The sequence below is a fragment of the Humulus lupulus genome, chromosome 3, assembly GCF_963169125.1.
Source record: "Humulus lupulus chromosome 3, drHumLupu1.1, whole genome shotgun sequence".
Classification (NCBI taxonomy): Eukaryota; Viridiplantae; Streptophyta; class Magnoliopsida; order Rosales; family Cannabaceae; genus Humulus; species Humulus lupulus.
The window spans coordinates 206,289,286-206,361,374 of record NC_084795.1 but is presented as its reverse complement, the minus strand read 5'-3'; the positions used below and the strand labels follow the sequence as shown (position 1 = coordinate 206,361,374).

Genomic DNA, 72,089 nt, shown 5'->3' with positions numbered 1-72,089 from the left:
TGTCGAGCTAAACGCACCATCACATAGAAGGCTGACATAGTACTTACGATCAGTTATTGATGGAGTCTTTGGACTTGGTCGATGAAAGGCACGAGCAAGCTCAACTTTGAGCGGCAACTAATCAGCAAAAGGTGGCTCGATATTTTAACTCTAAAGTACGAGAAAGAAAGTTTAACGTGGGATATTTGGTACTTAGAAGAGTTTTTCTCAACACTCGCGATCAAGCTGCCGGAGTACTCGAACCAAACTGGGAGGGTTCGTGTCAGATTGAAGAAGTTCTTCAACTTAGCACATATAAACTTTCTCGCTTAAATGGAGATCACATTCCTTGCTATTGGAATGGAGAACACATACGCAAGTATTATCAATAAATAGTTCTTTTTAAAGAACTGGTTTGTATTAATTCTAGTTTTTTACAAGTTTATGAATAAGGGCTAGTCAATTATATGACTGGTCGCTTACAAGTGTTAGATCTATTTTTGGTCACTCATACAGACACGATTTTTCCATTTATTACGAGAAAGAAAAGGGAATGTGCGCAACCAATTATTCTTGCCAATTATTGTATTAATTACAAGTATTTGCTCATTACGTGTGTTGTTTTGCTATATTATCATTTCTATTATAAGTGCACAAGCAATAATGTTTGAACAGGGCTTTGTCATGGCAAGTGACCGAGAACCTTAAGCTACTCGATCACTTGGGGGGCATATAAGATACTAAGCAAGAAAAGCATATCAACGAGCATATGTAAACACACGAGAAAAATAAGGGAAAGCATACTACAAAACTTAGAGTATTTTTATAAAAAAAAATGGATTTTGTAAGATGAAAACAAAATGTTATGCTAAGTTCGGTCATACGAGCAGATGTTATAATAAATAGAAAATATTATAATATCAAAATGAAATGTTTTACACCGCGAGCAGTTGCTGCTCGGATGTAATTAATGATTAACAGGAAGCTTCCTTACACAGTAAAAAATTGTCTCGACATTATGAACAGTAGTTCGTATGCCCAGTTACCAATAATAATATAAATAAAAAATAAATGGATAAATCACTGAGCAGCAGGAGAAGCAGGAGGATCTGGTTGGGATTGTTGGTCGACTGTGGTCCCCGCTTCCTCTTCAACACCCTCGATGCCTGTTGCCAAGGAGATTTTAGGAGATTCCCGGGCTTTCTCCTAGTCTAGGCAAGCAGTGTATCTCGTCAGTTCGAGTTGCCTTGCATGCTCAGGAAGGTAGTCGAAGTTCGCCTCTAGATTGTTCTTCTAGAATAGGTAGAAGCAGTTGAAAGTTGCCCCTTTTAACTTCTCCAAGTTCCGAGCATTAGTTTCCTCTAGCAGCTTTACTCGCCCCTCCAGCTCAATGAATTCCTGCCGACTGGCCACCAACTTGTCCTAAAGTTTGGACGCTTCTTTGAAAATAATCTCCGAAGCTTCCTTGAACTGGCTTTTTCTAGCAGCAATTTTGACCATCGCTTCTTGGCTCTTTTTTAGCTCTTCGCTCAGACAAGCGACCTGCTCTTCACATGCTTTGGCCTTCTCTTTAGACACTTCAGCCCTCTACTCACATGCTTTGATCTCCTCAGCATGCTTGGCATCAGTCTCCTCAGAGCGACGCCAACCAGTACTCATGGTCAGAACACCCTGCGATCAGAGAGAAAGTAACGCTGTTAGTATAAGTGAAAGGGCGAGCTAGTCAGCTAAAACAAAATAAAGGTTGTAACTTACACTGAGTAGTTCATTCAGCACGTGGCTGAGAATCTGGTTGGTCTTCATGGTGGGGATGTTTCTAAAAGCTTCCTGGCTATGATGGTGTCTTGACGATTTCTGCAGCTTGTCGTTAGTCGAGCTATATGCGGTGTGCAAGATAGCCTCGACCTGAGTTTTTCTTGACTGCTCAAGAGGAGTCGTGTTGCGAGGAGCTGGAGGAGGGGTCGTGTCCTTGGAAGGTGTTGGTGCTGGAGGGTCCTCTGTTCGAGCCATTTTCTTATAGGGGTTGCTACTGCTCTCCCTAGGGTATCGTCTGCTTCCTCTCTTCTTGCTCGCAGGAGCTTTGACGTCGATGTTAGTGTAGATGTCGAAGGCTTCTTCGGAAGGCATGACTACAAAACAGAAACAAATGATGAGATAAGGAAATTAAAGAAGCAATAAAATAATTGAAAGGGAAATTCTAAGTAGTATACCCGAGCTATTATTATTGTTCGGTATATTATCTATAGAACTACAACTACACTTACTCTTTGCCTCGAAGAAGTCCGAATTAAAATTTCTGGTTGTAAAATTAAAATTGCCATCCCTATCAAATAGATGATAAGGGACAGGCAAGTTATATAAAAGCGAGAGATCTATACCGTTCTCATCAGATGATTCAGATATAGTGCTGATGTATTCTGACAATTTTTGTTTCCCCCTCCCATGTTGGGCAGGGGCAGCAGCAGCTTGAGTGTTGCTGGATGGCTCTCAGATGGTCACTCCCGTTGGTCGTCGCCTTTGAGATTGTGACACATCTTGCTGCTACTCGGGGATTTTTGGTTTGGTGCCCTCTCTGGTGGCACTCCCCGCGGTGGACACCCTTACTTCCTGGTGAGGTGCCAAAAGGCCTACCAGCCTCAGGTTGCCTTCAGTAACCAACTCCTTGATGCTCTTTTCGATGTTCGTCATGCTGGCCAGTGCTTCGGCCTTGATCTCCATCTCTGGAGTGGGGTCTATTCGATACCATAGGCCTAGATACAACACCAATGTTCTAAGGACAGTGAAGGAAAACCAATAAGAAAATACATGACCAGAGATTGAGAAATTTACCTCTTCGCGTGAAGGCCAGATTGTCAGCAACCAGGTCCGTTGTGAGGAAGAACTCCTGGAAGTATTTTCCCACATTGGATTTATGGGTGATGTCACTCAGGAATACACGACCAGTTTTCTAGTGGAAGAAGTGGAAGAACCCCATATTATTCTGGTTGGAGTTAGATTTAAGATAAAAAAAAAGGTAGTTGATCTCTTGGGGTGTTGGCACAGGCCATTTTTTATGGTTATAGAGAATATAAAGTGTTGATGGCACTCTATATCCGTTGGGTGATTATTTGGAAAGGGGTGACCTCGAAGCAGTTGGCCACCCTTTGAAAGTAGTCGTGCAAGGGCAGGATTGCCCTTGCCTCAATGTGAAACCTCGACCAGGCACTGAAGGCATCTTTAGGCAAGTTTGCCCTCTAGTTGGTTGTAGGCTCAACTAATGTAATCCCAGGAAGGTCGTACTTCTTGAGATATTTTGTCACCATCCTAGCTGATATGACACTAGGAGGTGCAAGATACCATTCGACTTCGTCTTCGGCTCATGGACCGTCGCGAGGCTTGGCTTTGGGTTGAATTTCAGGCGGTGCAAAGTTTACAGGCTGAGGATTAGTTGAAGTGACCTTGGCATGAGTGGCGGGTTGGTTAGAAGGCAAGTTGGTTGTTTTCTTCTTTCTACGAGTAGTGTATTTCACGCGACCCATGTTAGGTTGACTGGTCTGAGGGTTTTGCTATGAAGATGGGAATTCAGAGAACAAAAGTGACGGTTGTTCTTGGTCCTTGAATAGCAGCGCAAGAAGTTCGTCTTCTATTGGCCTCTCACCTCCCCAAGGATCGTGCATGAAGATCTGAGAAAAATAAAGGGAAGTGAGAATCTACAACCAATAGATAGAAGAATAAGTATAAGGATAACGTTTCTCGTGTATAAAAGTTAAGCTTTTATACGACCAGTAGCATCCCAATATAAACATGCGAGCAATTTGGAAAAACAGACTAAAAAGTGAAAGTGAAAAGTTTTTTCATAAAAACTTCTCGACTCCGAAAACAGGCGGGAAAATCCTAGTTTTTTTCGAAAGCATAAAAATCTAATTTCCACTTCGATTTTGGGCCCTAAAACAGTATTCCTACTTCCCACAGCGATTTCTAAGCCTCACTTAATATTTTTTACTACTTAAAATTCCTACCCTATCATGTTTCTGGATATGAACCCGATTACCCAAATTCTGTTTTCTCAAGAACATTCAAAAATCACACCAGAAAACTCGTGAAATTCATTTCAGATTGTATAACAGAGACAAGGGGTTCAAGAACTTACTTGAGTTGCAGATTGTACAGGAGTCACGGAAGTTGTTTTTCAGGGCTTTTAAAACATGTCTCGAATCGCCGAAGGTTTCTAGGCTTCTCTTGAGAGTTTTTCTTCTCAGCTCTTGAGGAGAGATAAGGACTTGGTGAAAAATGAAAAGTGGGAAAAATGACTTTTTATACTGTTCGTGGTGCAGTTAAAGAGGTAATGATGGGGGTAAGTTTTCGATGCATGGGAAATTGTGTTTTCCATCAAAATATTTTTGGGAAAATGTAACGGTCATGATTGTTTACCTTTTCAAAAAGGCGTTGACAGACATGACAGGTCAAATGGAAAGCTGGTCGACTAAGTTTATTATATGTTGATCGTAGTAAAATAAACTTAGGGGGCAAATGTTTACCCAAAAAAGATTTGCATAATGATGTGGCAAAATTAACATGCACCTGGGATACACGTGACTGTTTAAGTGAGTACAATCTATTCGACCGTCGACCAGAGGAGAATTCACTCAGCAGAAGGCATATTTTATGGGCGACCAATCTGGTCGCAGTTTTCTAGAAATCTTCTATAGATATGTAATCTTGTATAAGTGTGATTTCCATTATTCTTTGGATATGCATGTATTAAATGTAATTAAGGCCCATCGACCCATGAGGAACTCCTTGAGCCTATAAATAAGACTCAAAGGACTCAAAAGAGGGGACTTTTGGATCTTTAGAGAGAATTATAGTGTTTTTATCTGCCAAATTTGTATTCATCTCCAAGCTTGTGAAACTCATGAATCCTAGTTCATTGATCACAAATTTTGGAGTTCTACATTTGTAACGCCCTGGATAGCCAAAACGGTTACACTGTGTGTTTATAAAGTGCTAGACTTGCTAATCAAGTCATTTAATTAAAAACGTGTTATTGAAGCTACAAAGGAACTAGGGTTAAAATGTTTTGATCTCAAAAGTCACATTTTCATAAAGAAACATTTCCTATTTACACGGGATCCAAAAAATGTTAAGTTTGAAACTGTTTACAAAAGATTCAAGGACTAAATACAGTACTAGCCATATTAAGGCAAAACAGACAATTAGGCAATCTCTGTCCTGATTCACTCCTCGGCCATGGCGACCGAACAGCTGGCTATGTACATTCCACCCCGCAGCCCTCCATCTCAGGATTGGTCCAACTTGCCTTTGCCTTTACCTGCACCACATAGCACCCGTGAGCCAAGGCCCAGCAAGAAAACACAACAACAGAGCATAAGCAATCAACAGACAATTCAATATCTCATATTGCATCACATATTCTTAATCATATCAATATTCAGAATAGTCAAGTATTCAGCATACTAAACATATCAATTCACACCAAATCACATATGATAACTAGGGTTAGCGCCCTCATGCCGCACCCTCTGTTATCCCACTGACTCCGGCTCGCTTAAACCGAGCTCAATGAACATTAAGCTGTCCTCGGCTACCAATGGCCAAGCCGTGCCCTGTGCGCAAATATTGTGTACGGCACCCTTACGCCGCTATCACATGTCCCATGGCATAATACCATCATTGACATAATACAAATATCGGGCGCACTTAGTCCCATCACAAACATATAACCGGGTGCAGTTTTCTTACCTTTCGATTCGCTAGCTTTGATCACTTGACTCCTTGAGCACGATCCCTCTCGAGCCCTAGCGCTCACCTAAACACAACCATAGGTCAAAGTCATCACCAAACCTCAAGTCCAAAACCTAGCCTCGGGGCCAATCCCGAGCCCCCCGGGAAGTTCTAGTTCCACCAAACAAGGTGGTGGAATCAAACCCCAAACCGTTGGTCAAAAACCCTTGAAAACAACCCTAAAATCCCTTTCTGGAAATAGGGCAGCGCTACAAGCAGAAGCAAAATCCCCCAGGAAGCATGGCCTAGCGCTGTAGCGCTAGTCACAGACAGCCAAACTTCCAATTTTCCTTCCTGCGATTTCCTTGAACCAAACTCAACCAAAACTTCTCCAAGCCTTCACTAAACTCAAAAACAAGCTTATTAACACATTCCACTCATCCCAAGCACCCCAAATACTCAAAACCCAAGCACATGCATCCCTAATCTCAAAATCCACCATAGCCACTTCTAGACTTCAAAACTCAGCAGAAACCAGTCAAAACATTAAAGTTAAAAGCTCAGAGTTTATACCTTTGGTGGAAATTCAACCTCAAGTTGCCTCTAGGCCTCCTTAGCTTGCTCTTCCTCAATCCTTGGATCCAAATTCCCTAGAATTCCCCATCAACACAGCTCAGATACCCTAGTTAAAAACCAAAACCAGAACTGAAGAAACTTCAAGGTCTTACCTCAAGTAAATGGCCTATCCTTGCTAAACCCTTCCCAAATCTTCAAGCTTAGCCCAGAAACCTTATGGCTTAGTTGACCTAGCTCTCCTCTGAATTTTTCTCCAAGAAGAATGAAGGGAAATGGTGAGAGAACCACAAACCGACTCTAGGAAAACTACTCTGTTTTTCCTTCCTTTCTTTTTCTATCTTTTCCTTCTTTTCTTTCTTTCTTCAGACTTCTATATTAATCTACAATTCCCACTAACTATAAGGCCTTAACTTACTTATATCTGAGAAGCCAATTGACCAAAATGCCCTCCCTATTAATTCTAAACCCTTTAATCCACTTAGGGCATTTTAGTCATTTTACCCAATTCCCGCTAATTCCTCGAGTGTCTCTAATATCTTCCCGCTTACTTCCCAATACCTAATTAATCAACAATAATATTCCTCGATGTTAAAATAGACTCCAATATACTCACTAAATTCCCATTTATACCCCCAGGCTCACCCCGAGCCGGGTATAAATCCCCGCCATGACTTTTCCGCTAAACCGCTCACTAGGATCGTCTCGAGTCACAGATCTCAGATATATCCACATAATAATGTGGTCTCAACAATTATCATATATATGTATACAGTTATGCCCATAATCGCCAAAATTACGATTATGCCCTTCTAACCTAATCGGGGTCTACATGCATAGTTATACCCATAGTCATGCATCTCAAATATTCAAATAGTCATATAACATGCTTTAAATCATAATCATGCATTCTACTCATTAAAGTCACACATAATTCCCATTATGCCCTCCAGGCACACTTATCAAGGCCCTTAAGCCTTATTAGCGAATTTGGGTCGTTACAACATTAATAAGAACACTAAGTGGAAGTAGGTTATTACCATCTTTGGGGCCGAACCACTATAAATCTTTGTGTCATTTATCTTTTTGGTTTGATTTCACCTCATTCTTATTGTTTTACTTAACTCCATGTCGTTGGCCGAATTGAGGGTCAAAACATTTCTTCATCTAAAATGCTTAAATCCTTAATAAACATACATGTGACAAGTGTCACATTCCTAATTATTCTATCTAAACCTTAGGTTATATGGAATATCATTTCTAGGACCAGCTATATTAATCAAACCTTATGATAAAATTAATATTTCTAAACTATAGGCTAAACTTACAAAATCCATAACTATCTTTATGAGTTTTCAACTAAATCCCAGCTTGAACCAATAACCACAAAAACTAAAATACTAAGCTACTACTACAACTATCTAGCTAAGTAAAATTCTGAGACGCTACACTGGAGCTCGGTTAGGTGGGACGTTCCCATTATTGCACACAATTGATGGATCTCGCATAACTCAAATCATTGTAACGGGCCGATTGTTCTCTTTGTTTGTTTAGATGGTCAGGCAAATCAAATTGGGGATTAGAACACAAGCTTTTGGCGAAGTTCAATTGATTTCTCAAGTCACTCTTATTTCTCTGGGAGTGTGTGTTGTGTATAATCCCAGTTCTCCCTCCATTCTGGCTCTACGTCCAATAACTACCATTCACGAAGCTTACAACTCACGGCTGAGGTCACGTGGCCTGATTATTCCTACAAGATCGCAGGACATATGTATCTTCTACAGGTACGAAATTCCTCCTATCATTCCTACGATTTGAAACATTTCTCTATAGGTGAGGAGGTGTTGGATGAGGTATAGGTGATGCGGGGTGCCTTATTGGCAAGGCAATTTGCCTTCCATCAAGATGCACCAGATTAGCTCGCCCATTGTCTACTCTGATTTCCCAAGTTGGGGGCAACACAGAATAATTTCTTTGCACTCGAGCGGCTGGTTGAGGTGCTGGTGGATTCACAGGGACCTCTGCCTTTCTCGATGTGGTCCCAGCTCGCTCCATCTAACTAGGCTAATTTCTGTGAGTGTGAGCCGCTTGTTCATTCCTATGACTATTAGCTGGTGGGTTATTTCTTGGAGTGCGTTCGAAAGGCACAGAGCTCGAGGTTCCAGTTATGACAGAACAACTCGTGTTGGGTTGATTACTATTGTAGGAGCGAGATCTATGAGACCCACTTTGACTCCTTCTGACATTCCCATCGATTGCAGGAGGAGGTAGTCGAGTCATTATCTCGTCTATTCGTCTGTTAGCCTATGCAAGGTGGCTCTCAGCTAGGCATTATCAATTTCAATGCCAGTTAGATACTCAGGGTTTGGGTTTGAAGGGAGTGAAGCATTTTCCAGGACGACGTTGCTCAAAGGTGCCCTCTCTAGTTGGGTCAACCGCACAGTGATCTCCATGGTCACCAGGTCTCTCTAATTCATTTTCGCATGGAACGAGTTACCACCATGTTGATTGTTGTGTCGAATATTCTCTAACAAATTTCAAGCCTAATCTGCTCTCAATGAAAGCACCAATCTATTGACTGGGTTTTTCGCCAACAGGGGATTAAGAAATCTGATTAGAGAGATTAAGCTTGCTAATAAACTGTAAATATAAACTCACAAAGTTATTGCATGGTTTAGTGGTGAAAATCCACCTAGTCCACGATTCACTCTTATTCTTGCATAGAAACTCTTGAAAAAATTGTTTATGACAATTTTAGACGAGTTTTTGCATACAAGATGTCGGTGCCTTTTATTGTCAATTCCCCTTATATTTATAGGAAATTATGATGGACACTATTAGGTAACAGTACTATAAATGGTAACATACGTAACTTTCAAAATAAATGGATATGTAAATACCCTAATTAAGCTTAATGCCATTTGCATCAATCAATAAATGTATATAATGATTATGTGCATTTATGGCGCATATTGGGCATTTGATTGTGTAGGGATTCTTTCTTGTGTATCTTTGAACCACCTCAAGCTAGATGTCACTCTCAAACTGGATACAACTGTAGTGGGACATATTAACTTAGATAATACTCGAGCTTAATGAAGGCGATTTGGACAATGGGTACTAGATACTTTGATCTTTGTCATCCGCTCTTCAAACAATCTGAAGGATTCTAGGCTGTCTCGGACTCAGTGACACAACCTCGAGTTGTCTGGCCTGGATTGTACAAGACATCTATGAAGTCTTGCATCCTGTACTTATTACGTGCTAGTTGTACCACGAGCAAAATAGTTGAGCTCGTGTTTTTAGGGTACAATAATATGGTTATGAAGGAAATTAAAAACCACTTTACAATTGTTTGTAGCAGTTTTCGCTGCTTCCACCCATTTAGACACATAGTGCACATCGAGCAAGAGGTATTTATTGTTGTAAGATAAGGTAAAAGGTCACATAAAGTCAATCCCCCAAAAGTCAAATAACTCTACGTCTAAAATAGCATTCAAAGGCATCTCATTTCTTCTTGAAATAGTACCACTTCGTTGACACCAATCACAAGCCTTAACAAAAGTATTAGCATCTTTAAATATATTAGGCCAACAAAAGCCATATTTCAATACCTTTGTCGTTGTCCTTGTAGCTCCAAAGTGACCACCACAATCGCGAGTGTGACAATGAGTTAAAATCGAAACCAGAGGTGGAAAATTTTCAATAGAAGAAATCGTAGCTCGATCCACCGCAATACCTTTCCTTGAGATCTTGTGCTCAAGAACTATGCCCTCATTCACTGAAAAATGGTGGCACTTCTCCCAATTTAGTACCAAGTTGGATTCCTCGCACCTCTTAAGAACCAACTCAAAGTTCGTTAAACAATCACAAATGACAATCTGAACACCGAGAAATCATCGTTAAAAATTTCTATATTCTTTTCAACCAAAAGAATATAGCCATTATGCACCGTCGGAATGTTGTTGGAGAATTACATAACCCAAATTTCTTATTATGAAATGCAAAAGTACCATATGGACACGTGAACGTTGTCTTCTCTTGATCTTCATGTGCAATAGCTATTTGATGATATCTTGAATAACCATCCAAGAAACAGTAGTAACTGTGACCCACCAATCTATCCAACATTTGATCAAAGAAAAAAGGCAAAGGAAAATGGTCTTTCCTCATAGCCTTAATCAACTTACGGTAGTCTATACAAATCTACCAACCAGTCATAGTACAAGTCGGGATGAGCTCATTATTCTCATTCTTCACTATTGTCCTCCCTCCTTTCATTGGAACCACTTGAACCGGACTCACCCAAGCACTATTAGAAATAGGGTAAATCACTCCAGTATCTAACCATTTCAAGATCTCTTTCCTTACCACCTCTTTCATTGGTTGATTCAATCTTCTCTAGCCTTCAATAGAAAGTTTGCTGTCTTCTTCCATTAAAATTTTATGCATAATGGTTGATGGGCTAATTCCTCGAAGATCCGCCAAAGTCCATCCAATGGCCAACTTATGAGCCCTAAGCACCCTTAACAACCTCTCAACCTCTTCTCTAGAAAGAGAAGAAGACACAATAACTGACAAGGTCTCATTCTCACCCAAATAAGCACAACAAAGACGGTCTGGCACTGACTTCAACTCCAACATAGGTAACTTCTCTATAGAAGGTAGCGGTCTCTCAGGCTCTTTTCCAAGTTCTTCGATTCTCTTCCTATAACATGGTTAATAGGAATTTATCCAATTTACATACTCCATATCCTCATAATTATCCTCCTTACACAATGCAACAGTAGTAAGGCTCAACTCAAGAGGATCATCAACCAATTTTTTTCATGACACTACTCCATCTACCACATCAACACCATAATAACTGTCACTAGCTCTAGGGTAATTCGTAGCCTTTAACACATTAAATACCACCTCCTCACCTTGAACTCGTACTTGCAACTCATCCTTCTAAACATCAATCAACGCTTACCCCGTAGCTAAGAATGGCCTCCCAAGAATAATTGGGACATCTTTATCCTCCTCCATGTCAAGCACGATAAAATTGGCTTGGAAGATAAACTTGTCCACTTTCACGAGTACATCTTCAACAATACCTCTTAGGTGCTTTACTAATCTATCTACCAATTGTAAAGTAACTGTGGCAGGCCTTGCCTCTCCTAACTGTAGAGTCCCAGAACTTTACTTAGCTAGTTAGATAGTAGTAGTAGTAGTATCTAGAAGTAGTTATAGTATGATAGCTACTGTGGTTTTTGGTTCAAGCCGGGAGTTGAACACTCGTAGCAACACTTATAAATTTTATAAGTTTAACCTATAGTTTAAGAATATTAATTATAACATAAGGTTTAATTAATATAGCTGATTATAAAGATGTCATTTATTATACTATAAGGTTTAGATAGAATTAATAAGATCATGACATTTGTCGTGTGCATGTTTATTTAAGAATTTAATTATAGTTTAAATAAAAGAAAGTTCTAGAAACTCTAGAATCTTCCAAGACCATTAAGAGCATGACACTTGTCACAATCTTGTTTATTTGAGGATTTAAGCATTTTAAGTGGATAATTCCAAAAATATAAGTTTCTAGAAGGTCTAGACCCTTCCAGAACTTGCTGGAATCACGTATTACTTAGTCAAACCTGATTAATCAATTCAAATTATGCTAAAAAAGTGAAATTATGTGTTTAATATATTCACGTATACCGATATATCGCAGCATAAGGGCTGATATATCGCCTATGGAAGATACGAAAAACACGTTGACTTTGCACGAACGATCGAACCAGCCTCGGGAATACTGGGAGAGGCGATATATCGCCTATAGGGGGCGATATATCGGCCCCACCTATGTATTTTTTAAAGTTCAGTTTTTCAATTTCAAAAATAGCATTAACCTCTTGACTTGCCTCTGGAAGTTTTTGACCGAGTCTTAAGCACCTATTGAACGAATATTCAAATATTTTTCAATTAATATTCATTATTTTATTCAAGCTAAAAGGAGGTAGTTTCACTCCTTGAACTCTATAAATAGGACCTAGTACCCAGCCATTTTTTTTTCATTCTTTAAGCTGTGTTCAGAGCCTTCAAGCTGCTAGGGTTACTATAGAGTGATAAACACTTGGGTTGGGATAAAAGCTTTATCATCCTAAGCTTTATAAACACTTGGAAAGTGAGATATAGAGTGTTTTTTCAATATCGAGGTGTAGATCGGTTCTAGTACATCAAACGGTATTCTTATTCTTAAGTTCATTTCTGTTTAATTCCTTAGTTTTCATCCAGATCCTAACTCGTTGTTTTCAATTCTTGGTTAGGTATTTATGTTCTTTAAAGTTAAGGTTTCTTTTTGGTAAGCTTCATCCTGGTGGTTTACTTCTCTTCTTTATCATCTCTTATCTTTAGAAATACTCACCATTCTTATTGTTGGGTTTAGGAGTGTTCCAAATCCCATCCTTGTTCTCAAATATCCCGGTGTTTGTAAGGAAAATAGGGTAGTTTCTATATGCTTATATGTTATGATATATATATATGAATATGTTTTTATGTTGCTAGGGGCTCATAGTTGCTTAGCTAGCAAACCTCAATGTATTTTGAGGCTCATAGTTTATTAGCTAGTAAACCCCAATGTTTTTATGTTATCTAGGGCTCATAGTTGCTTAGCTAGAAAACCCTAATGTTTACCATGTACATGGGTCAGAGTTGTGATATATGTTTTATAGTATATGTTTATGTTGTATGTTGTATGTGCTAGTATATTTTCCTTGCTGGGCATTAGGCTCATTCCTTTATTTTTATGTATGCAGGAAAATAGTTATGGCGGTGGAAGGATTCTTGGTAGCTTGGTTTGTGTATTAAGGATGAATGGATTCGATGGACTGCGTAACATTTCGAGGACGACGTTATTTTTAGTCTTTTTTTTTTAATTATGTTTCTTTATGTATTTTCCGCATTTACCTTTGTAAACAATTTCCTTTAGTTTAAAGTTTTGTTTTATTTTAAAACAATGGGATCCCATATCACTCATTTATGTATTTCAATATTTACTTTGGAGTTTTTAATAAAGTTATGAATATTCCATATGTATGTTTTATTTAAATTAGTAGCTATGGCTAGTAGTTTTAATGGTCCAAGGTCTTAGAATTAGTGGGTCATTGCACTAACCCAAGTCAACGAAAAATAGATAGGGACATAAAATTAATACTTGTCCTTAAATCACATAGGGCACTGTCACACTAAAAATTCCCAATAGTGCACAGTATAGTGAAACTTCCAAGATCTCTTAACTTTTGAGGGAGCTTCCTTTGCAAAATAGCGCTACACTATTCTGTCAATGCCACTGTCTTATAGTCTTCAATCTTTATATTCTTAGACAGAATCTCCTTCATAAATTTGACACAACTGAGCATTTGTTCCAAAGCCTCCACATAAGGAATATTAATGTGCAACTTTTTTAAGACACCCAGAAACTTAGAAAATTGTTTATCAAGATTAGTCTTCCTAACTCGCTGTAGATATGGAACTCTAGGTGGGGGCACAATAGGTGGAGTCACCTCTTTTGGTGCAAGGTTTTCAGTAACCATCTGCTGAATAGTACAAGGCTTCTCCCCCTCTTTATCACTCTTCTCAACTTTTTCATCTAATGTCAGCCCCACATATTGTTTTCCCCTTCTTAAAGTGATTGCTTGACACTGTTCCTTAGGGTTCACTACTATATTACTAGGAAAATTTCCTTGAGGCCATGTATTTAACATATTTTCCAACTAACCCACTTGCATCTCTAGATTTCTAATGGAGGACCTTGTTTTCGTCATAAATTGAGTCTTTGTGTTGGTGAGAGTCAATAAGGCAACTTGCAGTTCATTAGGCTTCTCTTGAGGATCTGGTGACCTAGGTTATGAAGATTACTTTTGCGGTGGAGCTTGAGACGTAGGTTACTGAAATTGAGGTTGAAACTAAGGTTGATGGCCTTGATTATTTCTCCACGAGAAATTTGGATGATTCCTCCATCCTATCTTATAAGTGTAGGAGAATGGATTATTGTAAATCCTAGGAAAATTCACAATTGCTTGAACCTAGACTAGATCTATGGGAATATTATTACGAGCATCTGATGTTGTACATTGATCAAAAGAATGGGGTCAACACAAATTTCACAAAATATCTACATCTACATAGCTTGAGCAGAGATAATGTTTTGTTGCTATTACTTAGTCAATGCGGCGACTAGAGCAATTAGAGCAATGATAGCATGCAATCCATGTAACCCAACTACTTTTCAGTGGCTTCCAGCTCACTCATTAGGCCACTAATATTTTTTCATCTCCATTTCCTCTAACAATTCATGAGCCTCGTTGGCAATTCTAGTCATGAAAGCCTTTCATGCTGCAGCATCAATTATTATGTGAGTAGTACTGCACAACCCATTATAGAAGTTATGGACTAACATCCACTTCTCAATGTCGTGATGGGGACACCTTCTCAATAATTCGTTGAACCTCTCCCAAGCATCATATAAAGATTCCCCCTTAGTCTGAAAAAAGTTATTGATAGAGGAAAGAACTTGGCAAGAACCTTTTGGGCAAGCTCCTCTAAAGTAGTAATTGAGTTGGCTTACAAATATTTCAACCAACTCTTTGCTCTATCCCGTAGGGAGAATGGGAATAACCTCAATCTAATGGCATCATTAGTCACGCTATTATAGTTAAATGTTGCACATAGCTTCAGGAAATTAGCTATGGCATATTTGGATCCTTTGTATGAAGGCCACTGAACTGAACAATGGATTGAACCATTTTTAAGATCGTTGACTTGATTTCAAAACTATTAGCAGTCACAGTCGGCGGTCTAATGCACGAATGTACTCTTGTAATTGCAGAGAGCACATAATCTCTCAGCGCTGGAACTTCTTGGTTATGGGCCTCAACAACGATTTGGTTAGCCCCATTGCCCTGATTTTGGGCCATCCTTTCCTCCAACCTTTTCCTTCTACGATTCTGTCTACAAGTCTTTTCTATTTCTGGATTGATCGGTATCAGACTATCAACTCATTTACTTCGCATAAACAAATATTTCCTAAAATTAGAAATTTGAGACACGAACCAAGTTAGCAATAGTATTGAAGAACAACCAAATTAGGATAAAATTTATAATTTTGATATTATTAAAATCAGTCCCAGACAACGACGCCAAAAACTTGTTATGGAGTTTTAGTATGCAAGTATATGCAATCATTAAATTGTAGTATATTGATGAATAGTATCGTCCCACAGAGATTGATTATTAATTACCAGCAATTAATTTCTCTTTTTATTTGGCTAATAAAAATTTGATTTCAAATTTAACAAGAACAAGGAAAAAAATAACTAGACTTAACAATTAAAAATTAAAGGAAACAAATAACAAATAATTCAATGGATGAAAAACCTAGGGCATTTAATTTTATTATATATCCACTCTATCATATTATCAATACAATTTTTACCATGCATCATCTCCTTGAGATAGCAGGTTTACAAAAGCAATATATATTTTTACTAGGATATATAAATCTTAACAAATATGTAAATTTTCTACATCTTTGTGATAAGTTTCAACATACAGTAGGCATTAAGAACAAAAACCTAAAATTTACACAAAGCATATGGGTACTCTCGTCCAATATTGAAATTTGAGTCTATACAATTATAACATAATTAATTCTCACTTCTTAGATTTTGAATTAAAATCATATGAATCATGCAATAGATGACTAATTAATTAGAAGCATTGAACATATATTGAATAGATCACAATTATGAAGAAGAAATCATAAAACTTGCATTGAATAATAATACAATATCGAAAGACTACTTTAAAACCCTAGATAATAAAATTAGTTCATCTTCATTGCAAAAACATCCATAAAAGTTATTAAAGAATACATAAAACTAAAGAGGGGAAGGAAGAAAAACTAGTTGTAGATCCAATCTCACTCTCCACAATGGCCTCCAAAGTGTTTATGAGTTTAAGGCTCAGAAAAATTGACCTAATTTGCATCTAATAATGTATTTATAGTGTTAATTAGGTTAAAATCATCAAATTCCAAAATTACCCTTTCTTAATTGTAGAAATTCAACTTTCTAGGAACTTGGTGTGGTTGTGCCACTCCTCCAATGTGGTTGCGCAACTCGAATGGTTTGGGCTCTTTGACTATGGGCGCGGTCACGCTACTTATCCGGAGCGATCGCAGTGCTTCCCTCTAAATGCATATTTTCATCATTTTTGTCTTTTTCTTGAGTTTTCGAGCCTGTTTCACTTCCAATTCATTGTGAATCCCTCCAAACCTAAAACAACGCACATAATAGCATAAAACAACACAAAACAACCCTAAACAACTAAAATACAACCTAAAATAATACATTAAAACATTCCTAAAACTTACCTATCAACTGCTTAGGTTCCAATTACAAGAAAATACGTGATCTAAGAATGTAGCTAGTATATTTCAAAAATATTTTACAAAATGTTTTGTGGATCCATTATATAAATATTAATCTAAGAACTAGGATAAAGATTTTATACCTTTGAAGAATATCAAGTGTCCTTTGCTTACTTCTAGCTGTTTTACCTAAAAAATACGAACTCAATTGTCTTGTTCGAGGTACATCTGGCAAGCAATAAATGAAGATTACTAAGCCTTGGGGATGTTATACTAGCTCCAAGATGAATAGATCGAGTTTACGTCAACCGAGGTTATCAAGAGGCTCCCCAGATCTCGCCAGATAGGTGTAACGGAGGTCGAATGGAATCATTCCTGATTGTCCTCATCTGCCTATGAGCATCATTTGGGTTAGATTGTTGTAATGTACACTTCAAGTTCGAGGGATGCATTCAGAATGCAGTAGTCTCATAAAGCGCACAAGCTTGAATGCCAACAGACTCAGAGACTTTATATACTTAATTAATGTATTGTAATACTTGCTTGATAAATGTGCAATATCATGCAATCAATGTATATAAGGAATTTATTTATGATTGGGAAGTTACCTATTCTTGTAAGTTACCAAATATTGAACGATTACCCAAAACTTTCCATTAGATCCCAATAAATAGAGGGGGAAGGGATAGTAAAAGGGACTGAATTTTGTATGTAAAATCTTTACAGAGAGCCTAAACATAATAACATAGACTCGTGGACTATGTGAATTTTAATCGCCGAGCCATTTAAAAATTCTTGTATTATTTACTTAGGTTTCACAAAAGCCTAATCATCTATTTTCAAATTTCTTAATCTACTATTGGAGTAAAATTGTGTCAACAGATTGGTGCTTTCATTGAGAGATCCATTAGGCTTGTTGACATTTTTCAAGGAATTTTCATCCAATCAAAATGGTGGTAACACGGTCAATGCGCGACAATGAGTTGAAGAAGCCTGACGACCATGGAGGGTTCTGTGCAGTCAGCCCTGCTAGAGAGGGAACTTCTGAACCTCGTCGTCCTGGAAAATAACCACAAACCAAGGATGGCAACCACCACGTCACTAACAGCTAGGTATGTAAATGGGTTGGGTCTGCCTCGCCCCACTTCTACCCCGCCCTGCCCTACCTCGATAAGTTTCTTGGAGCGGGTCGGATCAACCCGCTCCAGCTGAATCAGGGTGTGCCTGCCCCGACCCTTTTAACTTTTTTTTAAAAGAAAATTTTAATTATAATTAAATTAGATTAAGAGTAAGAAATGAAATTCTAAATAGTATATACAGTATACATTCTATGACCCCATTTCAATAAAAAAAAATTAATATATATTATCTCATTTGTAAAATCAAAGTACACCTGCATATTTGTAATCCATTTTTCTTGACTAAAGAGAAAGAAAAAAAAGAAAAAAAATATAAAAGTGTACTATAAATACATATAAAGACACCTTACTATTGTAGAACCAACACTAAGACATCCTATAAATAATAAAGTTAAGAAAAATATATAATAGTTGCATATATCACAAAATAAGCTTATTTTAATATTGGCTTTGAGTATAGAAAAGAAAATCTGAGTGGAGTAGTCCCGCACCACTTGAATTAATACTGGGGCGGGGTGGGGCGAGCCGGCGCCCCGCCCATAATTCTGCCCCATTTTTACCGAGGCAAAGACGCCTCATCGGGTCAGGGCCTCGCCCCACCCCGCCCCGCCTCACTGCCCCATTTTGACATGCCTACTGACAGCTCGTCATCGCAACACCATCGCCATAACCCAGGTTATATCAATGCGGTAGAATGGGAGAATGCTCAACCGATGACCCACCTCGCACACGCCAACAGGCGTATTGACAAAATCATTTTGCGATTACCCCCTCCTGTAACCTACAATAATGTTAGAAGGAGAACAAGTGGGTCCAATAGGATTATTTCCCACATTGATAATCATCCTATTATAAGCCATTCTGTTCGGACCGCAACTCCAAGCTCCGTGCCATCAGAGCGGATCCTAGGAATAACCAGCCCGCTCACAATCATAGGAATGAGTAGGCTAGTCATGTCACCAGAACCCAGCTAGTTCAGACCGGGCGAGCAGGGACTACTTCCAGACTTACCAAAGTCCCACCAAATCCTCTAAAACCAGTACGACTGACTAGTCAAGTGCAAATAAATGAGGGCACATTACCACCAGTATGAGATATTGGAATGGATGATGGGGAACCTTATTTAGTATGCCCTGATGGACGGCGAATTGCCTCATAAATAAGGCACTCGCCATCACAAATTTGTCACCCAACTTCCCCGCAAGCACAGGGGAATGTATCAGCTCGCAAAGACAACTGAAGAAACTATGCCCATAGAGAAGCTACCTATGTTTCATAATCTCGGGATACAGGAACCCGAGTTCGTGTGAATGACCAGGCTCCGCGACCTCTCCTGCGAATGGTGAGCTTTGTAGAAAGCAACTATTGGACGGAGAGCTGTCACGAGAGAAAGTTGAAGAGTATTTGCAGTACACACTCTCATAGGAAAGAGACCAATCTGAGAAGTCACTTAAGCTCTTCTCAAAGTTTTCTCTCTAACCATCAATTCGATCTGCGCGATCACTTGAACACCCAACGAGGACAACAAGATCACAACACTCATCTGAGTTATAATCAAACTAGGGAAAATCCTTCAATAATGTGTGATGATGGGAATGTCCTGATTAACAGAGCTCAAGGTTGAAGGGATAATAACCTGAATAACGCGCAACCCGGGATGGGAGCTAATGGTAAACTCCCAAACAACCCGGTAGTGAAGGATCAAACCCTTCAATGACTTCCTATGATTGAGGAGCAACTGAAGCGTCTCTTGTCCAAGAGAAACCAGGAAGATTGTGATTCCAACAACGAGCTCAGGAATTTCGCTCCTCACATTGCTATAGCTCTATATTTAATAGGCTTTAAGATGTCAAACATGACTACCTATGACAGAACAACTGACCAACCAAACTACATTAAGACTTTCAAGACTCTTATGAGAGCCCATAATGTCAACATCGACTTGCATTGCGTCTTATTCCCAACTACGTTGAAAGGACCTACCAGACTCTGGTTAAGAAAATAATAGAAATCATTCAATCATCTACGCTAACAGGACTGACCAGAGTTTTAAATGCAGATCCGAGTTGCAAAAGAAGTATGGGTGGAGGCCAATTCATTGGCAAATATAAAAGAACAATCGGGTGAGTCTCTCAAGGCTTATATAAACTAGTTCACCAACATAGAAGTTTGGGCAAGAGACATTGATGACAATGCTAAGCTTAAGGAGATGTAATCAGGGATCACCATGCGAGGTGAATTATGGAAAGAGCTCCAAAGGAAAGGAGTGAAAAATATTGATGAGTTCCTGGCCTGAGCATAAGAATGGATAAACCTCAAGGAGGCATAATCCACAATGGACGGAACCAGTCAAATTCCCACTCAGCCCACTGGAGTGGTAGCAAATATTGCAGCCATGGCTCAGCTCAAAACCCATAATAACCAGGCAGGAAACAATAACAAAAGGAATGGGAACAACGAAGGCGATCAGGCAGGGCCAAAGAAAAATGAATCCAAGGATAAGGTACGCCTCAATATTCACCGCATATACAGATCTGACGGATATGCAAGAAAATATATACTTAGCAAATTCTACTCGCCCTCCATGGAAAAAGTCATAGCCCATAAGAAATCAGCGGGCAAAGAGAGATTCGGCCAAGTTTTGTCGTTACCACAATGATATCAACCACAATACGGATGATTTTCATCAATTAAAAGATGAAATCGAGACCCTCATCTGAGCTGGACTGTTGACGCAGTACGCCCGAAATTAGGTAGCTCCCAATTAGTCGGCTGCGCATAATACACGATTAGCTTAAGAAAATCAAGTGAATCCACCCCCATCTCTTCCAGCTTTAGAAAACCAACTCGTCCCTCCTCCTATCGAGGGGAGAGATATAGCCATGATCGTAGGCAGACCTCACTTGGTCGACACAAGCAATGGGGCCCATAAAAGCTATATCCACGTGTTAAAAAATCACGATGGTATGGTGTTCACTCCAGAGCAGTGATTGTCAAATCAACAAAAAATGGACAAACAACCCATCATTTTTATGGAAGAAGACACTAACCATGTCCAATTCCCTTGATCCTCTTGTCATAACCATTCAGCTCACAAATTGGAGAGTTTGAAGGAACTTGATTGATAACGGCAACGCTATGAACGTGCTATTTAGGTCCACTCTAGAAATAATAGTGCTATCAGTAGCTTATCTAAAGGCGACCTCCACGACTCTATTCAACTTTTCAGGAGAAGGAATGGAAGCCATTGGAATGATCGAGCTTGTTGTAATAATTGGCGATGAAACACAACCTACGACAAAGATGCTTGAGTTCATCGTAATAGATTGTCTAACTACCTATAACGCCATTTTGGGGAGACCAGCCTTGATGACATTTAAAGCCATAACTTTTATCCACCACTTAGCTATAAATTTCCCTTTGCCTACTGGGATATGCATGGTAAGAGGGGATCAACTTGCTGGAAAGGAATGTTATAACATTTCCATGAAGGGAAAATCATGACCTAGGCAACAGGCCATGGTGATAGTTGAGGAAACCAAGGAGCCCCGGATGATGGAGGTCATCGAGGGGGCAAAAGAACCTCAAATAGAAGGGAGCGAGGTCACCCAACGAGAAGCAATTGACCCAAGGATCGGCAAAGATCGATCTGAGCTCCAAGCCCTGGAGGAGCTAGAGGAGGTAGTTCTCGACAAGGAAGCAACCTCAAAGGTTGCTAAGATTGAAAAAAATCTTAGCTCCAAACTCAAAAGGGATCTGATAGAATTATTAAGAAATAACCTCGACGACTTCACCTGGTCACATGCCGACATGGTAGGAATCATTCCAAGCATGATCATGCACACACTGAATTTGGATAGAAACATACCTGCCAAGTAGCAGAAGAGGAGGCTATTGGGGAAGGAAATAGGAAATCCCTGGAAGAAGAGGTAGCTCACCTCCTAAAATGCAGATTCATTAGGGAGGCGAAATATCCAACATGTATAGCCAACCTCGTTCTAGTTCCAAAACAAAATGGGAAGTTGAGAACTTGCATCGACTTCTTTGACCTCAATAAGGCCTGTGTAAAGGACTTTCTTCCTTTGCCAAGGATTGATTAGCTGGTTGATGCCACAACTGGTCACGAGCTCATGTCTTTCATGAACAAGTATTTTGGATATAACCAGATCGCAATGAGCCCTACGGACCAAGAACATACCACCTTTATGACCGAACACAACATGTACTGTTACAAAGTCATGTCATTCTAGCTAAAGAATGCTGGAGCAACCTACCATAGATTGGTAATCAAGATGTTCATTGACTAGATCAGGAAACATGGAGGTGTATGTTGATGACATGCTCGTCAAGTCAAAAACTGCCAACAACCATGTATCCAACGTGGAAGAATGTTTTAGCGTACTAAGAAAGTATGACATGAAGCTAATCAAAGTCTCGTAAGGGAAATTCCTAGGCTTCATCGTCAACTCAAGGGGCATTGAGGCTAATTCTAAGAAGATTACATCAGTGTTAGAGATTCCATCGCCTGAGTCGTGAAAAGATGTCCAAAGTCTCTAGAAAGGTTGTCACCCTTAACCGGTTCGTGTCAAAGTCTACCAATAAGTGTTTCTCCTTCTACAACTTGCTCAGGAGAAACAAACGATTTGAATGGATCAATGAATGCAAGCAGGCATTTTAAGATCTGAAGGGGCACCTGGTCGAACCCCCCACTTGACCAATCCCGTTAGTGGGGGGATTTATACCTCTACCTGGCAATTACCGAGAATGCTATCAGTGCCATTTTAGTTCGAGATGAAAATTGTGCTCATAAACTAGTATATTATATTAGTAGGAGGCTTTTGGGAGCTGAGTCCCGATACATCTTGATCAAGAAACTCGCGTTCTATTTGATCCTAGCCTTAAGGAGGCTTAGACTGTACTTTCAGTCCCACAACATACACGTCCTAATCGATCAACCTCTAAGGTAGGTCTTGCAAAAACCTGAAGCATCAGGACATTTTCTGAAGTGGGTCATCAAACTCAGTCAGTTAGAGATTTTATATAAGCCACAAACAACCATAAAGGGGTAGGCCCTTATTAATTTTGTGGATGAATGCACCGGTTTTAAGGACGAGCCTATTAGAGATCCACTCCAAGAATTGTGGAAACTATTCGTCGATGGGTCATCAAACGAGCATAGATCTGGAGCTATAATAACTATAATTACACCCGAAGAGCATCGCGTTCACACAGGTCTCAAATTTGGACATGGTGCCTCAAATAACAAGGCCGAATACGATGAGTTGTTGGCTGGAATCCAGATCGCCAAGGAGTTAAAAGCAAAGGCTATCCAGTGCTTTAGTGATTCTCAACTCATGGTAAACCAAGTATTGTGAGAGTATCAAGCTTGTGGGATCAAGATGGCAGCTTATCTGGCCAAGATAAAAAGTGAGTTATTAGAATTCAAATTCTACTCCATAGAGCAAGTCCCACGAGAGCACAATACAAATGCAGACACTCTCACCCCGCGTGTCACAACCAAAGGGGCGAACACATTGAATGTGGTCCCAGTTGAGTTTCTTGACAAGCTCAGTATAGAGGAAGAATCAAAAGAAGTCAATATTATTCGTGAAGAACTCGACCTTGATGACTCCAATCATGGAGTATCTCACCTCTGGAAAACTGCTTGAGGATTGCAAGGACGCGCGAAAATTGATGTACCAAGTCCAGAGGTATGTTCTGGTCGAGGGACTTCTATATAGACAAGGTTATTCCATTCCACTCCTCAGACGTGTTTTGCCCAAGGAGGCCTTGACTATCCTTGAAGAAGTCCATGAGGGATTCTGCATAGGCCACGCTAGGGGGCAAAGCCATGCACTAAAAATTTCGAGGCAGTGATATTTTTGGTCTACCCTGTAGAAAGACTTGGCCTCATATGTTCAAAAGTGTTAGAAGTGCCAGCATTTTTTGACGATTGCCCGGGTTGCGCCTGTAGAATTAACCATGTTCTCCTCGCCTTGGTCGTTTACCATCTCGGAATATATTTAATTTGTTCATTACCCACTAGAAAGGGAGGAGTTCGCTATGTTGTGGTTGCTATTGATTATTTTATAAAGTGGCTCGAAGTTGAGCCATTGGCAACTATAACCTCTAGGAGAATACTTGACTTCATGATAAAGAACATAATATGTTTTTTCGGAATTCCAAAGAAGAACGTGTCGATAACGGGACTCAATTCGATAGGGACCTATTCAAGAACTTTTGTGAAAAATACAGTGTGATCAAGAGCTTCTCTCCAGTAGCATACCCTTAGGCTAGCGGACAGGTTGAGGCAATGAATAAAACACTCAAGACCAACTTAAAAAAAAGATTGGAGGATGCTAAAGGGTTATGGCCCAAAGTACTTTGGGCCTATAGAACTTCACATCGCACCTTTACTGGGCACACTCCATTCTCACTAACCTTTGATAGTGAGGCTATGCTCCCAGTCGAAACCTTAGTGCCTCACATAGGCAAAGAATGTTTGACCAAGAGCAGAATCATGACTAGTTACAAGCATCCCTGGACCTAATTGAAGAACGATGAGAACAATCACAGACACAACTCGCCCACTATCAATAAAGGGCAACCCGATACTTTAACTCAAAGATCAAAGGACGAAGGCTCGAACGAGTAGACTTAGTGCTTAGAAGAATGTTCCTAGCCAACAAGGGTCCTAAGGATGGTGTTTTAGGCCCGAAATGGGAAGGACCATATCAGATCGAGGAAATTTTGCAAAAAGTTCCTTTAAGTTAGCTCGGTCAAATGGAGAGGCGGTTCCGCAAACTTGGAACACATTACATTTGAAGAAATATTATCAATGATAAGGCCTATTTTTAAGTTCAGTTTATGTTATCGTTTTTGTAAGGCTTAGTTATAAAAGTCATTTCCCTTACTTTTTCTCTTGAATTAATAAAATGGTAGTTGTGTAGTATAAGCACGGTACAAAATGCTTCACTAAATCTTGTTTTGTATGAGTTCGTTTTGTAAAAGTGATCTAGAATATTTATAAATTCTAGTCTCTTGGGGGGCATACACCCTTAGTTTAGTCTTTAAAAAAATTCTGCTACTTAGAAATAAAAAATTGCAATTTAGAATTTGGAAATTTTGTGGCTTTATAATGCTCGAGTTTTCAAGACAATTATGAATATGAACTAATTTAAGAAAATTCAAAGGAATGGAAAAACCTCAGACTAGACCAGGTACGAGGCTTGAATACTAACAGGTACATGCAACTGGACAATTAAAACCCTAGATATAACCAGGTCTGTGACCTGAAGAACAACTGGTCAGCTATCAAGCATATTCTTTTATCTAAAGCGGTCCCTATAATTATTCATGTGTATAAAAAAACTTAATATGTTTAAACAAACAATAACAATAAATAGAAGAGAAAATGCATAAATATTATTGTTAAGTAAACTTAAAATGAGGATAAGTAACCTCGAACAGAGCCCTAAGGCAAATTGTATTGGCCTGGAAGGCCTAATTACATTGGATAAAAATATCCCCAAGAAAAAAGAAAAACATATAAAGCATAAACCGATGAGGCCTTCAACTCTAAGCTCTAGCAACTTGATCATGAGAAGAAATCTCATCATCTCCTTTATTTCCTCCAGCCTCCAAGGTCGTGTCCACTGTCTCGGCCAGTTCTTTTGCCAATTGATCCTGGAATTTGGCGAAATATTGCCCCAACAGCTTGGCATCCGTGAAGGAGAAGTCACCTCCCTGGTGAAAGCACCAAACCTTGTAGAACATTTTATCGAGGGGCCCTGCCAGGTTTGTATCAGCTCTCTTAACCTTCAGCTGGAGCTCCTCAACTTGTGCATCGACTTTCTTGACAATCAACTAGAGCTCCTCGATTTTCCCTAGAAGTTGGTCACGGCTTAGGATCACTTCCATGGCCTACGCCTTGGTGTTCTTCTCATTGTTCCGGGAGGTTTCTAGATTTGCCTCAAGTTGTCGAGTCTTTTCGTGAGCTTGCTCCATTACCTCAGAGGTTGCATCCTCGATTTGTATGCACATGTCCTTGAACTCGTCTATCTCCTTCATGGATTTCTCTACCGCAGCAAGGGCGAAACAGAATCGTTCTCTAGCTCGAATCTGGGCAAAACATGACTACATTGAAATATAAATGAAGGGTTAGATTACATACAATATTGGATAAATTTTGAGAAAGAATCAATGAAACTCATGGTCAGATACCTCCCTAAAGTAGATTTCAGAACGAATAGGGCAACCTCTCCCTCAATTGCGACAACTTGGCTGGTGTAAGGCCTTGGAACGGAGTTTGGAGATGGTTGGGAAATTTCCCACCTCGATATGCGGAGCTAGGATGGAAAAAGGAGGAGCTGCCTGGATAAGCTAGAGAACTGCAGAATCAGTTACCCCAGGAGCTAGGGGAGGAGTATCCTTGATCGTTACCATTGAAGCTTGTGGTTAGGAGGACGTGGTCTCCTTTGCCTGGGCTTGAGTTCCCGTTGAAGCTCTAGCCCCAGAGGCGGCCTTCTTCGAGACCTGCTGCCTCTTAGTGGTGGGACCAAAACTAGTAAATGTGCTTTTGATGTCCATGTCATCTCTGCAAAATGATCAAAAAAGAGTTGGATAAATTCCAATTAAAAAAACAGGTAAAAGAAGAAGAGTCCTACCCTTCGAACTAGAGGAGGAAACTACGATAATTAGCTCCGAATTGGGGCCCTGACTAGCTACTTGGGGAACCTCTTAAATAATGGGAGGTGAAGGAGATTCTAATGAAACTACATCGAGCACCTTTTCAGATCCGAGCTCTTCATCCGAACTCGGATCATTCTCAGGCTGCCTGGTTACCGGGAAAAAGTTACCTAAATCTAAAGAATACTCAGGTTGGAGGTTGGTTTCGTACTGTTCAAAAAATTTATGCCTAATAAGTAATGTATTATCTACAACTATAGTCATTTTGGGAAGGCTAGAGTCGTGCCGAAGGAACGAGATTATCGACACATTTTTGCATAGTGACGTCCTTGTCTAGGTCCTCGGGATGCCTAGTCATAACTTTCCTTGGATCATAGCAAGCTAGCAAAAAGTTGGCAGCAGCTCGATTAATATCATTGTTATTGTTACCTAAGCCAAAGCTGCCGGTTGCTATCCTTGACTCTGTCCGGCCTAGATTATTATCTTGGTCGCCTCAAGTACCCTGTCTACGCACCAATGGCGCAACCTATTCCTCTTCCTTGACCTCCTCTATGGTGGCCAAGGGCCTCTTCCTTGGAGGACCTCGAGGTTTTAGAGCCAAGGATTGACCTTTCTTTATCAGACCACATGCCAACATGTTGGCATCTGTTATCACTGCTCGGTATTCCTTTTCAGCAACGGGAGTAGAGGCAATGGTTTGGTCATGGTTCAAATAGACCTAGGAAGTTGCAGACCTCGTGTAAATGGCTACCCAAGAAACTAAAATGATCTGAATAAGAAAATATTGAAACAGAACTTTAATAAGGCTAAGGCGAAAACACTTATGAGGTCAGTTGAAATAACAGAAGTCGCAGATATGGAACCTGTTGGACATAAAGAACTGGTCCATATAGTCGTTTGGATGTCTGGGGAGGTCGTTGATGCTGACTATTTTTTGAAATTTGGTTAAGTAGTAGAAACCATCACCACCGATTCTGGTGTCTGGATTGGCTATAAGGCAAAAGAAACATAATATTTCTTCAGGAGTGGGGTCCTCCTACTCGTTCTTGAGAAATAAATACTTAAGCCCCACAAGGAATAAGTGTTGGGAGGAAGCTAAAACGGAGCTAGTTTCACAAATTTTAAGAAGTTTGTAAAATACGAACTCAATGGGAGGAGCGCGCCTACCTTCAGGAGCTCATCGCTCCTTGCCTCGAAATCGACTTCCAGGGGCGTCTAGCTCTGCTTGCCTTCAAGCAGTGGTCGGGCATAAAATTTAGAATCTGTCTCGATCCCTTGGCCCCTCATTATTTTATTCACCTGGGGAATCGAAATTATTCGAGAGACTATCCTCTCAACCTCATAAAACTTTTGGTGTTAGCATCAATCTCCCTCTCCACAACTGGTCTGAAATGGGGGATGGGGTTTCACGATCTGATGGCCTTGGGAGGAAAAGCTTGCTATACCTTTGCCATTTTGGTGGAAAATTTTACAATGTTTAAGTTTGTCTGGGTACAAAACATGGCTAATTGTTAGAGGAGACCAAGGGATGTAACCTAGGATAAGGATCATGGGAGAACTCGACCTAAAGATTGAAAGTTACATTCCTTGAACTAGAGCTTCTATGGCCCAAAGCGTAATTAAGGCCCTCTTACGTGTATCCACGCGTGCCCCTAAGTCACGCGCCCTAATATCGAAAAGTATTGTCACATCAAATATCGCCTGTCAGAACCCTAGTTTTATGAGGCAGATTTAATGCGAAACTGCCCAAAAACTGTGACTCCAGAAACCTGCATTTTTGTCCTACATTCTTATTCAGACAACCCTCAAAACGCAGAAACTGCCTAAAAATCCTACTTATTTTTGCCACTCTTTCAAATATTTGGGTTCTATAAAGGGGTCATATCTATTTTGGTACACAAACACAACCAAAGCAACTTATAGAATCGTAAGAAAACAAGAAACTTCACAAATCTATATAGAATCGTGTAAAAGATGTTTAAGAAAGAGAAAATAAGAACTTACATTTTTTGATCGAAGGAATCTGGGAAGATTGTGCAAGTTGAAAATGCGAGGGAGCTTTCCAAACAAGAATTTGCCAAAGAAAAGTTTGAGGGTTTCAGAAAAAAAAAACTTTGAAATGCAAAGGTCGTGAAAATTAGGTTATGTACCCCTATATATACGCAAAACTCGGGAAAGGATCAGAGCCACATGATCAAGGCAGTTCAAGATCGAAAAGCTAAGAATAAATGAAGCAAATGTCATCAAAAAGTTGACAAGAAGATTGTCACTATACTCGAAACCCGAACAAACACCTGTAAAAAATAGGCACATCTCCCATGCTCGAGTGGGTATACGGGGGGTAGAAAAGTCCCTAATGTGTGTGACAGGGGTGACGTAAAGAGTTTTCTCTTGTAGTCCATTGATATAATCAATATATGTAGTTATGTCCTCCATTCTTGGTTCGGTAATTAGAGCTGGTAAAAATTACGGTTTTACCCTTCTAATTACCTCTTGATCCTTAAGTACCATTAATTCACTAGCGAATAATTAATCTATAATGTAGCTATAGATTTGAGCTCAATAACTATTCAGTTCCAGAATTAACCCTTAAGGGAACCAATATTCGATCTTCCAGGAAAGCGTGGATTCCAATATTGTAATTCATGTTCCCAGCCATCCATGATATTGAATCGCCAAAATAAAAGTCGTTAGCCTCATTATTCTAAGAGACCTTAACGAGTGAATCAAAAGATCCAATAAACACAAAAATGAGTTCATGAATACGCCTGATTTAGATTGATCAACAAATGATCATCTATAATGATAAGAATTAAATCTTTATGTCAAACGACAAGTTTATAAAGATAATCAATTCTCATCAGTCCTGTAATATATAATCTCTATTATATACAACACTTTTACTAAGATGTCTATCCACATCAGTAATCTGAATCTAGATTACTCGCTTCTCGTATGCTTAGCAAACCATACTAGTAACCATTCATTAAAGATTCCATACTTTAATATGTTACTGACTATTTTATTCATTATATAAGATCTTAATTCTCTCATACTAATACAAGATCATATTCTCATGAATGAATAGAGAATTTTCTTGATATTATTATATAATTAATTCAAACAATAATTATAACATTCAAATATAATAAAATTGTACTTTTATTTAAAACCAATAAAATTTCTTTATATGCTTTTAGGCCATTAATTCAAACAATCTCCCACTTGCCCTCAAAGCAAGTACGGCATCTCCCTTTATCCCATATTGCGCACGTGACCCATGAACGATTTTGCAGAAAGTTTCTTGGTAAACGGGTCAGCCAGGTTCTGTTCCGATGCTATCTTCATAACAATCACATCACCTCGGTGTACAATATCTCTTACCAGATGGTATTTCCTTTCTATATGCTTTCCTATCTTGTGGCTTCTCAGTTCTTTAGAGTTAGCGACTACTCCACTATTGTCACAGTACATGATTGGTGGCTTATCCATATCTGGAACTACTTCCAGATCAGTGTAGAACTTCCTCAACCAAACCGCCTCCTTAGATGCTTCACAAGCCACTATGTATTCGACTTCCATGGTTGAATCAACTATGCTGGATTGTTTAATGCTTCTCCAGACAACAACGCCTCCACCAAGAGTGAACACTTACCCAGATGTCAACTTTCGAATGTCTTTGTCTGATTAGAAATTAGAATCAATGTATCTAGTGGGGTTTAGCTCACCCCCCAAATATACAAGCATATAGTCTCTCATTCTCCTAAGATACTTGAGAATCCTGCAATCCAGTGTTCCAAAGCAGGATTTGATTGATAACGACTTACAATCCCAACTACATAACATATGTTGGGCCTAGTACACAACATAGCATACATCAGACTCCTAACCGCTGAAGCATAGGGATACTTGCTCATATCCTCTTCCTCCTGAGGTGTCTTATGATATTGTTCCTTGAAGAGACCAATTCCATGTCTGGTCGGTAACTGACCTTTCTTAGAATTCTCCACAGAGAATCTTTCAAGTACCTTATATATATAATTAGCCTCTGAAAGTGTCAAGAGCTTGTTCTTCCTATCCCTTAGGATTTGGATTCCCATAACATAGCTCGCCTCGCCAAAATCTTTCATTTGGAACTTTTCAACTAACCACTTCTTCACATTTGACAATGTCTTTACATTGTTCCAATGAGCATAATGTCATCAACGTAAAGAACTAGGAAAACCACTACTTTTCCTTTGATGTATTTATACACACATACTTCGTCGACATTCTGTTTGAAGCCATATGTTTTAATTGTGTCAGCAACTTGCACACCTTTTGATCTTCCCCGTTCTTTATGAACCCTCACTACAACAAATTCCCCTTTCTACAACACATGTTTATAAGTTTTTTCAAAAAGTATTATAATAAGTAAGATTAAAAAATGGTAAAATAGGATTTCCGAAAATAAAAGGCGGGCTAAAAAAATTTAAGCGGCAAACAAAAAATAGTGATATACTTTTCCTCAAATCCCATTCTCTCTCTCTATCTCTCTCTCTCTCTATCGCTCCTCATTATTTTCTCTCGCCTAAATTACTTTGTTTGAAAGCTTCTCCATCACATATCTTCACCTCCACCAACAAATACTAATCCTAAACATGAACGCATCTTCATATTCCATTTTCCTTCTCTCTCTACGCTCTAAGCTCCACCATCACGATCTCTCTCTCTCTTGCGATCTCAGCCAAGAAGTCCTTGCCGGCTCCGTTTCCCGCCGAGTCCAGGTAATTTTATGATTTGTTTTCTTTTCTCAGGTTGTGTTTTTTGTTTCTTATCCATGGATTTGTGCTGATGTGCGGTGGATTGGGGAAAATATTAGGTCAATCTCTTTCTCTCACCTCTTTCATCTCAACAACAAAGATAGCTTCTACTTATTCTTCCAATGCTCTTGAATTTAATTTATGATCCCACCTGATTGTTGTTCATCATGTATCGTTACTTTTTTATTTTAATTCAAAATAAGAAGATTTATTGATAATTTTATTGGTAAAATTAGGGCCTTTTTGGCATATAGTATGAAATTCAACTTTTTTATTCTTTGTTTGTGCATTTTTTGTTGTATGATGATGTTTTGTTCTTTCTTTTCATATTGCCCGTTCTCTTTTTAAAAGTTTTTATTACCAAATTTATCAACTGTAAGAATAGCATCCCATACACATATATATAGCAGACAGTATAATCACTGTTTTAATTATACATATTGTAACCAAAATATTATTCATTTTATGATTTTGATTTCTAGTGATTTTAGGCATATTTGTTGTATTTTCATGAGTTTTGATACATGCCCTCCATTCGTTTGTAATAATGTTCTAATAAAAATATAAGTTTATTATTGTGGTTTTTTAATTCTATCTACATAATTTCTTTGTTCAAATTAGATACGAGTTTGTTTTGAACATGAATATATTAATATTCTAACTCTTTTACCTCAGGCTCTTGCCAATAGAGAACAAGCCAACAAAAAATTGGACCTCTTTGTTCCGTATACTATTCTACCACTTGATCATGGAGGTATTCAGCAAGCAATAATGCAATTAAATGAGGTTTGGTGCTGTTTGGATGATCCAATTTTTCTTTCTTTATTAGTTTTTTCAATTCTAATTAAAGACTCAAGTTAGAGTTTATGTACACATTATTGGAACAACACCATGGTGTTAGAATATTTAAGCATGATGACAAGCTTGCCTAAATTACACAGATAAAGGCTGCAATTGCAGTTGTTCGCAATGTATGTGGTTTACCTTCAACCCCAGACTTTCAGAGGCATGGAGAATTCATTGTCTTGTTTGATTTTCTTCAGAATTGATTTGGTTTCCAGGTACTTTAGATCAGCTACAATACGAGATGATCTGATAAGATATGTGCTCTTTCTTTTGCATTGCTCATATTTTGATGCTTCTCTGAATTTTCATAATGTGTTTTCTAACCAGGAAGGCAATGTTGCCAACCAGATGGAGCATCTAATTCTTCTCCTTGCCAATATTCACATTCGGAAAGCTAATAAGCAGTCTGTCTTGAAGGTATTCTGATTGTTAATTAAGGTTGTAAAGCTTTGGCTTTAACTAATCCTCTTATATAAATTTGACTTTATGATATTTTCCATCACAGTCAGAAGATGTTGTTGTGGATGAGTTAATGAGGAAGTTCTTCAAAAATTATACAAACTGGTGCAAATTCTTGCCAAGAAAAAGCAACATTCGGTAAAATACATTTCCATTGGTCTTGTGATTTTGTTATCCTTTATGGTGTACTCTTATGTATGCTACATTAGAAAGAAAAAATATTAAGAAGAAGAGAAGTCTCCCTGTGATTTATTGTTGGCTTTGCAATGTGCAGGCTGCCTTACGTAAAACAAGAGCCTCAACAATATGTGTATACATATATATATATTTATATGTGTTTGAATTGTTTTAGATTGAGAGAACTCAGAGAGAAAAATTAGAGAGAAGTTGTAAGTATTAGAATACAAGAAATAGCATAGAGTTTTATGCGTTGAGAGAAAGCTTGAGAGCACAACTGTTGTGTATGTGTTAGTTCCTGTTTAGTGTTAAAGAATATGTTTGAAGAGTTCTTGTTCTTAATTAGTTTCTGTACATACCAGCTGCTTGTTTAATTGTTTTTCTTTAGTTTGAGTAATATGTTATACTTTTATCATCCCACTCATTTGATAACAAATGAAGCCCTAATTAAAACATCCATCTTCTAATTAATTTATCCTCTTAACCGCTCCTATGCTCCAGGAGAAAGGTAGTTTATTTTTTTGTTTAAGAAATCAAGGACTTGTATTCTGAAATTAAACCCACAAGCATCTATGGAGAAACTTGAGAGTTTTCCCCCATTTTTCTTGTTCCTCTTTCTAACTCTCTCGCTCTCTTCCCTTCTGGCCACTGGTTTTTATGTTGACCTCAACTATGTGAGATGCCCAATAAATCACTCTTCTCTCCCTCTACAACATCCTCAACCATAAAGAAAGGTGAGGTCATCTATTTGTTTGACCTTGATATGACCTACAATAACTTATTTCCTTTCCATATAATATTTTATTTTTTATTATCCATTTCAGATAATGTGCTGTTTTTTTTTGTGTAAGGTTTTTTTAGTTGACTTTATTTTTTTTGTTTGTGATGCATTGAAGGGAGCTTATGGAAATTTCGTGTATCATTATTAGTGATAGCCAGCTCAGGAACGCTTGGAAATTTATGGAGTTTATGGTTGCCATAGTAAGGAAAGTTATGAAGCTCATAGTCACCACAATAAGGCACTTGCCTTTAATAAAATTTTATTTTTGGTGCTATTTAGATAGAGACATCATCATTATCATTGTAGTTTGGGGAGTCACTGGCTCCTTTTTTTTTTTATTGTGATGAATCTGACATATTTATTGGGTAGGGTAAGCTTCATAATTATTGCAGCAAATTATAATCCAGTTTAGCAACTCTTTCCTATTATGACTTGATCAATGAAATATAAAAAATTGGTGTGTTTATGTCTAACATGTTGCATAAATACAAATTAAATCACACATACGACACCATAACTCTTAAACTTATAAGTGATTTCCAAGTGTTCCTATTATAGCAAAGTATATGAAGTGAAGTTATATATGCCTAGCAACAAAAATATTATTTTTTACAACAAATAACAGGGCCTCAATTATATAACTCATGCATAAAGGTATGCATATTCTATAACTTGAGATAAAATGCTAGATATATTTGCCCCTGTACAACTGTAATGGATTTGAACTCCTTTCCCATTTTCATTTTTTAAAATATTTATCTCTGTGGTTTCAGATTTGAACAATTTGATTGTTAAAAAAAACTTATCTGATCTAAACTTTCTCATGAATCATTGCTTTACTTTAGTTAATAATTTAATATATATATATGGGCTTTCTTAGTAAGCTTTTTCATCATGATCTTTATATTTATAATGTGTGTAGACTTAAAGCTAAACAAAGTGGAGACAAAGAACTTCATTATGATCAAAGTTAATCACCTACATGATATGAGGATTACAAGGGCTGACATGTTATTGTCTTATTTAATATAAATTGGCTTTATGTTAAAAAGGGTTATAGTATCATGATGAGAATGATGAACAATCGGAGATGGGAGCTAGGGTGTGTTCATTTTCTTATTTTATATATATGGATAGAAAAAATTGATTCTCATATAGCATGATGTTAGTTTAAAAAGACATGAGAGACGAACTACTTCTCAAAAAGAAAAAAAATAATTAACGAATGGCTCACGTTTTATGAAATGGAGAGAGAACATATAGGAAAACTATAGACTGATATATGATGAAAGTGAAAACATACACACATATATACCTCCTATATATCATGTTTAGATACAAGTCTATTTTTAGGAAAAGCTAGCATTCATATGTATATGGATTTTGCTAGACTACAATTTCAGCATATTATTTGGGCTGTGTTGATTTTTGTGTTTGTGTGAGTTTTTGGATTGCCTAGAGAATCAGCTTTTACATGCATGCATTTGCATATCCTCAGGTACCGTGATTAGAAAGAAAAAAAAAATGTACTGCTGGATGCATTCAAATTACATATCTGGAATATTTAATGTTGATTTTGTGTTGTCACTTAATGTTTTCGTAATCTTTATGCTTTCTCCATCCATATTTTAGTTAGGGGGCTTGCTTGGTGGATGTACAATTTGAGTGTAAACATGCCGATCTGTGTTTTCCTTTCCTTTTAACTTCTGTAAAGAGATTATGGCCTTCTATTTTCTGGTTAATGAATTGTTTAAAAATAATGAATTTTCTTCTTCTTCTTCTTTACAGTTTCTGAATCACCTTGCTCTTGATGGTTTTTTAAGTGATAAAAATAAAAAGGTTGGGCTTTTATTTCCTTGTGGACTCTAGAAATCTATGATGACATATGTGCACTTTTATATATTTATAATTATTATCTAATGGTTTCGTTGAATATCTTGGTTCATCAAATTTCAGCATATGATTGATTTTGTCCCCTGTTTTTCCAAAGCATGTTCTGTTTGCTTATCTATGGCATGTTTGTTGTATATATTTCTAATATTGATATTAGATTTAGGATTTTGTGTGATGATATATTTGTTGTATTCACATTTAGACAGCCCTGCTTGTATGTTGATAAACTGCAAATTCTTTCTACTAGTATTGTATAATCCATGCATTCTAAATATGATGAAGATAAAATGTATTCAAAATATTTATTGCTAATTATGTGTAATTGCCTCAGATGAAGAGTTTATTGTATTTTGTGTCCTGTTTTGTGCCTATTTTTATGTTTTGCTGCTTATGACCAGAGTGAGTTGGAAAGAACATAAGCAAGAATAAGTGTTGCTGCATCTTAAATTTCACAGCCTTCTCAAGAAAATCTATCACAACTAGTATATTGCCTCAGAGGTATTGTGTTGGTAAGAGTAATAAATTAAATTTAATAAAATAATTTGCTACATATATTGTAATAAATTGTATTAAAAAGAAACAATTAGCATGGTGATTAATTATGTCTAAAAATTTAAAGTTATATTTATATGCATGGCCACCTGTAACCTTTTTTCAAATAGAAGCATATATAGATATATTAGTTCATAATTAGTTCCATGCAGCAACCATTAAGCACATCAGTTTTGACAACGTGTAGTTGAATGCTCTTTTCAAACATTTAATAAATAAATAAATAAAACTTTGTACGCCTTGATTTTTTCACGGGCTGATTAGCAAGCCGAGCTGCGGCCTAATCATGATTACCTCATGATCATCCCCAGGGCTGGAGCTTCTGTTGTAATGTCGTACCGTCTTAGCTCAAGGAAGCCCCAAGAGCTTGCCTCCACCGCCCAAGGCCGGGGCAGGGATTCTGAAGGCCGAAGATCGAGCTAAGTATGAAGCTCGTGGTACGAGCTGGATATGGAGGTTGTGACCCTTTGTGAAGTCAACACACGCAAGGTAAACGTGCATATATCAGGCATCACGTGTCTGATATCCCCCTGACTTCTCGGACACGCAGCAGGAATGTGCGTGTTCAGACACCCACGACTGGGTTGGGCCATGCGGCCCATTACCTCCTTACCTATTGATTTGACCACACTTATGTGTTAGGTTTAGGAATTAATTATGAATGTCACAGAATTGATACGACAGCTAAGGTCACGGGATGACCTTCTTACCAACTTCCAGGTGCCTTTTCCTATAAATATGGAGACCATGAGAGTTGATAGGGGTTAGAAAAATAATCTCTTGTAAGAAATACTCTGTAATCAAATACTTAGTATAGATCAATAATATTGACTGGTGGAGTAGAAGGATTTTAACCTTCGAACCACTTAAAAAACGTGTCTTGAGTCACCTCTTTCATCCTCTAAGATCATATATCTATTTCGGTTCACCTTTAGCATTAATCCCTTTCTCTTTTTCTCTTAATTACCTGTTGGCGAAGAACTGCGTCAACAGTTTGGTGCTTTCATTGAGAGCAAGTTCGATTAGTGCTGTTGCAAATATCCAACTATGGTGACTACTCGGTCCAGGCATGGTAACGAGATAGAACAACATGATGGGCAGGAGGCTCATCATACTACCATCCCTGATGAACAAGTTTCTGAAGTCCAGCAGTGGCCAGGAAAACAGCCAGTGGGCCAAGATGATACCGGTAGTTCGGCGTCTCGGCCACCTAATCCGAACCCATGTTATTATACTGCGGTGGAGATGGAGAACGCTCAACTGAGGAGCCAGTTAGCAACAGCTAGCCAGCAAATTCAGGATATCCTGGCCCGATTACCCCCTCTCACAACCGGCGCTAACGTCGGAGATAGGCAAGGCGAGGCTCCTAAGTCTCGCCGGGGTAACTGGTCCAGGCATAGCCGTTTGGATAGACTTCTGGCAGCCAACTCCACCCCTTCATCACACCATCGAGAGGCAAATTTCGAGGAAATGCCTAGGACCGGACAACAGCAATACAGCCGTTCAGTTAGGACGTCGACTCCTAGCTCCCAACCATCCTCGAGAACGCCCAGGGGAGTTCGAGAAAATTCCCGAAGGAGATCCGGGGAAGGCTCGCAACGTCAGCCCGTCCCCGACGACCGTCCTGTGCCTCGTCCAGATCGCCCGGCGCGGGACCAGCAGGTTGGCAGGGCCGAAAGGCCCCCACCAAACTTAATCCGTCCAGATGGAACTAGGATCGCCTCCCCAGTAAGGCATCCTCCATCTCCGATCAGATATCCATCTCCTCCTCGGCCCGTCAAGGACATCCTAGCCGATGGGAGTAGTAGGAGAAATCCGCCATCAGCTGGACCTTCCCGGCGCAGCAGGGCACCAGGGGAAAGCTCAGGTCGTCACCACCAAAGGCGGACTCCAAGCCTATCCAGCAGGAGCCACTGGTCCGGCAGTCGCCAGAGTGATCTCTCTGGGGGAGACTTGCATCAGCGGTTAAGTTCGGCACAAAGTCACCAGACCACCCAGGGAGGTGACCTGCGAGATCGCCTCAACTCTCATAGAGGAGACAGAGTAAGAGGAGATGGCCAGGCTTGTTCAGGGGGGTTCTGTCTGGAGTACATAACGAAGGGAATGTCCCAAATAACCTATCTCAAGATAGGAGGGGCAATAACCTACTAAATGCGTACAATGGATCCGGAGCTGTTTAACAGCCCGGAATAACCAAGGACATCAGGACCAAACCCTCGAGCGCCTGACTCAGATGGAGGAGCTGATGAGGAAGCTCCTATCAGAAAAAGAAAAAGACGAATATGATTCGGGAGACGAGATGAAACTCTTCGCCCCCAATATAGCAGCGACGGCATACCCATCTGGTTTCCGTATGCCTCACTTGTCAAAGTTCAACGGGGACGGAGACCCGTCGGACCATTTAGGGATGTTTAACACCCTAATGATGGCCCATAACATTGGCCCGGAGCTGAGATGCTGGATCTTCCCCTCCACATTGACTGGACCTGCCAGGCAGTGGTTCAAGCAAAGTAAAAGACAGTCAATCAGTTCCTGGAAGACCTTCTCAGCCGACTTCAAAAGGGCATTCCAAGCCTCCCAGTGTAACGCCCTACTCCCTTAGAGCCGTTATTAAGTGAGTTTTTAAGACAACACAGTGTGCACTGAACTCGCTAACCGAGGTTTTGAAACAAAAGTGTGACTAGTTAAAAGTTAAGGTTGTAATCTTTGAAAATGCGTCGTTTCATTAAAACTTCTATTAATAAACATTTGGGATCCCAAAATAAGGTTTGAAAACTAATTACATCTTGAAATAAGGTTACAGTTGAGAAATCATAAAATCATAAGTTATTACAGTCATTTTTGAATAAACCCCCAACCAAAGCAGTCGGGCAGGCCAAACATGTACGCGTCGCTTCACGCTCTCCGTACTCATGGTTGGTTGACTCAGCCATTGCTCTTACCTGCAACACAGAGCACCCGTGAGCCGAAGCCCAGCAAGAAAACTCATGCAGAACATAACATATGCAGTTTATACAGTTTATCATAACAGATAATCCACAGATAAACAAGTCAACCATTAGACTAAGTAAACACGGCCAAGCCGCCCCAGAGCCTTACCGAAGCCTGGGGTATCGGTTCACACCGCGAGGATAACTCATGTATCCCTTGGGTCCCACCCTGAATATAGCATAACACATGTATCCACCGGGCCCCGCCCTGACTATAGCATCCCATGTGCTAGGTGTTACTTTCGGCCCCACGGCCGCCCCGGCCTATGCCGTACTCGGCCCCACGGCCGCCTCGGCCTACGCCGTACTCGGCCCTTGCCGTTCAGTTCATCATAATCACACATATAGTACATTCAAAATTAACATTCGCACACATCACGGTTCATTTAAGGTTAAGCATTTGCACGTAATACAATCCGGGGCCATGCCCTACAATCACACAGTGGGGCCATGCCCTAAACTCGGGTGTTACGGTTTTCTTACCTGCATTCCGAGCCTCCTGATGCACTAAAGCCGCGAGCACGGTCCTCTAGCACGAGCCTCACCAACAAGCTAGTCACAACACACAAGAAACATCCCTCATTACTAATCAACCCAAAACCACTTCCCGAGACCAATCCCGCACTCTCGGGACCTCTAAAACCTTAAAACAACACCCCGGAGACATCCCCCGAACCCCCGGAGCAAAGGCCTAAAATTGCCAAAAAATGTCAACTTGAAATTTGCCTTGTGCCGCGGCACAACTTTCTTGTGCCGCGGCACCCATCAGTCAGAGGCTCCCTTGTCGCGGCACGAAAAACCTGTGTCGCGGCACGCCTTCGCAGACCCAGAATTCTGGGTTTTCTCCTGCGTTTTCTCCGAGCTAAAACCTTCCCAAATCAACCCAAACTCACACCCAAGCCCCAAAACCAACTCAAGATTCCAAATAAACCATCCAACAACCCATAAACATCACCAAAGACATCTAAACACCCAATCAAATCCCCAAAATCCACATCCTTGATTTCGATTTCAGAAAAATAAAAAACTCAAACATCAAACTTAACCCATGCTCAAATTCTTAACCCATAACATAATCAAGCCTTAAATGTGTATAAAATTCCTTACCTCATATGGAGAATCCATCCCTAAGCTTCCTTCATCTCCTAGGTCTCCAACTTCTCCTTCTCTTCTTCTTCTTCTTCTTCTTCCTCATGCCCTAGCTTTTTCCTCTCTTTTCTCTTCTCTTCAAACTCTATCAAGACCAAAATGGTTAAGCCCCAAACCGTGTACCCCATAAAACCAGCTGCCATTTATCTAATTCCCAACCAAATGACCATTTTGCCCCTCCTTGCCTATCCTTTCCCACCTAAACCTCAAGGGTACTTAAGTCTTTTCACTTCTATTTCATTTCTACCATTTTCTTTCTAAAACTTGTTACTCTCAGCAGTAACTAATGGTTATCCAGGTTACTAAATCTCCAATAACCATTACCCGCTAAATCTCAACTTAACCATAAAATTCCCGAGGTACCCCCAGGCTCCTCCCGAGCCGGGTATAGAAATCCCGTTGTGACTCTTGAGTTAACTAGCTCTCTAGGACCGTCTCGGCACGTGCATCACAATAATACAACCACACCCACGTGGTACAGTTCACAGAATACAATTATCACATATCAATACAGTTATGCCCAACATGGCCAAAATTACAATTATGTCCTTCTAACACGATTCGGGCCTACATGCATACTAGTAAACATAGCCATGCATCTCAGTTAAACAAATAGCCAAATAACATGCTTTAAATCATAATCATGCATTTGATTCATAAAATCATACATAAATCCCCAACTTGCCCTCCTGGCACACTAATCAAGGTCCTTAAGCCTTATTAGCGAATTTGGGTCGTTACACCCAGGCTGCCCGTGTTCAGGCTGACTCCCTAGCTAACGTGAGACAGTAGCCTGGTGAGACTCTGAAGGCCTACCTGAGCAGATTCGCGAACGTTGCTGCTCGGGCTAGAGACGCGGATGATAACTCTAAGCTCATGGCCATGAGAACCGGAATCCTTGTCGGAGGAGACCTATAGAAGGATATACAGAGGAAGGGGGTCAGCTCGGTCAACGAATTCCTTAACAGGGCCCAGGAATGGATAAACTTGGAAGAAGTCGAAGCCTCAGTTGCGGGAACCAGCCAGGTTCCCGATCAGCCCGCGGGAGTAGGGACGGAGGTCGTGGCAACGACCCCAAATGTCGCACAGAGCAACCAGCCCGGCGGAGGCAAAAGAAAGGGCAATGGCGAAAATAGTCAGCACGGCCAAAAGAATAATAAGTCCGTAGATAAGTTTAAGCCCGTTTTCACGACGTATACCAAGCTCGTTGTAACGACCCAGATTAGCTAATAAGGCTTAAGGGCCTTGATTAGCGTGCCAGGGGGGGCATGATGGGATTTGTGTGATTTTTATGAATTAAACGCATGGTTATGATTTAAAGCATGTTATATGACTATCTGTTTATCTGAGATGCATGACTGTGTGTATTAGTATGCATGTAGGCCCGGATCGTGTTAGAAGTGCATAATTGTAATTTTGGCCATGTTGGGCATAACTGCATTGTTATGTGATGATTGTTGAGACCACAGTGGTATGTGGGTGTATCTGTGATTTGTGACTCGAGGCGATCCCAGTGAATAGGCTAGCGGTAAGTCATGGCGGGAATTTATACCCGGCTCGGGGCGAGCCTGGGGGTATAAGCAGGAATTCAGAGAATAGATTGAGATTTATTTTGATGATGAGGGATATTTATTTGGTGGTTTATCAGGTGTTGGAAAGCAACGGGAAATATTAGAGACACTTGAGGATTAGCGAGAATTGGGTAAAATGACTAAAATGGCCCTATTTGGACAGAAGGGCTTAGAGTTAATAAGGAGGGCATTTTGGTCATTTGACTTTTAAAGATAGATTTTATAAGGCTTTATATAGTGAGTGAGATTGTTAGAGAGTGAGAATGCTGAAGGAAAGAAAGAAAAGAAAAGAAAGAAAAAGGAAAGAAAGAAAAGAGAGAAAACATGGGGGGTTTTCTCAAGGAACGGTTTGTGCATTCTTGCACCATTCCTCTCCGTTTTTCTTGGGGCAAAGCTTAGTGGAGAGTAATGGTAGGCTGAGCATCAAGGATCTTGGGTTAGACTTGAAGATTTGGCAAGAACACATCAACTTTTGAGGTAAGTTTTAGAGATTTCAGTTTTAAGGGTTTTGATGGTTTGAGCTGTGTTTTGAGCTGAGTTGATGGGAATTTTAGGGAATTTCTGGGCAAGCTTTGATGATGAACAAGCTAAGGAGGTCTAGGGTTGAATCAATGTCGAAATTTGCATCAATGGTAAGAATTCTAAGCTTTTAACTTTGTTGTTGATTGAATTTCTGGGTTTAGGGTTGTTCATGGTGAATTTTGAGATTTGGGTTGAATGTGCTTGAGTTTTGAGTTCTTGGGAAGCTTGGGATGAGTGAGAGGTGTTTATAAGCTTGATTTTGGGTTTGGAAAAGGTTTGGACAAGTTTGGGGTTGAATTGGTTGAAGGAAATCGCAAGATGCGATTTTCGGGTTCTGCTGGGCTGCAACTAGCGCTACAGCGCTAGTCAGTGGGCGCTGTAGCGCTAGCCCCTGTTCTGGGGGGAGTGTTCTGCTTGTAGCGCTACAGCGCCCTCTTTAGAGCGCTGTAGCGCTGCACTGTTCACAGAGGTGAATTTTTGGGTTTTTGATGAGAGATTTTGACCTAGGGTTCGGGGTTCGATTCTGCCACTTTGTTTTGGGGATTTAGGACTTCCCGGGGGCTCGGGATTGGTCCCGAGACTAGGTATTCGGACTTGGGGTTTGGTGTTGACTTTGACCTATGTTTGTGCCTAGGTGTGCGCTAAGGCTCGAGTGGGATCGTGCTCAAGGAGTCAGGTGATCTAAGCTATTGATTGGAAAGGTAAGAAAACTATAATACCCGTAGGATAGGGCATGGGCCCATAGTGTGATTGCGGGGCACGACCCTATATTGCATGTTGCATGATGAGATGATTTCCGGGCATGGCCCTATATTGCATGACAGGTTAGGATGCAGACTTAAATGAATTATTATTCGTTCGAATGTTGTTGTGTTATACTATATGTGTGATTATAATGAAATGTACGGCAAGGGCCGAGAGCGGCGTAGGCCGGGTGCGGCAGCGGGGCCGGAAGTAACACTTAGCACATGGGATGCTATAGTCAGGGCAGGGCCCGGTGGATACATGTGTTATCCTTACGGTGTGAATCGATACCCCAGGCTTCGATAAGGCTTCTGGGGCGGCATGGCCGTGTTTGCTTAGTCTAATGGTTGATTTGTTTATCTGTGGACTATCTGATATGATTAACTGTATATTTGCATATGTTATGTTCTGCATGAGTTTTCTTGCTGGGCTTCGGCTCACGGGTGCTCCGTGTTGCAGGTAAGGGCAAAGACTGAGTCAACCAACCATGAGTACGGAGAGCGTGAAGCGACGCGTACATGTTTGGCCTGCCCGACTGCTTTGGTTGGGGGTTTATTTGAAAATGGCTGTAATAATCTATGATTTTTATAACTGATCAATTGTAAACTTATTTTAAGATGTAAATAGTTTTCAAACCTCATTTTGGGATCCCCAATGTTTAATACTAGAAGTTTTATTGAAACAACGCATTTTTCTAAGATTACAGCCTTAACTTTTAATTAGTCACACTTTTGTTTCAAAACCTTGGTTAGTGAGTTCATTGCACACTGTTTTGTCTTAAAAACTCACTTAGTAACGGCTCTAAGGAAGTAGGGCGTTACACTCACCCAGTCCAGAGAAAGTATCTTCTTGGCCAACTCTACTCGGGTCCCCTGGAAGAAGCCGGAGCCATTGAAGCACCACAAGGGAAAGAGAGACACTTCCAAATTTTGCCGTTTTCATAATGATGTGGGCCACAATACCGATGATTGTAGGCATTTAAAAGATGAAATCAAGACTCTCATCCGAGCCGGCCCCTTGGCTCAATACTCGCGAAACAGGGTTCCAGCGCGTCGACCTGCTCCAGAAGCCCCAGCCAGTCAGCCCGGGTCTCGGGTAGATCAGGACGTCCCTCTTCCCATGGTCGGAGGAGAGATATCCACCATCTCTGGAGGTCCGCACATGGCTGGCACAAGCAGAGGTGCCCAAAAGAAATACGTGAATGAACTAAAGGCTCATAATGGAGTGGAGTTCGTCCCGGAGCAGCGCCAGTCAAAGCAGCAGCGATTGGAGAGGCAACCAATAAATTTTACGGAGGAAGATGCAGGACATGTCTAGTTCCCTCACAATGATCCTTTGGTTGTAGTAGTCCAGCTCGCCAACCGGAAAGTGAGGAGGGTACTAATAGACAACGGGAGCTCGGTGAACCTCCTATTCCGATCCACCTTAGAGAAGATGGGTTTGACCGTCGTCGAGCTAAAGGCAACCTCCATGATGCTGTATGGTTTTTCGGGAGAAGGATCAGCGGCGATAGGGACGATCGAGCTGGTGATCACCCTAGGGGAAGAATCTCGGACAGTTTCCAAACTACTCGAGTTCGTGGTCATAGACTGCCCCATTGCTTACAACGCCATTTTGGGCCGACCTACGCTCATAGCTTTCGAGGCTATCACTTCCATTCGACACCTCTCCATGAAGTTCCCTACTTCAACAGGAATCTGCACTATCCAGGGCGATCAGCTCGCTGCCAGGGAATGCTACAGCATTTCCAAGAAGGTAAAATCTAAACCCGGACAGCTGGCTATGGCCATTCTGACTGAAGAGGAATCTCAGGAACCGTCAGCGGACCCTGAAATTGAAAAACCTCAAAGCGCCAAAGGGGGAAATGTCGCTTTAAGTGAGGATATTGACCCCCTAGTAGGCGAAGACAGATCCAAGCTCCAGGCTATTGAGGAGCTTGTGGAGGTGAACCTTGATCCACAAAATCCATCACGGATGGTCAAGCTCGGGAAAAATCTCTGCGGCAAGAGGAAGGCGGAGCTGACTACGTTTCTGCAGGCTAACTTAGACGTATTTGCCTGGTCCCACGAGGACATGGTGGGGATTAGCCCGAGTGTCATCATGCACACGCTTCACTTGGATAAAAGCATTCCTGCCAAGTCTCAGAAGCAAAGACGTTTAGGAACAACCCGGGCTGAAGCCCTAGAAGAAGTAGCCCGGCTAAAAAAATGTGGCTTTATCCATGAAGCCAAGTTTTCAATCTGGGTTGCCAACCCCGTGCTAGTTCCAATGCCCAACGAAAAATGGCGGACCTGCATCGACTTCTCCGACCTGAACAAATCCTGCCCCTAGGATTGTTTTCCATTGCCACGGATTGACCAGCTGGTGGATGCCACGGCGGGGCATGAGCTCATGTCCTTTATGGACGCGTACTCAGGCTACAATCAGATCGCGATGAATCCGGCGGACCAGGAACACACCAGCTTCATGACCCCAACTAATGTCTATTGCTATAAGGTCATGCAGTTCGGTCTGAAGAACGCCGGAGCTACCTACCAAAGGCTAGTAAACAGAATGTTCGCAGACCAGATCGGTAAAAACATGGAAGTATACGTTGATGGCATGCTAGTCAAGTCAAAGATTGCCGATAACCATATTTCCGACCTGGAAGAATGTTTTAAAATACTACGAGAATACGGCATGAGGCTCAATCCCCAGAAATGTACTTTTGGAGTCGCGTCAGGGAAATTCCTGGGGTTCATAGTCAATACCCGAGGAATCGAGGCAAACCCCGATAAGATCAGGTTACTGCTCGAGCTTCCTCTGCCCAGGTTGCGGAAAGATGTCCAAGGCTTAACAGGAAGAGTGGCAGCGCTCAACCGGTTTATTTCCAAGTCAACCGATAAGTGTTTGCCTTTCTACAACCTGCTCCGATGAAACAAGAAGCTTGAATGGATAGTAGAATGCGAGAGTGCATTCCTCGACCTGAAGGCACATCTGGCTGAACCGCTCGTGCTATCCAAGCCCAAGGCAGGAGAGCCTCTTTTTCTCTACCTGGCTGTCACTGAGGATGCAGCTAGTGCCGTACTGGTACGAGAAGAGGACCAAGTTCAGAAGCCAGTCTATTACATCAGCAAGAGACTTCTCGGGACAGAATCACGATACCCACTGATGGAAAAATTGGCGTTCTACCTAATCACGGCCTCGCGAAAGCTCAGACCGTACTTCCAATCTCACTCAGTACACGTCATGACCGATCAGCCTCTAAGGCAGGTTTTGCAAAAACCTGAAGCATCGGGACGTTTGTTAAAATGGGCGGTCGAACTCAGTCAGTTCAAGATTTTCTACACTCCACGAACTGCTATAAAAAGTCAGGTCCTCGCCGATTTTGTGGCAGAGTGCACGGGATTCTAGGAGAATCCAGCAGAGGGCTCACCTCAGGTCACCTCGCGCTAATCGTTGTGGAGGATCTTCGTGGATGGTTCATCAAACGAGAACAGCTCCGGGGCCGGAATCATTCTGATATCCCCGAGGGACATAGATTCCACTCGGCGCTAAGGTTCGGGTTCAAGGCCTCCAACAACGAGGCAGAGTACGAAGCTTTGTTGGCAGGGCTGAGGATAGCCAAGGAGTTAAAGGCGAGCTCCGTCCAGTGCTTCAGTGACTCCCAGCTCGTAGTAAACCAGGTTCTGGGCGAGTATCAGGCGCAGGGACCCAAGATGGCCGCCTATCTGGCAAAAGTAAAAGCCGAGCTGTCCGCATTTGAGCGAGGATCGATCGAACAGATACCTCGGGAACATAACGCTAATGTAGATGCTCTTGCCAAGCTCGCCACCTCGGGAGAGACGGAGACCTTGGGGTTGGTGCCAATAGCATTCTTGGATATACCAAGTATAGAAGGAGACCGGGCTGAGGTCGAGATGGTCGACGCCAGGCCGACCTGGATGACCCCCATTCTTGAATATCTCGTCGAGGGCAAGCTGCCTGAAGGGCGTAGCGATGCACGACGAATCCTGTATCAAGCTCCGAGATATACGTTGGTCGATGGGGTGTTGTACCGACGTGGGCATTCCCTACCTCTCCTCCGGTGCGTTCTTCCAAGTGAAGCGAATGCCACCCTGCAAGAAGTTCACGAAGGATTCTGCGGAGACCACACCGGGGGTAGAGCTTGGCCTTAAAGATTCTCAGGCAAGGGTATTACTGGCCAACTCTATCCAAAGACTCGATCTCGTACGTGAAGAAGTGCGACAAGTGCCAGCGATTCGCTGCAGTTGCCCGAGCTCCTCCAGTCGAACTGAAGATGATCTCGTCCCCATGGTCGTTTGCCGTTTGGGGGATAGACTTGGTAGGCGCCCTCCCCACTGGAAAAGGTGGGGTCCGTTACGCCGTGGTAGCTATCGACTACTTTACTAAGTGGGCTGAGGCAGAGCCGTTGACAACAATAACGTCCAAAAAGGTGCTTGACTTCGTGGTTAAAAGCATCATCTGTCGCTTCGGCCTGTCCAAGAAGATCGTTTCCGATAACGGCACTCAGTTCGACAGCGACCTGTTCACTGAGTTCTGTGAAAGACATGAGATTGTAAAAAGTTTCTCCTCCGTGGCCTATCCTCAGGCTAATGGCCAGGTCGAAGCTGTCAACAAGACCCTAAAGGCGAGCCTCAAGAAAAGATTAGATAAATCAAAGGGGGTCTGGCCAGAACAGCTCCCCCAGGTCCTATGGGCATACCGGACCTCGCATCGAACTCCTACGGGTCATACTCCCTTTTCCCTAACCTTTGGGAGTGAGGCAGTCCTTCCCGTGGAGATAAATGTTCTTTCGCATAGAGTCCAGTCTTATGACCAGGATCGAAACCATGAGCTCCTGTGCCATTCCCTCGATCTGGTTGAGGAAAGGCGAGAGGATTCGCAACTCTAGCTCGCCCATTATCAGCAGAAAATCACCCGCTACTTCAACACCAACGTCAAAAAACGCGCTTTTAGCATGGGCGACTTGGTCCCGAGGAGAGTTTTCCTCGCCGGAAAAGATCCCAAAGATGGAGTTTTGGGACCGAACTGGGAAGGACCATACCAGGTCATCAAAGTCATCAAGGAGGGAACTTATAAGTTAGCTTGACTTGATGGAGGGGCGGTCCCGCGGACTTGGAACGCCATCCACTTAAAGAGATATTATCAATGATCTACTTGTAAGGCCTGGAAAGCCACTTTTTATGTATTAATGAAAATCAGCTTTTTACGTATATTTGCAAGTGTAATCTTAAAGTAACCACGAAAGATCCTTTCCCAATTACTTGGGGGGCATATGGTACCTGGATATAACCAGGTCTCCTTAACGACTTAGATGTTGATTCTTATTGATTGACAGTTGTTTTCTTAAAAGCACGAGATATTGATAAGGGTTAACGTTGACTAAGTCCTATCCTGGTTTTAACCGGGTCATAAAACTTAGAAGTTAATTTAAATTTATTGATCGATGTTTTTCCTAAAGAGCTCGAGATATGGATAAAAGTTAACGCGAACTAAGTTTTCAAATTAAGTTCCTGGTTTTAACCGGGTCATAAAACTTAGAAGTTAATTTAAATCTATTGAACGATGTTCTTCCTAGAGAGCTCGAGATATGGATAAAAGTTAACGCGAACTAAGTTTTCAAATTAAGTTCTTGGTTTTAACCGGGTCATAAAACTTAGAAGTTAATTTAAATCTATTGATCGATGTTCTTCCTAAAGAGCTCGAGATATGGATAAAAATTAATGCGAACTAAGTTTCTCGAAAAAAAATTTATTGTAACCAAAGCGCGAAAAGGCATGAAAAAGCGTAAATTAAAAATGTCAAAGAAAATTGTCTCGAGGTGAAAACACCTCATGCAAAGGTTACATCAAAAAAAAAAAAAAATACTTAAAAATATTCAAGGGCAAAAGAGAAAAAACGCCCTAAGCTTCGTCAGATGGCCCCTGGGAGGTCGCTGTCTCACCCTGCTCCGCCGCGCCAGAGCCTTCCCCAGTTTCCGAAGGCGGCGCCTCTTTCTCAAGGCGAGCTTGGAACTTCACCAGCAAGCGCGCCCAAAGGCTTGGTGACATGAAAGAAAAGTCAGCCTCCGGATTGTAGGCCTAGCAGTGATAGAACAGATCTTCCATGGACTGCTTCGAAGTGGTCCGTTCGACCTCCAGGGCGGCCTGGATCTCAGTCTTCGCAGCCTCGAGGTCTGTCCGCGAAGTGGCAAGGGAGGTCTCGAGCTCTTGGACCTTCGAGCGGGTCTTCTCCAACTCGGCCTTCGAGGTCGCCAAGGCATCTTTAGTCGCCTTAGCCTCCTGAAGGAGGCCTGGTGCTCGGTCCTCATATCCTCGAGCTGAGTTTTGGCCCTGATGATGCTCCAGTGAAGAGCGACGACGCCCTGCGAGAAATGAAAGATAAAATTGTCTTAGAGGAAAAATAGGGCAAAGTGTAATGGTAAAAGCTTTAAGAGAACAGGGCAGCTTACCGTTAGTGTCATGCCCATGGAAGACTCCATTACGCCAACCGGGCTCATTGTCTCAATGGCCCGGAGCTCCTTCTCGGTGAACTTGTATATATGGCTGACGGTGTAGTTCGCCGACTTATACACTGTTCCCTGGAAGGCCTCTGGGATCTTCTCCAGATCCTGGGGATTGACTGGGATGCGTACATCAGAGGCCACCACGGCCGAAGTCCTGAGCTCCGATCTGCGTCCTGGGTGGCGGCTGGAGCTCGCGGAGGTGGTGGAGGCATTTGGCCTGCTCCTGCAGCAGGGAGAATCGCTCCCGCGACCTGGTCTGCCGGGGTTTTCTCCTTCTCCTTTGCCGGAGACTTGGTGGAGACCCCAGCGGCGCTCTTGGACCCCTGGAGCCTTTTCAGTCTTGGCCCGGCTGAGGGGTTCCCCCCGAAGACTGTGCCTCGCAAGCTCTCCTCGGGCTGAGACATCTCTTCTGTCAAAACAAAAACATGGTTAGTACAAGTTAGCAACCATACAGAGACACATACAAAGGGTTAAAGGTAAAAAGTATGCGAATACTAAGGGAGCCCTACCCCCCGAGCTGGAAGAAGAACCTAAGACGATTACTTCCCGAACTGGCGCAAGTTCTGGGTTCGGGTCTGACTCAGAGCTAGATTCTCCTACATACTGCCTAAGCCCCGGAGCTAAGATACCCCTCCGGAGTGATGGCCATGAGCGGAGGTTGGTCCCATACTCCTCGAATAGGATCGACCTAAAGGCTAGGGTGTTATCTACTACTACGGTACCCCTAGGTCGGCTATCCTGGTAGTCCAACACGAGCCGATCGACGCAGTGGAGCAGGGTTGTGTCTAGGTCCAGATCACTTCGGTGACGATGGACGAGCTGTCGGGGGTTGAATCTAGCTAGCCGGGGGTCGGCAATGGCCCTATCTAAGTTCCTAAATATGTAAAGGTTACCTTGGCCCGAGGGACCCGCAGCTGCTCCGGACTGGATCCTCTCTTCGTCTGTTATCTGGGCGACCTCCAGCGCCCGCTTCCTGCTCCTCACAAGTGGAGTCTCGTCCTCCTCCATCGCGATCTCCTCCACGATGATGGGCATAGAGGAGCGAACTGGGGGAGGCCCCCGAGGCCTCCTTAGATTCAAAGTCTGATTTGGGAAAATCAGCTTACAAGCCACCATCGTCTCGTCCGTCACGAGCACCCGGTAGTCCTTCTCATTGGGGGACAAGCCCGCCAGTGTCTCGTATTGGGCCCCGAGGGTCACAGATTTCTCTGTCCTCGCGAAGATGGCTGCAAGATTAGTCTGAGTCAGAACGGGGTACGAGAGGAGCTCAAATGACACTTAAAGCATGAGCTAAGGTCGGAGAAAACTTACGAGGACGATTGAAATAGTGATGCTCGCAATTTCGGAACCCAGTTGACATGAAGAACCGGTCCTTAAAGTCATTAGGGTGGCTGGGCAGCTCGATGACTGCCGCCGTATTGGGAAACCGGGTTAGATAGTAAAACCCGTCGCCTCGCCCCCGCTGGTCCGGGCTGGCTTTGAGGCAGAAGAAATATAAAATGTCTGCAGGAGTGGGGACCTCCCACTCGTGCTTCTAGAACAAATACCTCAACTCTGCCAGCAGACGGTAGGAGTTGGGGGGAAGCTGAAACGGGGCCAACCCCACGTAGTTGAAAAAATCAGCAAAATACTGATCCAGTGGAAGGAAGGCCCCTGCCTTAAAGTGTTCACCGCTCCAGGCCGCGAACGACTCGTCGAGCAGCGCACAGCTTCGCTCGCCATCTGAAGCAGGTCGGGCCACTACGGATGCTTTCCCCAGGGCGATGTTGTGGGAAATGAAGATTTTGTTAATCTTCACCTGGTCGGTTATCTTTGAGACGATCCTCTCCGCCTCAAAGAATGCATCAGGGGCCACCTTGACCTCCTTCTCCACTGCCGGCCCGAAGCGGGGGATCGGGGAGCTAGGCATCGCCGCCTTTCCTCTGTCCTGCTGGGAGGCCAAGCTGCTGACGTTCTTCTAGGGGAGATTCCTCTTTGGAGCCATCTGATCGCCTAACGAACAAAAGAAAACATTTCAGAAAAGGCGACCCAAGCATGAGGAAAAAACAATTATTATTTGCACGAGCTGAGGTAAGCCTAGCCCGTGGAGAGTGGGACCACGCGGTTCGATGAACACGCGCCTGTGCTCCCAACAGATCCCCGATTCCTCGGGATTCGTGTGTCAGGAGGTTCAGGATAGAATTTGCCTTGGGGGGAAAATTTCAATAGGCAGAAAATTGCAAAACCGCCTGTGAGGCGTGTTCCTTAAGCTACCCGGTTTTGCACCCAAAATTACCAAAACTCCTACCCAGAAAATTTTACCCAGAGAAAGCATCCTAAAACCCATACTCTTAAATGATTTCCTACAGCAAAGATACCCTAACCTAAAAAGGGCTTTCACCCTCAGTATCCACAAAATCCAGCAAACCCTTGCATGCGGCTACAATAAAATTTTTACCTATGCTACAGAGCATATATTTTCAAAACGCACATGGTCAGGAAACTTACAGTGTGTGGCTGGGAGGTGGATGGAGGTGTTGCCTTGGTAAAAGCTTCGTCGGTGTATCAGCTTCCAAAGCTTTGAAGAAATCCGTGCGCCTAAGCTTCTTGAACGCTGAAAGTAGCAGCAACAGAGTAGAGGGTTTGTTCTTTTGAAATAAAGAGAGAAGAAGAAGAGAAGTTTGAAAAATTTCGAATGAAAGGGTGACCCATGCGTAGGGTGGCCACCCCTTTTTTATATGCGTAAAGGATCACGTGTAGAGGGCCGTTGGATGGCCCTGATGAGGGATCCGAGGCCCTCCACTCGAAATACGAAATGACGGCTAGGCATAGGCTAGGCCATTAAATGCGGTTCTCGTAAGACGTACCATCACCACCCACGATGTTCCACGTATCAGGCGCCTGCGTAAAAAGTGGAATACGAAGAGTTCATGGGGAAGTCTGAAAGCCCCTGCTGTGGTCTTATATACGGCGTGATATACCACGAGCTGGGGGTAGATGTACGCCCTGATTTTCCCACGGGCTGATTAGTAAGCCGAGCTACGGCCTAACCATGATTACCTCATGATCATCCCCAGGGCTGGAGCTTCTGTCGTAATGTCGTGCCTTCTTAGCTCAAAGAAGCCCCAAGAGCTCGCCTCCACCGCCCAAGGCCGGGGCAGGGATTCCGAAGGCCGAAGACCGAGCTAAGTATGAAGCTCGTGGTACGAGCTGGATATGGAGGCTGTGACCCTTTTTGAAGTCAACACACGCAAGGTAAACGTGCATATATTAGGCATCACGTGTCTGATATCCCCCTGACTTCTCGGACACGCAGCAGGAACGTGCATGTTCAGACACCCACGACTGGGTTGGGCCATGTGGCCCATTACCTCCTTACTTATTGATTTGACCACACTTATGTGTCAGGTTTAGGAATTAATCATGAATGTTACAGAATTGATACGACAGCTAAGAAGGTCATGGGATGACCTTCTTACCAACTTCCAGGTGCCTTCTCCTATAAATATGGAGACCCTGGGAGTTGATAAGGGTTGGAAAAATAATCTCTTGTAAGAAATACTCTGTAATCAAATACTCAGTATAGATCAATAATATTGACTAGTGGAGTAGAAGGATTTTAACCTTCGAACCACTTAAAAAACGTGTCTTGAGTCACCTCTTTCATCCTCTAAGATCATATATCTATTTCGGTTCACCTTTAGCATTAATCCCTATCTCTTCTTCTCTTAATTACCTTTTGGCGAAGAATCGTGTCAACAAACTCCTTGGTCCAAAATCTACTACCTACCCTACCATGTGACATACAAGAGGTATACACTTAGATATGTTATCAAAAGACTATACATACACATATACATACATAGGCTAGTCCAATTGGAAAACATTATTCAACACTATTAGTAGAAGAGTGTACATATACTTGGTTTATTATTGAATTATTCTTGTGGCTGCATTGAGTTGTGGAAAGCTTATTATTTGTGTGTGTGTGGTGCACAATGCTTATTATTTGAACTAATACTCTGTCCTTAATCCTTTTTCTTAGACAGAAAATGTAGAAAGGAAAGGTGTTTGCCTTTTTTTTTAATAATCAAAAGTAAACAAAGGCTAGTTGTTTTTTTTTTCTTATTTACTATTTTTATCATTTAATTTTCTTGTATCTTTTTTCTTCTTATTTACTATTTTGTTTTAGCAAGGATATATAATGGAATTTGGATTGGAAAATCTGCAGAGATCATGACAAGGCGACCTTTGGTCTTGCAGCTTGACAAGACAAACGAGGGAGCTGAGAAATACGCCGAGTTTCTTCACCTTTGCAAGAGGAGATTCACAGATTTTGGTATGTGGTGTATAACTTAAAAATAAATTTGATTCGTATCTGTTTGTACATGATCAACTTGTTGCTCATTTGTTCTCGTGTTGATTTTTAGCTTGATAACTTGTGTTTACATGAAACAGGAATTGATGTTCAGTTTTTAAGTTACATAATTATTTTGCCAAAACTTGAGAAGAGAGCTGGCAATTAGGAGTCAGAAAATCTGAGGTCAAATTTAGGTAAAGTTCTTAAAACTTCTGATTTTTATGAATTTGATCCCAGAAACTTGGCCTTTGTTTTTGGGGAAATTTCTCATGCATGCCACTAGAACTGTTGTGTTGTTTATCATTTGAGGAGATTACTCTGAAGTTTATTATTGTGAGCCAACGTGTAACTGCCAATTAATGTTCTGGGTGATTTTGTTCATTTAAATGATGGACGCATATACTTTCAGTTTTATTAAGTACTTTGCCTACTTGCAGGATGCTTTGAGAACTTTTTTACTGCAAAAGATTGATAATCTAGCCAAAGGTGATAAGTGCCAAATAACAATGATATCAACTTGGGCAACTGAATTATACTTTGACAAGCTTTTATTCCCCACACCCCTTTTTTTTTTTTGTGTGTGTGTGTGTTTGTGTGTGCACACATAAAGTTTGGATTTAAGAACTCTTATTTCTCTCTTTATTTTTTGTCCTGCTGCCTAGATGGGTTACAGATTTTTATCCAAAATGAAATATTATAAAAAAAATTGCATAATGACTAAAAAAAGGGAGCAGAAATTTCCCCAAAAGAAAAAGTATTCTAACACAAACAAACCAATAGTACAACTCAGCATAAAAAAACTAACTTATCTGATAGATATGAGTTCTAACTTTGTGAACACAGAATTATACATATTAGCATTTATGGCAGAGCATTTTGATTTTACTTTCCTGTATCTTATAGTGTCAGGATCTTAATATTGAGTTGCAAAGGATAGTCTGGCAATGTGGGGATTTTTATATTATTATTTTATATAGTTGTTCGATCTCACTAGATTAGCATGATTAGTGATACTGATTTTTATAGTTAGAAATGGCAGTACTTTTTGATTAGCATGATTAGTGATACTGTAGTGTACTGTGCATGATTAGCATGCTATGAGACTGTATTATATTTTATGTACTTGTATAAATGTATATATTTCCATGCTTAAGACGACCATGTCAATCCTTTAGGCTTTCTTCAAGCGTTTGGATTTGTGCTTATCTCATTATTAGTTTTTATTTCTTTCAAATTTGTGATCAGTTTCTGATGGGTGCATTGTGTAACTATCAGATTTTGCTTGGTTTTATTTTCTGATGGAATTTACAGTTGCTGATAGATTTTTGGGACCAAGGACTAGTTCTTTCGTTAATCTTTGAAGATGCTTCATTTTCCATCTTTTATATTCGATGATAATGCATAACAAAGTTTGCATGTTTAATAAACGTGTGTAAGTATACACACACACATGCATCACATAGTTTTGACTAGTGGTCATCATTTTAATTAGTTTCTTCATTTATCCTTGTTCACTTCATGAAGACCTTAAAATAATAATACAAACAGATAAGTATTTATCTTAGTTTTCCATATGGATTCATGGGTTTTTTTTTTTTTGTTATAACTGAGTTGGAAGTAAAATCATTTGGATTACATGTTTGCATTTGGTTATGTTGTTGCTGTCATTGGCCTATGCTCCATCATAATTAGTGGAATCTTGTCATTTTTTGCTTATTATTTTTTTTCATTTGCTTAAAGCAATTTTCTATACCAATTGCCAATTATTTGTTTGAATTCCCCCCTTGTCATTGTATATATAGTCCAAATCCAATAAATCTATAAATTGGACTTGCCACTGTTATATGCCCTTACCATTGTTATTTACATGAATTCTAGTTTTACTCCAGTCATTGGTTCATAAACGAGAAATTAATTCCACAAATCTATGTTGACTAGTAGTTTGGTTTAGAGAAAAGTTTTGCATTTAATCAACTAGACTATGTTTTTATTTGTTCTGGTTCATCAACTTGGCTAATGGCATATCCACTAATTAAATATCTATGAGCTGAGTACTCAAGTCTCAAAGCATCTTATTAATTTAAGTATTACTAGTAAATAGTTGTTTGCATCTGATTTCAATTTGGCTGGTGCCTTGTTACTTAATGAAATTCTTTGATGATATTTCTTATGAATAGTCTAAACATGTGCTCTAACTATCTTTGATAGATAATGCTCTGTTGAGGTTAGGTTTCTTCATTCATGTTTTGTCTAGTGCAACTTAAGCAGTTTATTCATTTTAGGCTTATTGTTCAGAAACTTTAACCCAAGGTTCCTGCACTAGCAATTAAAATCATTGAAGAGAAACCATTCGTTTGAGCAGCTTTTATTCACACTTTAATTGTAAACATGTTTAATTTATTAAGTATGTTTGACAGTGGTTATTGTAATCTTAGTGATGACTAAGTGATTATAATGCATTTATATAGTAAATACAAGAGGTGCACAAGAAAGCAAGGTAATCCTAGTGATGACTAAGCTTCGACTCTGCTGTATGAACTTACTTATGTCAATATTATCTTCTGCTTTAGTGGCAGCTATGATTATGGCAGTGAAAACATTTGATAACTACTGAATTTAAATTGGATTTTTTTTTGTCGATAATAGATACTTGTGATAGACTTTGAATTCTTTAGTTTGGACTATTAGGAACTGGTGTAGTGCTATGAATGTATGGCCTTCCCTTATTGTTGAGACATGCAATGCTTCTGATCTCCATGGATATACTGTCAGAGCTTTATACAGGGCATTCTAACATCATCTGAACAGGTGGGCTTTTTATTTCCCTAGTGCACACTATAAATGATTAATGGAAAGATTGTAGTACTTTTATTACTACAAATTTTATCTATTAAGTGGTAGTTGTTAGATTTGTTATGGTTTTCTATGAATCTGTTAGTCTTACTCTAATTTTTAGCTCATTATAAGTGATGTATTCTCTTTTTCTATTTAACACTTCTATATATTTCAATAAAGTTCAGTTCATTCATCTCTATACTCTCTGATTTTCTCATTCACTTTCATTTTTGAATTTAATTGTTTGTTTTGTGGAAAATTCATATGCTTAGATTTTTCTTTCTTAATAGGCTGATATGACCATGTTAGAAGACAAACTACCAACAAAAAGATGACTTTCATCAGCCTTTGTCAAGGTATAAAGAAGAAAGTCTTCTGTTGTGCTTTAGAATTATGCTGTTGAATGTTTCTTTCATTTTCATTAAGTTTTAGGTATTGATAGAGTACTCTGTTTAGCAGTGGAATTTTCTCTTCGTTCATCTCTTAGCTTATTGTTTTAAGTTGCATGTTTTGTTGCTTTGGTCGTTGTTTTGCATGGTAGTACATCTTGCTATACCCTGCCGTTTCATCAAGTTTTGGAGTTATTACAAATTTAATTTAAACTTTATATGCTTACAAGTGGAAACTAGCTTAAGTCTTATGTTCTTAATAATAAAAGAATTTTTTTTTTACAATGTGTAGGTTTATTGAGATGATTTCTTTGGAGCAATTCTTGACAACATTTGTAGTTGAGGCCTTTAGAATGGAAGAATGTATTTCACTAATTTTTGTATACATTTCTTGTTTTGTATTTAGTGATAAAGGAATCTGAATTGGGCATAAATTATGTTGTAATATGATTTATTAAGCCTAGACTAGTAGACTAAATATCGTAATTACATTTGAGTAATTAATAAAAATCTATTTATGTTACCTTATTTGGCTTCAATTTTCATATTTGTTTTCCTAGTTTTGTGCAAGTATAAAAAGATTATGTTTTTCTAAGCTAATATAACACATGTGTTATACTAAAGTGTAGTATAACACAAATAATGTGTTATACTAAAGTGTAGTATAACAAAAAAAAAATGTTATACTAAAGTGTAGTATAACACAAATTTATAAGTATTGAAATGTGTTATATAATCGACTATAAATAACATAATTAAACACTTATCTATTAATTAAAATAACACAGAAATTGTGTTATCGTTGACAGTATAATAACACATCTGTATAACAATGATAAAGTGTTATGTAAAGTACCCTGACCTACGATAACATAGTCGGTCTTAACACATCAAAAAGTGTTATGGTATGTTTTGATAACACATTTTCGGTGTTATTAAAAGCATTTTTCTTGTAGTGCCTTCTGGTTGTACCATATAGATACTTTCATCAAGATAGCCATTTAGAAAAGCTATCTTGACGTCCATTTGCCATATCTCATAATCATTGACAGCCGCTATGGATAAGAGGATGCGAATGGATTCGAGCATGGCCACAAGAAAAAATGTTTCTTCACAATCAACACCTTCTCCCTTAGTGTAACCTTTGGCTACTAGTCTCGCTTTGAAGTTCTCTACTTTCCCATCTACACCTCTTTTCTTCTTGTATATCCACTTACACTCTATGCGTCTGACATCTTCAGGTGGATCCACAAGTTCCCAGACAGAATTGGAATACATCGATTCCATTTCATGGTTCATGGCTTCTTATCATTTCTCCTTTTCAGGATCATCCATTGATTCTTTAAAGGTTAATGGATTGTCCTTGTTTGTATCAGAAACAAGGACATGTGCCTCATGTTCATAGCGAACAGATTGTCTCACAATCCTCCCACTATGACGTTGCACCGGGGTTTCTCTTTCAGGAATTGTGGTTTCCTCGGTTTTTCGTTTATCATTTAATAATGAAGATGGTGATGGGAACTTATTAGCTCTGAGTTCCTCCAATACTACCTTGCTCCGAGGTTTATAGTTATTCATATAATCATGTTCAAGGAAGGTCGCATTTGTGGAGACAAATACCTTTTGATCCTTAGGACTATAGAAATAACTGCTTATTGTTTATAGAGTGTAGCCAACAAAAATTCACACTTCAGACCTTGAATCAAGTTTCCCTGTTTAGGTCTAAGAACATGAGCAGGACAGCCCCAAATGCGAAAATGGTACAAACTAGGTTTGTTTCCATTCCATAGCTCCAGTGGAATTTTGCTAATGGTCTTAGATGAGACCACATTCAAAATGTAAGTCTCTGTTTGAAGTGCATATCCCCATAATGAGAGAGAAAGTGATGAGTAGCTTAACATAGACCTAACCATGGCCAACAATGTCCTGTTTCTTCTTGAAGAAACACCATTTTGTCGTGGTGTTCCTAGTGCTGTGAGTTGGGATATAATACCATGCTCCAGCAAGAAATCTTTGAATTCTAAATCCAAATATTCTCCACCTTGATCAGATCAAAGTGTCTTAAGAGTCTTACCTAACTGCTTCTCAACCTCAGCTTTGAATTCTTGAAACTTACCAAAGGTTTTAGATTTCCTAAGCATTAAGTATGACCATATCTTGAGTAATCGGCAATAAAAGTGACGAAGTACTCATACCCATCTCTTCTTTGTACATTGATTGGACCACAGACATTGTTATGTATAAGCTCCAAAGGTTCTTTGGCTCTATTGCCTTTCACTGAGAAATGACGTTTGGTCATTTTCCCTTCTAGACAAGATTCACAAACCGAAAGAGTTCAAACTCTTAGTTCTCTCAAAGGTCCATCTTTTTTTTAACCGGTTTATCCTATCTAGACCTATATGACCAAGTCTAAGATGCCAAAGATATGTGTCATCCTCGTTTGAAACTTTTTTTCTTTTGCTACCTTGTGGTTTTGCTACTTTAAATAATTTTGAATTATTAAGTGTTCGTTCATTTCAATGAAAGAATTAAAGTTCAAAATAACCAATTGCTTGTCTAAAGAAAAATTAAGAATAATCAAATTATAAATAAAATATTCTAAAGTCATTACATGCAATAAAATTAAAAAATAACTAAAAAGAAAAATAAACTAAACATTACTTAAACAACAATAAAGTATTCTTTTAAATAAAACTAAGGAATTTTAAATAAATGGACTTTCTTCAACGCTTTTTTGAACTAGACGCTTTTCCTCTCTTTCTTTTTATCTTTTTGTCTCCATCTGCAAGTTTCTCTTGATTACTCAAGTGTCTATAAAGAAGAACAAAAATATGATTAGTGGTTTCTATATCAAAGATTCAGAACATTAAATATCATAATCCACTATTAAGTCTAAAGTAAAGGTAAATCATATCTACCTTTTTCGCGACTGTGGTCTTGTCTGTATATCCTCATAGACAGCGTACCACAAGTCACAAGCATATTCAATGTGTTCAAACTTTTTCCTTAGCTTCTCTTCCATGGTACTAAGACAGTAAAATCTCGCCATGTGATTTGATCTCATCCAATCAGCATATGTCTCATGTTCCTCTTGTTAGGAACATTTCCTACTGCGCAGCGGAAATTGCGGTAATGGTAGCATTGTATGTAATACAAAAAATCATATAAACAACTTTATATGTGGATCATTTAATATGCAATATGTTAATCAAAATTATATGCATATGTAAAAGTAATATGAAATAATTTACCTCTTGTAGCCTATCAAGAATCATTTAATCTTTTCGTATATATTTCGATCTTCATATCCTCGCCAGAGTACTCACACCAAGATCTTCCAAGACGTTCTCTACACCTCAAGAGGTTGGTGGGCACATAGAGAACAAGAATCAAATTTTCGAATCATAAGTATTATCAACAAATGAGACTCTTGATTATAGGCTAGAGAGAAAGGCTTATTTTTTGTGAGAAAAAGATGATCAGTTTTTCAGATTTCTCCAGTAAAACTGTTATATTCCTATTTTCTATCATATATAATATGTAGTTATTATTATCATAATAATAATAATAATCAAATAAAATTGATCATTTTAATAATAATAAATAAATGATAATTAAAGACAAAGTCTTACATTCCATTTTAAAAACCCTTTTTCAAAATGTGTTTTTAATTAATTAAATAAAATAAAAAACCAATAACTGATCACTATCAGTAGTGGTACACGCATAGGGCAGTCCAGGAAACCCTATGCGTGTAACACTTCCCTAAAATAAGGGGATTTGATTTTTCATGCATTTTTATTTTAATTAATTATTAATTAGAAATTCAAATAAGGTATCATCTTTTTAAGGAAAATATAACAACTTAAATTTCAAAATTCAAAATTAAAAATTTCAATCTTCATTATCATCTTATTATTAATTAAATAATTATAATAATCAAAACCAATTTTGAGTATCCATATTTATCTTTTCACACTTGAATAAAATAATTGACTGAAATCAACTTCTTTTATTTCTACACAATTTCGAAAATTGCATTAATGCAATAACAAATTGTGAAACTTCAATTATCACATAATTGCATATTTATTCCGAAGAATAAATATTATCTCAAATAGCCCATTCACAGTTTGACCATTATATCAACTCTTACCTTGAATAGTATTGACAGAGCTGCCCCGGGGACATATGAACCAATAATTCCAAGCTCCAATAAATAAAAGATTATTAACCAAAACTATTTGATTCAATAATCTTATTTATTAGGGTTTATACCTTTTTGGACCCTGTGTTTCGTCGCGTTACCTGTTTGGACCCTGTGTTTTGACAAATTCCTTTTTGGACCTTTTGTTTTGTAAAAGGGTTCAAATATACCCTCAAACCCAATTTTGATGAAGAAAAAATCGAATATAACAACATAGTTGTTAGGTAAAATGATTATGATTTTGTTTTAAATTGTTAGTTTGGTGAATTATTTGTAATTTTAGCTCAGAAAACATTGACCAAAATCGAGTTTAGGGTTCTATTTGAATCATTTTACAAAACACAGTGTCCAAAAAGTTATTTGTCAAAACACAGGGTCCAAATAGGTAATTGGACAAAATACAGGGTCCAAAAAGGTATAAACCCTATTTATTATTCTCATGATTACTCCACTATAAATATGAGACTGCACTCTTGAGAATTAAATACATATATTTACTAAGTACTTTATTGTAACCATAAAGTGTCATTGATATAATCATTACATACAAATTAATCCTCTATTGATTGATTCATAATTAAGTGGAAATAAAATTATCATTTTACCCTTTTAATTATATCTTGATTCCTAGAGTACCATTGACTTTACTATTAAAGGTTAATTCATAATCTGATTATGAATTTGATGTCAATAACCTTTTCAGTTCCAAAAGTCAACTCAATAAGGAACCATCATTCAATCTATAAGAAGGTATAGATTTCATATTTGTTAAGCTATGTCCCCAGCCATATACATCATTGAGTCCCCAAAACAATAGTTCTTAGCCTGGTCATTCTGACAAACCGTAACACATGAATCAAAGGATCAAATGACATATATATGAGTTCATAGTAACTTCAGGATTAAGATCAGTTTGTATATGATCATTAGTTTATGTGTTTTATAATACTATGAAACAATATTCAAACAAGTATTATTAATTCACGTCTGGTCCAGTTCTACATACTCTCAGTATGCAAAGTACATCTTCTAAAGTGTCCTACTACACTATTAACCCAGATCTAGGTCACATGTATTAATAATACTAGTGGACCATACTAGCAGTAATTAATCTCAATCTCAATCTCGATCCTCTCATACCAATATGAGATTGAGACCACATAGATGAACTTGGGAATTTTCTAATATTTACTTAATATTATTAACAATAATATAGTACATAAACTACATATATACAATAATTCAATTCATTCATTTATTTCATTAAAACCATTGTCAACTATAGCTCCTTTAAAGGCACAATTTCCAATAATCTCCCACTTTCCCTAAAACAAATGAGGCATTTCCCTTAACCCCATGCTTCTTACTTGACCCTAAAAAGATTTAATAGATAAAGTCTTTGCGAACAGATCTGCAAGATTATCTTCAGAGGCAATCTTCAAGACAGTAACATCTCCTCAGTTGACTATCTCTCAAATCAAGTGATATTTCCTCTCGATATGCTTTCCCCTCTTGTGACTTCTGGGTTCCTTTGAATCAGCTACTGCCCCACTATTATCATAGTATAGAACAAGTGGTTGATCTATGCCTAGAACAACTTCCAGATCAATATAGAACTTCCTGAGCCACACAACCTCTTTAGTTTCTTCACAAGCTACTATGTATTTGGATTCCATGGTGGAGTCTGCAATATTGGATTGTTTAATACTTCTCCAAACTACATCACCTCCTCTGAGTGTGAAAACTGATCTAGATGTTGACTTTCGACTATCTTTGTCTGATTGAAAATCAGAATCAGTATATTCAGTGGGGTTCAGGTCTCCACCTGAATACACAAGCATGTAATGTCTAGTATGTCTGAGATACTTGAGAATATTCTTTGTTGTTGTCCAATGACTCAATCCAGGATTGGATTGATAACGGTTGACTATCCCTACTACATAACAGATGTCAGGTCTAGTACATACCATTGCATACATTAGACTGCCTACCACAGAGGCATAGGGATATTGTCTCATGTACTTCTCTTCCTGAGGTGTTTGTTCTTTAGACAATTTAACTCATGACCGGGTAGGCATAGTGCCTTTCATGGAGTTTTGCATGCCAAAGCGTTCTAGCACTTTATCAATATAAGTTGCTTGAGACAGTGCAAAAACTTTGTTCTTTCAATCTCTACAGATCTGAATTCCCATAATATATTTAGCTTCTCCCAAATCCTTCATTTGGAATTGCTTAGCTAACCATTTCTTTACATTTGATAATGTTTATATGTCATTCCCAATGAGTAGAATATCGTCAACATAAAGAACGAGGAACACCACAATCTTATCTTTGATTTGTTTGTAAACACAAGGTTCATCAAAATTTTGTTCAAAACCAAACGTTTTGATTGTTTAATCAAATCTAAGATTACAAGATCTCGATGCTATTTTAAGTCCATAAATAGACTGAAGAAGCTTGCAAAATTTTTGCTCCTGACCTTTAACTTCGAACCCTTCTGGTTCAGACATGTAAATAGTTTCCTCAAGAAAGCCATTCAGAAAAGTTGTTTTAACGTCCATTTGCCAAATCTCATAATCCATGCAAGCAGTTATGGATAAGAGTATGTGAATAGATTTAAGCATGGCCACAGGTGAAAAAGTTTCTTCATAATCAACTCCTTCTTTTTGTGTGTACCCTTTTGCCACTAGCCTTGTGTTGACCCTGATTTTGGTCAACGACACGGAGTCTAGGAAACGACAAGAAAACGATATAGAGCTTGAAAATGACCTAATGGAAAAATAAAGAACACAGGGATTTATAGTGGTTCGGCCCCAGTAATTGGTAATGACCTACGTCCACTTGATACTATTATTAATATTGAACTCCCAAGGTGTGATCAAAGAACAAGGGTTCCTGAGTTTCACGGACCTTAGAAGAACAAAACAATACAATGATGGATAATAGTAATATAATTCTCTAAGAAAAAAAGATCGATCCCCTTCTTTGAGCTATCTCTTGTAAATTTATAGGCTCAGGAAGAGTTACATGAATTAGGAAATAATATTTATCCTTAATGATCGAATCTGCAGGTCATAATGAAGAGATATTCTCGGATATCATCACAATTGTACAAATCTTTACATAAATGAGCGAATATACGACCAGGCTGGTCGTATATAGAACTTGATCTCTTTGACCAGAAATAATGCTGGTCGATAGGCGAGCTGTATCTATGCTACATGTCAAAAATCCTTGCCACGTCATCAGCAACTGATTTATGGATAAACATTTACCCCCAAGTTTATTTATCACGACCAGCAATAAGTAAACTTAGGAAAATAACTTTTTGTATGCCCCACGAAATCTGTCAGAACTCTCGTACGTTCTTGAAAATAGTGACCTAATCACGTCCAATCATGCCTTTTCAGTTTTTAAGAAATCATTCTGACGGCTGTTACACTCCCCCATGCCTTGAAAAAGGAAACTCATGATTACCCCTTTTCGGCACACATCAGCTCTATAAATAGTCCCCACAATCTTCTTTTAACTCTTTACACGCCATCTTTTTGCCAAGAACTCTCAAGAAATATATCTCAGAGCCCAGGACTTTAAAGTTTTCAGACGCTTCACCGAGAATCTCTCGCCTGCAAACTCAAAGTTCTTCCTTCTCAGAATCTCCAATCTTCACTCAGGTAAACTTTCTTCGATGTTTAATTCTTTGAGATGCCATACATGCTGCTTCTGTGCTCTGAGACTTTTTGTGTTCTTGGGTAGAAATTTGTGAAGATTGTGAATATACCGTTTGATGCTTGATAGGGTAGTGTACTTTTGCTATATAAGTTAGGAATCAGTTTCATAGTTAGGATCATGGGTTTAGGGCGTAAAATCGAAGTAAAAATTTGATTTTTAGGCTAGCTGAAAAACTGGGTTTTTCCCGCCCCTTTGGAGTTGAAAAAAGCTTTTTTTTTTCAAAAAAAAAAACTTTTTACTTTCACTTTTTGATCCGTTTTTCAAACTGCTCGCATAAAACTTAGTGTTTCGGTTAGAATTTTGCTGGTTGATAGACGCGAGCAACGTTATTTCAACTTTCAACATAAGCTCCCAGGCTGTGCGTCTTATCTCCCCCTTTGTCTGTTTGCAGTTTATATGCAAGACCCGTGGGGAGGAGAAAGACCCATTGATGAAGATCTGTTGGCTCAACTGCTCGAGGACGAAGAAAAACCCTCGATATTGATACCTGATATTCCTTTTTCTTGTATTAATCCAAACACTTCCCCAGTTTTGACCCGAAATATGGCTCGCACCAAAACTAAGGCCCAGAAAAGAAAAACCTCCAACACTTCTCATCAGCCTGTTGCTGATGCTCCCTCAACCAGTGGTCAAGATGAAAATGTTCCCAATCCAAATATCCAAAGACACGCCCTCCCTCGACACACTACTCAGCCGGATGTCGAGTGACATGTAGTCTCTGAGAGTAGGGTGACGGTCAGAATGATCGCAAATTACTTAAGAAAATACAGTCTGACAGGGGTGACCCTAGTCAAGCCCAACCCAGACCAAAGGGCTAATTTTCCTGGAGGCACCTATAGCGCCTGGTCGCGGTTTCATGTTGAGGCAGGGGCCACCTTTCCTCTTCATCCATTCTTTCAGGGGGTGGCCAACTATTTTGGAGTTGCCCCCTTCCAAATTACCCCAAACGGATATAGGATGCTCGCTGCACTCTATATCCTGTATAGCAAGAAAAAATGGCCCATGTCGTCGCCACATGAGGTCAACTATCTGTTCGACGTCAAATCTAACCCCAACCATGAAGGCATGGGGTTCTTCCATCTTTGCCATTAGGAAAATGGGCGCACTTTCCTGACTGACACGACCCACATCTCCAACGTGGGGAGGTACTACCAAGAGTACTTCCTTACGCTTGACCTGGTCGCGGACAACTTGGCTTTCGCACGAGGAGGTAAAAATTTCGTATCGCTGGCTGGCTTCTTCACTTAGTGTTTTCCTCTACAATTTCTTAAACTTTTAAAGTCTTTCAGGCCCGTGGCTGCGACCAAACCCAACTCTGGGAATGGCGTTAAGATCGGCACTCTTAACCAGCATGTCAGATGCTGAGAAGAGTGTCAAGAATCTAGTTACAGAGGCTAACCTTAGGTTGGTTGGCCTCTGGTCCCCTCAGTCAGATATGAGGGGGGCTTTGGCAGGGAGTGCTCGTGCCGAAGAGGAACCCGAGCAGCAACCTCAAGCGTCTCCTCTGCGGAGGACACTGACTGGGGTCACGATCAGGGATCCTGCTAGCACTCCTCGAGCAGAGAGGCCCTCGGCCCCCAAGGGGAAAGGAAAGCAGAAGGCCACCGAGCCTGCCGAACTCTCTGACAACTCGTCGGATGACAACGGTATAGTAATTTCGCTTTTAAACAATTTTCCAATTCCCTGTCATCTATTCGACGAGGACGGAAATTTTAAATATGCTCCACACTTAGGGCCAGACTTCTTCGTGTCAAAGAATGAGTGTAAGACTAGTAGAGTCTGTAGTGTAGCGACCAGTAATAATAACTTGGGTATTGGACTTTGCAATCCTTTTTTGTTTCTTTTTCTGTTGTAATGTGTTTGGCTATTCATGCTACCTCATGGTTTGACTTTGTTCTTGATTTTCAAGTATGGACTCCACCAACATATTCGACCTTTACAACACCCCATAGGCTACTGCTACCCCTCAGAGCAAAAAGAAAGCCAACAAGAGACATGCTGGGGAGAGCAGCAAGGCACCTCAGCCAAAGAAGGTCCGGAATGCAGGCCCTTCGGAGGACGGGCCCTCTGCCACTGTGACTCTGGCTTCCCCCCGCGAGCAGCAGACTCCATCTGCTGCGGCCGGGTCAACTCCTTCTCCTGCCGCCCCGTCTTACCAAACCCTGCAGGAAGGTCCTGCTTCAATCGGGAACCTGATGGTTGGTCGCTCCTTTAGATTGATCAAGGAGAGGCTTACCAAAATTTCCAAGCACGATCGCTGCTGAGCAGCAATGGAGGCTACAGAGATGATGGGCGTTGACCCAATTCTGAACCGAGCCCTAAATGAGTTCACCAGCGTAAGTTGTCTCCTTTGTGAAATCAAGTCTTCGGTAATTTACTGTTTGTGTAATATTTGTTCTGAATGCAGGCCATGCTAACCCTCACTGCCGGCCGCATCCGCCTGGGTGCTGTCATCGAGGAGTCCATGACCTCGGATCAACGGCACGAGGACGAACTCAAAGCTGCCGAGGCCAGACATGTTGATCAGCTGGCGGTGGTGACTGCGGAAAAGGCCCAACTAGCCAAGGAGTTGGAGGATAAGCATAAGTCTCTGGAAAAAGTCTGCGAGTAGAGGGACCAATACAAGGAGTCCAACCGCTCTAGCTGCAAAGTGGCTAAGCAGCTCGAGCTAGAATTGATCACGAGCAGGCAAGAAACCAGAGACTTGGATGATCGGGTTGAGGAATTGGAGAAGACCAATGTCGCCAACTTGGAGAGGTACAAAAATGCCACCTTGAGGTGCTTCTATGATTTCTGGAAGCACAATCAGGGTGCCAATTTTGATTACCTTCATGACAATTCGAGGGAGGCTGAGCTGGCTTGCAGTGCGGCTCGACTGGCTAAGAAGAGGGATCGAGGGTTCCTGCTTCCCCCAAAATCTCGTTGGCCCCCGGGATGGAGGGTGCAGATAATGAAGTCGTCGACTAGAACACTCCCCAGGATCCTCCAGCTCCTCTACCTCCTTAATTTTTTCCTTTTATATTTCTTTATTTTTATTACACGACCTACGATTCGTGATGTAAAGACAATATAATTTTTTGGTTTGCTGCACGGGCATCTTTTACTTTATTTTAAACAATTACATCCAAGCAGTTACTGCTTGCGGTGTAAAAGGATCGCTTTGATATTACAATATATTTGCATATTATCATAACATCTAATTGTTGGCATGACCGAACTTAGCATAGCACTTTGGTTTGATTCAACAAAATATCAAAATTTTGAAAAATGATCTAAGTGTCGTAGCATGCTTTCCCTTATTTTGCTCATGTGTTTACATACCTTTTAACGATATGCTTTGCTTATTTGTACCTTGTATTCCCCCCAAGTGATCGGGGAGCTTTAGGTCCTTGGTCACTTGCCTTGACTAGAACCTGACCGAACGTTACTGCTCGGAGCAAATACAATTAGAATTATAATACAACAAAACAACACATGTAATGAGCAAATACTTGTAATAAATACAATAGTTGGCAAGAAATGACTGGCTGAGCATAATCCCTTTTATTCTCGTAGTAAATGGAGTAAACGTGTCTTTACGAGTGATCAATAAGATCTTACACAAAACTTGTAAAAATTAAAATTTATACAAGCCAATTCTTTAAGAATAATAGTTCATTGATAATACTTGCCCAGGTGTTCTCCATTCCAATATCGAGGAGCGAGATCTCCATTTAAGCGGGCAAGTTTATAAGTGCCTGGGTGAAGGACTTCATCAATCTGGTAAGGCCCTTCCCAATTTAGCCCGAGTACTCCAGCAGCTTGGTCGCGGGAGTTAAGAAAAACTCTTCGGAGCACAAGGTCTCCAACATTGAACTTTCTTTCTCGAACTTTGGAGTTGAAATACCGGGCGACCTTTTGCTGGTATGCAGCTACTCGGAGTTGGGCTTGTTCTCGCCTTTCATCAATCGAGTCCAAGGATTCCATGAGTAATTGGCTGTTAGAATCCTGGTCGTATGTTAATCTGCGGTGAGAGGGCGGATCCAACTCAACAGGCAACATGGCTTTATACCCGTAGGCCTAGGAAAATGGGGTATGACCTGTTGCTGTTCGGTGGGAAGTTCTGTACGACCAGAGGACTTCAGACAACTGTTCTGGCCATGCTCCCTTAGCTTCTTCAAGTCTTTTCTTCAATGTATCCTTCAGCGTTTTGTTGACTGCCTCGACTTGTCCATTCGGTTGGGGATGAGCAACTGAAGAAAAGCTTTTAATAATGTCGTGGCGTTTGCAAAAGTTTGTGAATAGATCACTGTTGAACTGGGTGCCATTGTCTGAGACTATCTTTTTTGGCAATCCATAGCGACAAATGACGTTTTTGACCACAAAGTCAAGCACTTTCTTCGTCGTTATGGTCGCGAGTGGCTCAGCTTCGGCCCATTTGGTGAAGTAGTCGACGGCTACCACTGGGTACTTTACACCACCTTTCCCCATGGGCATAGATCCGATTAGATCTATTCCCCAAACCACAAAGGGCCATGGACTCTGCATCTTCTTTAACTCATTGGGAGCTGCTCGCGGGATCTTAGAAAACCTTTGACACTTGTCACATTTCCGCAAGAACTCTATGGAGTCTTCATTTATTGTTGGCCAGAAATATCCTTGCCTTAGGATCTTTTTCGACAGGCTTTGCCCCCCTGTGTGGTCCCCGCAAAAACCTTCGTGTACCTCCTTCATCAACTCTTTGGCTTTCTCCTTTGTGATACACCTGAGAAGTGGCAGTGAGTATCCCCTTCGGTACAGAATTCCATCGACCAGGATATACCTTGCAGCCTGCCGCTGAAGGGTCCTAGCTTTGTTTCTATCCGCTGGTAGCGCGCCACTTGATAGATACTCTACATATGGCGCCATCCATGTATCCGCCATTTGGATGACTAGAGAGGTTTCTATTGTTTGGATGCTGGGTGCGGGCAGTCGCTCGACTGGCACTATGTTTAGAGTATCAGCATCTTTTGCACTTGCCAACTTTGCCAAAGCGTCTGCATTGGAATTCTGATCACGAGGCACTTACTATAGAGTGTAACTATCGAACTGGGCTAATAGATCCTTTGCTTTGTTCAGATAGGTGACCATTTTTAATCCTCGCGCTTGATACTCTCCCAAGATTTGATTCACGACTAGCTGAGAATCACTGTAAATGTCGAGTGCTTTTATGTTCATATCCTTGGCTAACCGCAGTCCAGCGAGCAGTGCTTCATATTCAGCCTCATTGTTAGAGGCAGTGAAGTCAAATCTTATTGCACAGTGAAATTGATGCCCTTCTGGTGTTATCAATATCACTCCTGCTCCTACGTGGGATTCGTTAGATGATCTGTCGATGAACAATTTCCACGAGGGTGCTTGGGTTTGAAATTCAGGCTCGCTAGGTTCCTCGATCTGCTTGCTACCTGTGGGCTCTGTGAACTCGGCGATGAAGTCAGCTAAGGCTTGTCCCTTTATCGCTGCTCGTGGAAGGTAAGATATGTCGAACTGCCCGAGCTCGACTGCCCACTTTAGTAATCTTTCGGCAGCCTCTGGCTTTTGCAGAACTTGCCGAAGAGGCTGGTCGGTTAATACCGTAATCGGATGAGCTTGGAAGTAAGGTCGCAGCTTCCTAGAGGCCAATACTAAGAAGTAGGCTAACCTTTCGATGGGGGGATATCTCAATTCTACTCTGATAAGCCTTTTGCTTATGTAATAGACAGTCTTCTGCACACCTTCTTCTTCTCTCACCAGAACAGCACTAGCAGTGTAATCCGTGATTGCCAGGTAGATGAACAAAGTCTCTTTATCGACTGGCTTCGACAGAATGGGTGGCTGTGCCATATGTACTTTCAGTGCTTGAAAGGCATGTTCGCACTCATATGTCCATTCAAATTTCGTGTTGCCTCTTAGTAGATTGAAAAATGGGAGACACTTGTCCATTGATTTTGAAATAAATCTACCGAGGGCGGCAATTCTCCCAGTCAGGCTTTGAACATCTTTAATCTTCACTAGCGACTTCATCTCGATCAGGGCTTTTATCTTCTCGGGATTAGCTTCAATTCCTCTTGAGTTGACTATGAATCCCAAGAACTTCCCTGATCCAACTCCGAAGGAACATTTGAGGGGATTTAGCTTCATCCTATATTTATTAAGGACGTTGAAGCATTCTTGCAAATCCCTTACATGTCCTTCTGCCTTCTTCGACTTAACCAGCATGTCATCGACGTAAACCTCCATGTTTGCCCCGATCTGCTCCTTAAACATGTGGTTGACGAGTCTCTGGTAAGTCGCACCAGCGTTTTTCAAACCAAAGGGCGTCACCTTGTAACAGTAGAGCCCTATAATAGTTCGAAAGTTAGTGTGATCCTCATCAGGTGGATGCATACTAATCTGGTTATACCCAGAGTAGGCATCCATAAATGAGAGGATCTCATGTCCTGCAGTGGCATCGACCAGCTGGTCGATCCTCGGGAGTGGGAAGCAGTCTTTAGGGCAGGCTTTATTGAGGTCTGTAAAATCCACGTACGTACGCCACTTGCCATTCGGCTTGGGCATGAGTACGGGATTGGAGACCCATGATGGATAAAATGCCACCCTGATGAACCCATTCTCCTTCAGCTTCTCGACTTCTTCCTTCAAAGCTTTCGATCGGTCTTTGTCGAGCAGCCTCCTTTTCTGCTGCACAGGTGGAAAGCTTTTGTCAATGTTCAAGACATGGCTGATGATTGCAGGATCTATCCCAACCATGTCTTTATGCGACCAGGCAAAGATGTCCTGGTTCCTTTTTAAGAACTCCACCAGTGCTTGTTTTGTTGTTGTTTCTAAGTTTTTACCGACTTTCACAACTCTGGTCGGATTCCCCTCATCGAGTTGGACTTCTTCAAGGTCCACGATGGGGCCTACTTCTTCTTTGAAACCCCCAAAGCGAGGATCTAAGTCTCTATCCTCACTTTGGGCAATGCCCTATTTGGTGAGATTATCACCTCAGCGGGCTTGAACATCAGATGCCATTTGCAACTCTTTTCCGGCAGCATCTCTCGATACACCCTTTTTTGCCTTGGTGATCAAGG

The 72,089-nt window shown here is 40.4% G+C and overlaps 2 protein-coding genes and 1 non-coding gene across 17 annotated transcripts; all 3 read left to right on the top strand.

Moving 5' to 3' along the window:
* Positions 1-14,735: 14,735 nt before the first annotated feature.
* On the top strand, positions 14,736-14,841 carry LOC133828246 (small nucleolar RNA R71). Its single transcript, XR_009890876.1, has one exon. It is a non-coding gene; the product is annotated as a small nucleolar RNA R71 (small nucleolar RNA).
* Positions 14,842-30,912: 16,071 nt separating this feature from the next.
* LOC133823382 (callose synthase 3-like) lies at positions 30,913-57,603 on the top strand. 13 transcript variants are annotated; one of them, XM_062256122.1, is made up of 14 exons: positions 30,998-31,289; positions 32,001-32,079; positions 32,267-32,386; positions 32,499-32,588; positions 32,677-32,768; positions 33,704-33,788; positions 35,377-35,427; positions 43,469-43,577; positions 53,542-53,592; positions 53,728-53,835; positions 53,955-54,050; positions 56,545-56,664; positions 56,982-57,047; positions 57,373-57,603. In XM_062256122.1, exons 4-11 carry the CDS (start codon positions 32,520-32,522, stop codon positions 54,020-54,022), a joined length of 633 nt encoding a protein of 210 aa, XP_062112106.1. In that variant the 5' UTR covers positions 30,998-31,289; positions 32,001-32,079; positions 32,267-32,386; positions 32,499-32,519; the 3' UTR covers positions 54,023-54,050; positions 56,545-56,664; positions 56,982-57,047; positions 57,373-57,603. The 13 variants fall into 13 exon arrangements, with proteins under 13 accessions (XP_062112109.1, XP_062112100.1, XP_062112103.1 ...); XM_062256123.1 differs by having other exon boundaries at positions 30,998-31,384; XM_062256121.1 differs by having other exon boundaries at positions 30,998-31,384; positions 32,001-32,111.
* Positions 36,530-43,329, top strand: LOC133823381 (formin-like protein 16). 3 transcript variants are annotated; one of them, XM_062256113.1, is made up of 3 exons: positions 36,530-42,220; positions 42,298-42,375; positions 42,900-43,329. In XM_062256113.1, the coding sequence occupies exon 1, from the start codon at positions 37,081-37,083 to the stop codon at positions 38,182-38,184; it is 1,104 nt and encodes a 367-aa protein (XP_062112097.1). In that variant the 5' UTR covers positions 36,530-37,080; the 3' UTR covers positions 38,185-42,220; positions 42,298-42,375; positions 42,900-43,329. The 3 variants fall into 3 exon arrangements, with proteins under 3 accessions (XP_062112097.1, XP_062112095.1, XP_062112094.1); XM_062256111.1 differs by having other exon boundaries at positions 42,298-43,329; XM_062256110.1 differs by having other exon boundaries at positions 36,530-42,375.
* Positions 57,604-72,089: the final 14,486 nt, after the last annotated feature.

Bases quoted from the DNA above. Each gene is read 5' to 3' on its own strand.
- LOC133823381 (XM_062256113.1), top strand. From the start codon at position 37,081: ATGGTGACTACTCGGTCCAGGCATGGTAACGAGATAGAACAACATGAT.
- LOC133823382 (XM_062256119.1), top strand. The intron at 33,789-35,376 runs GTAAGGAAAGTT...TCTTCTTTACAG, and splicing joins TGGAGTTTATGGTTGCCATA to TTTCTGAATCACCTTGCTCT. The intron at 53,593-53,727 runs GTAAACAAAGGC...GAAAATCTGCAG, and splicing joins TTTTTTTTTAATAATCAAAA to AGATCATGACAAGGCGACCT.